This window comes from Liolophura sinensis, chromosome 2, assembly GCF_032854445.1.
Source record: "Liolophura sinensis isolate JHLJ2023 chromosome 2, CUHK_Ljap_v2, whole genome shotgun sequence".
NCBI classification, from domain to species: domain Eukaryota; kingdom Metazoa; phylum Mollusca; class Polyplacophora; order Chitonida; family Chitonidae; genus Liolophura; species Liolophura sinensis.
Window position 1 is genome coordinate 26,472,208 of NC_088296.1, and position 72,089 is coordinate 26,544,296.

General features: G+C 42.1%; 4 protein-coding genes across 6 annotated transcripts; all 4 read left to right on the forward strand.

Moving 5' to 3' along the window:
* Positions 1-8,033: 8,033 nt before the first annotated feature.
* On the forward strand, positions 8,034-39,404 carry LOC135462621 (sodium-coupled monocarboxylate transporter 2-like). Its single transcript, XM_064739845.1, has 12 exons — positions 8,034-8,378; positions 9,063-9,131; positions 24,713-24,764; positions 25,406-25,473; positions 26,245-26,325; positions 27,008-27,078; positions 29,872-30,009; positions 30,591-30,726; positions 33,550-33,638; positions 34,295-34,407; positions 34,946-35,016; positions 39,246-39,404. Exons 1-12 carry the CDS (start codon positions 8,034-8,036, stop codon positions 39,402-39,404), a joined length of 1,392 nt encoding a protein of 463 aa, XP_064595915.1.
* A 2,436-nt stretch (positions 39,405-41,840) lies between these two features.
* Positions 41,841-49,467, forward strand: LOC135463149 (uncharacterized). Its single transcript, XM_064740466.1, has 4 exons — positions 41,841-41,992; positions 43,093-43,193; positions 44,541-44,674; positions 48,529-49,467. The coding sequence occupies exons 1-4, from the start codon at positions 41,841-41,843 to the stop codon at positions 48,673-48,675; spliced, it is 534 nt and encodes a 177-aa protein (XP_064596536.1). The 3' UTR covers positions 48,676-49,467.
* Positions 49,468-53,438: 3,971 nt separating this feature from the next.
* LOC135462671 (cysteine dioxygenase type 1-like) lies at positions 53,439-62,610 on the forward strand. Of its 3 annotated transcripts, XR_010443466.1 has the most exons (5): positions 53,443-53,798; positions 58,210-58,472; positions 59,372-59,541; positions 60,575-60,746; positions 61,009-62,610. XR_010443466.1 is itself a non-coding variant. In XM_064739898.1 (4 exons), the coding sequence occupies exons 1-3, from the start codon at positions 53,566-53,568 to the stop codon at positions 59,519-59,521; spliced, it is 642 nt and encodes a 213-aa protein (XP_064595968.1). In that variant the 5' UTR covers positions 53,439-53,565; the 3' UTR covers positions 59,522-59,541; positions 60,575-60,996. The 3 variants fall into 3 exon arrangements, 2 of the variants coding, with proteins under 2 accessions (XP_064595968.1, XP_064595967.1); XM_064739898.1 differs by lacking the exon at positions 61,009-62,610 and having other exon boundaries at positions 53,439-53,798; positions 59,376-59,541; positions 60,575-60,996; XM_064739897.1 differs by lacking the exon at positions 61,009-62,610 and having other exon boundaries at positions 60,575-60,996.
* Positions 62,611-67,076: 4,466 nt separating this feature from the next.
* LOC135462622 (uncharacterized) lies at positions 67,077-68,906 on the forward strand. Its single transcript, XM_064739846.1, has 2 exons — positions 67,077-67,112; positions 68,232-68,906. The coding sequence occupies exons 1-2, from the start codon at positions 67,077-67,079 to the stop codon at positions 68,904-68,906; spliced, it is 711 nt and encodes a 236-aa protein (XP_064595916.1).
* The last annotated feature ends 3,183 nt before the right edge of the window (positions 68,907-72,089 follow it).

The window sequence follows — 72,089 nt, forward strand, 5'->3', positions numbered from 1 at the left end:
CTTCGCGGAAAATGACAGCGTTACACAGAAGTGCATAACGTCACAGAGTAACACACCTACACAGAAAATGACAACGTAACACAGACGTCCGTGACGTTACAGAGTAACACATCTTTACAGAAAATGACAATGTAACACAAACTTTCATGAAGAGCTCAGAAATACTTGTGATGGTTTAAATTTTGTTTCCTACAGGATTTCAAAATCCCAAAAACATAAACCCGCTGTACGTGTCGCACCTCGTTCGTGGCTCCTTCTTCACTGAGAAAGAAATCCAGGGAGCGTTAGAGCAGATGAAGAGCAAGCACGTGGAGCTGATTGTGAAACCGGTATGTGCATCCCGCAAATCTATATATTACCAAATGTGATACCGACATGTACAGCACTCATTATAAGCGGTAATATCCAGCCTTACTTACTGTAATATGTGATATCCAGCCCTACTTACTGCAATATGTAATACCCAACCTTACTTACAGCAATGTGTAATGTCCAGCCCTACTTATTGTAATATGTAATATCCAGCCCTAATTACTGTAATATGTGATATCCAGCCCTACTTACTGCAATATGTAATACCCAAACTTACTTACAGCAATGTGTAATATCTAACCCTACTTAGTGCAAGGTGTAATATCCAGCCTTAATCACTGCAGTGGGTAATATCCAACCAAAATCACTATATACAACTCTAATCACTGCAATGTGTAATATCCAACCCTACTCACTGCAATATGTAATATCCAACCCAGATCACTGCAATGTGCAATATTCAACCCTACTCACCGCAATGTGTAATATCCAATCCAGATCACTGCAATGTGCAATATTCAACCCTAATCACTGCAATGTGTAATATCCAGCCCTAATCACTGTAATGTGTAATATCCAACCCTACTCACTGCAATGTGTAATATCCAGCCCTACTCACTGTAATGTGTAATATCCAAACGTAATCACCGTTAGATGCCCTATGGTACTCACTTTTATACTTAAGACCATATGGTATTCACTGTCAGGTGTAATACCCTATCGTACTTACTATCAGGTGTAACACCCAAACGTAATCACCCTTAGGTGCAATGCCTTATGGTACTCACTATCATGCATAAGACCATATGGTACTCACTACCAGGTGTAATACCCTATGGTACTTACTATCAGGTGTTATACCCAGCCGTACGTACTATACCCTATCGTACTCACCATTAGATGTAAGACCCTATCGTACTCACAATTTAGTGTAAGACCCTATCGTACTTACTATCAGGTATAACACCTTATCCTACTCACCATTCGGTGTAAGACCCCATCGTATATGTACTCATTATCAAGTTAACACCCCATCGAACTCACTATCAGGTGTAACACCCTATTGTACCCACAATTTAGTGTAAGACCCTATCGTACCCACTATCAGGTGTAACACCCTATCTTACTCACCAGAAGGTGTAAGACTTTATCATTCTTACTATAAGGTGTAATACGCTATGGTACTTGCACTCACAGGTGAAATACCTAACCGTTCTCACTATTAAGGGTAATACCCTATCGGACTCACTATCAGGTGTAATGCGCTACGGTACTAGCACTCACTACCAGGTGAAATACCTAACTGTCCCCATGATGATGTGTAATACCCAATCGTGTTCACTCTCAGGTGTAACACGCCATCGTACTTGCACTCATTATCAGGTGAAATACCTAACCGTTCTCACTATGACGTGCAATACCCTTTCGGACTCATTATCAGGTGTAATACGCTATCGTACTCACTATGACCCGCAATACCCTGTCGTACTTACTATGGGGTGTACATGTAATAATCTATCGTACTCGCTATCTGCTTGATGCCTTATCCTACTCCAATCAAGGTGTAAGACCCTAGCGTTCTCACTGTCGGGTGTAAGACCCTAACTTTCTCACTGTCAGGTGTAATGCCGTAGCGTTCTCGCTGTCAGGTCTAAAACCCTCGCGTTCTCACAACCAAGTGTAACATAAAAGCCTACTCACTACCCAGTGAAATACAGGGACCATCCTACACTGATATGTACGTACATCACGTGCAGATGAACAAGCACTTAAGTGGTACTTAAGTCGGCCTGATTTGATGAAACTACACTGTAAATATTTTACATGTACTTTGTCTTACTTCCCATAACACATGAACTGTTTATTTGCATATTACATATTGCATTTCAGCGTGGAAATGGTATTATAGGGGACACCGGAAACGGATTTGTATTCAAGCCCGTCACGCCGCCTCCTCACGTGGCTGGAAGTTTACGGCGGCCATTGATGCAGGACCCGGATGTTGATCTGTTGTGCAAAGATGAAGACATTGATCCCATGAAAATGTAGACGATGTTCACATAAAGCATTGCCGTTACATTCGTGGCCTGAAGTGCATCTTTGAAAGAGTTAGACCAAGTTTGTTGTAAACAGATGTGTAGAAATACATCAACGGAACAGATTACATTGAACAGATCCTGGGCAAAGTATGTACCTACGTCAATATCACCTCTGACTCAGCGGTGCATTTGAGGTTATTTAGCTGATGAGAGATCATCACGGAATTGTGAAAACATGTATGTGTTAGAACGATGAAGGGACGATTAAGCTCTGGTAACAGCTTTAAGTGGCTTCAAGCTTACACTCAAACATATACACTCAAACTGCATACATATGCAGACTCTAACATTGTGTACAAGATCACAGCGTTTATTCATTCACCACGTTGTTGTTTTAGATGTACATGGCATAGGTATTCAGAAATTAAGCTGAATTGGATAGATATCCTTGTAATCTTACGACTGTCTTCAAACTACAGAAGATTGTCCGTGGCGGTAACACGGCGAGGTGATGATTTTGTGAAAGTTAATTACTGTAATATTAAAAGTACGAATGGTTTGTGTGCGATAAATTTTTGGCCAAAATTCTCCGGTATCATGTGTTTATATCTTTACATGTGTTATGCATATATATTATATGAAACCTTCGTAAAGAAAAGCAACTACATTTGTTGGATATGTTAAAAGTAAATAGGTAATGCCTACCTAAGATTGCTTTACAGTCCACGGAGAAACTATTGCTACATCGGGTTAATTGTGCGTTATAGTGTGGGAATTTTCCTGGAGGTTCTGTATTTTTGTACGCTGTTACATCCATGCACACAGGGATATAAAATCCAAGGTCACACTTAAGATGTGCCTGTATTTATTTGCCGTGGATAGCAGGGCCGTTGTGCTCTTATCTTAAGCAAGACTTTGCTTTGTATGATAAACATAGAGTTGGTGGCCGAGTGATGATAGCGTCATGCTCGCAGACAACACTCAGATTCAGCACTGAGTCAGTGGTATCCGTTTTGGTGGTCGGGTGCTGAGAGCCTATTCCTCGTTGACTAGTCACTCAGATTCAGCCCTGAGTCAGTGGCCGTTATGTGGGTGGCAGAGTGATAATAGCGTCATCCTCGTTGACTAGAAACTCAGATTCAGCCCTGAGTCGTTGGCCATTATGTGGGTGGCAGAGTGCTGATAGCGTCATCCTCGTTGACTAGCCACTCAGATTCACACCTCAGTCAGTGGCCGTTATGTGGGTGGTCGGGTGCTGAGAGCGTCATCCTCGTTGACTAGTCACTCAGATTCACACCTGAGTCAGTGGCCGTTATGTGGGTGGTCGGGTGCTGAGAGCGTCATCCTCGTTGACTAGACACTCAGATTCAACCCTGAGTCAGTGGTAACTATTTTGGTGGTCGGGTGCTGAGAGCGTCATCCTCGTAGACCACATTCAGATTCAGCTCTGAGATCAGTGGCCCTTATGTGGGAGGCCGAGTGATGATAGCGTCCTCCTCGTTGACTAGTCACTCAGATTCACACCTGAGTCAGTGGCCGTTATGTGGGTGGCCGAGTGTTGAGAGCGTTATCCTCATTGACTAGTCACTCAGATTCAGCCCTGAGTCGGTGGCCGTTATGTGGGTGGCCGAGTGATGAGAGCGCCATCCTCGTTGACTAGTCACTCAGATTCACACCTGAGTCAGTGGTTGTTATGTGGGTGGCTGAGTGATGAGAGCGTCATCCTCGTTGACTAGTCACTCAGATTCAGCCCTGAGTCGGTGGCCGTTATGTGGGTGGCCGAGTGATGAGAGCGTCCTCCTCGTTGACTAGTCACTCAGATTAAGCTCTGAGATCAGTGGCCGTTATGTGGGAGGCCGAGTGATGAGAGCGTCATCCTCGTAAACCGCACTCAGATTCAGCTCTGAGATCAGTGGCCGTTATGTGGAAGGCCGAGTGTTGAGAGCGTCATCCTCGTTGACTAGCCACTCAGATTCACACTTGAGTCAGTGGCCGTTATGTGGGTGGCCGAGTGTTCAGAGCGTCATCCTTGTTGACTAGTCACACAGATTCAGCTCTGAGATCAGTGGCCGTTATGTGGGTGGCCGAGTGATGAGACTGTCATCCTCGTAGACAAGACCGTCAAATTAACCCCTTGATTAGGACTGCCTAACACCTTAAAGTCGGCTTATGCTTTTTGACTGACACTTTATTCAATATATATCTGTCTCAGCACAACCATCGATAAAACAATAATGCATGAAATACATTGGATATATACCAAAACTCCATGCAAATTTTCTTTACTTGGTTAAAGAAAGAAAAGAACATTATCTCCCGATTGACAAACCTGTATTAATATTGATATGCATTTTCACGAAAATTTGAGTAAAAATAGAAACTATGTGGATCAAAATGTTAAGTCACGCACCTCTTGTCTCCATGAATATCCATGAAGCTGGCAACTCGTGAATCTGCGTTTATAAATCTAGGTTTCGTCTACATGTCTATAATTTTCCTAATTCTAACTAACCGATAACAACAAACAAACTGTAAGGAATTACATCGTATAACAAGCTCTATAATACTGAACATTTTCCTAAACACTTACCAAAGGTGGTTTAACCCGGACACCGCGCAACAATGATTAGATCGTGATGAAAAGGGTCAGGTTTAACCGGAAGAGAGTAAACTGTGGAAGTACTTTGCCAAGTGTCTTACCACGACGTACTGGAACAGGTATAATGTAGTAGACGTATTGGTACAGACGTAATGTCGTAGACATCTTGGTGAAGACGCAGTAACCTAAACGCACTGTTGCGTAGTGTCACAGACGTAATGTCAATGCAGATGTAATGTCATAGTCGAAATGTTACAGATGTAATGTCATAGTCGAAATGTCACAAATCTCGGGTCAATCCTGGGTCGTTTCACACCTAAGACCTTAAAAGTGGAAGTTGTAACTTCGTCGCTTGGCGTTGAGCATGACGAAGATAACGCAGTGACTGGTTGACCAGCCCCAGTATAATGACTTATTAAGGGCGGCTTACTTTCTTTCAGTTTGTAATGTATAAGCAAAAGCTGTAACTGAAAAAACAACTTGATACCGTACTGCTACCATTGTCTCTCCAATATCAATATTCTGGTACTGATTGGTGGATCTGTTGACTGCTCGACTGCTTGTTTGATTGATCGCTTAACTACCTGGTCGCTTGATTGCATGATTGATGAATGAATTTATTTACCATGTATACATGTTAATAACCCCTTTCAGGTGAGGACAAGCTTAGTCCATGTCGTACAGGTACATGATGACGTCCATAAACCAACTTATCCAAAAAGAAAAAACAAAGCATGAAGCGGTATTACACATTAATGTAACCTCAGAGGTGGTCTGACACAGAATAACTTGTATCTCCAGAGCAGGGCTTTAGGCGGCGTTCTGACATCGTCCTCTGTCCCCTGGCTAGATAGTGGCCGGGGAGGACGTGGAATACGCGCTGTAGAGGAGCGGGAACTAACGACTGGGTAACGATGTAATACAGCTCTAGTCAGGTAAGATCATACACTTGAGAGTTAAGAGCGACGCAATACAAAGGATAGGAGTGCATCGAAAACTGACGGAGATGTTCGACAAGGTAGCGTATATAACAAGGAAACAATGGTCGAGAGGTGCCTCAAACAAGTAAACATACTAAACGAAATACGGAGATGTGGGACAAAACGAGATGTAGCATTATTTCGTGATCTTAGGAATACACCAGAGTATAAAGATCACGTTTTCCAAACCAGGCAGAGACACATGTACAGTGAGTCACAAAATCAATACCGGTATCAAAATGCAGATTGCAAAATTCTGCTAAATAGGCAGAATAATTGCTGCTGTAAAGCAGAGTACATTTAGGAGAAATCAACCATCAAACAGACAGGGATTGGGTAGTGCGAAATGAAGATGTGATTCTCTTTAAATCGAGACAGCGCTTAGGCTTGTTTGATGTATTCGAACCATTGTCAGGTGAATCGTCCAGCGAACTTTCCAGCCACTATTTAGCTTAAAACAGGATAGGACCAAATCTGTTCGCCAAAGGAAATTTCGAATTATTTCTCATATTACTTTTAAAATGCGAAGATGTTCTACGGAAATGTAGTACGAACCAATAATATAGAAATATGAACACACCATTCAAATGGATGCTTTTTAGTCCTGTAAGTCGCCTTGCTATCATTTCCACATCACACGCACGTTGTTTAGCATTATCAAGCGATATGACACCATGATTGTATCATACATACATAAGATTGCAACACAAAAAACGAAACTCACAAAACTATCTTGAATAATTTGTCATTCAGTGACACCATGACGAGACAAAAGTAATAAGATGGTAACAGAATATAACTTATTGAAATATTTGATCTGTATTTAACGCAACAATGGATGAACTTTTCATTAATAGTCATAATTTAGTAAATGTGTCGACTTGAAGGTTCTAAAAAGGCTCAGATTTAAACTACAGACCTCCTTGTTACCGGACAGACCCCTTGGTTACCGGACAGACCTCCTTCAGTTAACGGACAGACCTGTTGGTTACCGGACAGACATGTTGGTTACCGGACAGTCATGTTGGTTACCGGATAGACCTGCTGGTTACCAGACAGACCTCCCTCAGTTACCGGACAGACCTTCTGGTTACCGGACATACCTCGACAGACCTCCTCGGCTACCGGATAGACCTTTTGGTTACCGGACAGACCTCTTGGTTACCGGACAAACCTCCAAGTTATCCGACAGACCTCCCTCAGTTACCGGACAGACCTGTTGGTTACCCGACAGACCTCCCTCAGTTACCGGACAGACATGTTGGTTACCGGACAGACCTTGTTACCGGACAGGCCTCCCTCAGTTACCGGGCAGACTTCTTGGTTATCGGACAGACCTCCAGGTTACCGGACAGACCTCCCTCAGTTACCGGACCGACCTGTTGGTTATCAGACAGACCTGTTGGTTACCGGACAGACCTACTAGTGATCGGGCAGACCTCCTGGTTACCGGAAAGACATACTGACTTACAGTTGCAGTGTAACAAGCGAGAGTTGGATTTGATTTTGCCACCTCATCAGAGAGAACACGCATGTGACGGGAACAAGCTTTTGGGTGGTCAGGGCCGCCAAAGCCTGGAGAGTATACATACAGAGACCACAGAAACTCTCGAAGATCTTAACATTATGTTGGCAGATCATGACGTGGATTTTTTTGCCAATTAAGGTGGGCAATGCTAATGGGAGATAAACGTAGCGAATTTTCATTTATCAGGCGCGCCCAAGCGGTTGGCCGAGAATACTCTTTTGTTTTAAATTCACCGACGCATACGTGTTTAAAACAAAAGATTTGATTGGTTCGCCTGCTTTAATATTACTGCTTATGCGAATAAAGAATTACGTCTAAAGATCCAAATATATGTTGAGGAAATAGCATAAAGATTGTTGAGATATTTATCAATTCATTAAATGGTTAGAAGCTCTGGAAATTCCTTGACATGTATAGGAGTGCAAGTTTAGTATACACCTAAACTACGCAACATTTCGAAGATTTCTTCAGTCATACTTTTTTTTGTTATTTAGAAAGGCTATCAACCTGTCCAGTGCGTCTTCCCGAGGATATTCCCGCAGCAATTTCTGAAGACACTCCATTGTTAAAACGAAATGGCACAAACCCTGATTTATCTTCACTGGGCAGATTACGCTCTCTTTGCGGCAGTGTTAACAGTGTCCATCGGGATTGGGATTTACCACGCATGCGCGGGATCCAAGCAGAGGACGACGGCAGAGTACTTGGTCGGTAACCGGAAGATGTCGGTCCTTCCAGTCTCGTTTTCATACGTCGTGACGTATATGTCGTCCATTTTTATGCTGGGGCTTCCGGCTGAAATGTACGTTTATGGACTCACGTACATGTTCAATTTCTTCTCCATTCTCTTTGCCAACACGCTGACAGTCGTGATTGCTGTGCCTCTTTTTCATCCCTTGAAACTGACCAGCTCATACGAGGTATGCTATCTTTGTGAAAGTTGGCCAAAAGTTTGTTAATTTCATTCAGTTTTATAACAAGCAAAGGATAACGGGCTGTAGTTTAGTGGACGTGGCTCTTGTCCTCCATTCACTATGACAGACGAAGTTCGGGTTCAAACCATGTAGTAGACAGCGGAGTTGGGAATTACGTCGCTGTCGCTGTTGTTTGGCCTTGGTGACCATAATAAGTTAGATTTCCCGAAGTCCCTGGCGCGGTCTAACGTTCGTTAAAGACCACTTCTCTGTCCACCAGTATGGTGGGCATGTGTTTACACCAGTATGGCGGTCATGTATTAACGTCAGTATGGTGGGAGTATATTAACATGCTCGCCAGAAACTTGTCAGAGGCTGCAGTTTTACCCCAGACACTTTGATTATCTCTAGTCACAACAGTTATAGTATCAGTAAAAACACGGCGTTATACAACAATCAATTAAATAAATGAATCAATAATTGAAACATTGCTTCCGGTTGGTAAGTTCGTTATACTTTATAAATATGTGTGAAAATCAATTTCTTCGCTAATGTTGTTGTTGTCCAGAGAAGAATGACGTAATGTAAAGCTTGACGTATATATGACGACACGTTCCTGTCTGAAGCAAAACCATGGCAAACGTTTGTCAAATACTACCAGCGATGTCCGACTTTCATTTCTCATTCCAGTATTTGGAGAAAAGATTTGACTCTCTTGCAGTCAGAAAAATGGGAGCACTTTTCGGGATTCTGCTAACTGTGAGTTGTTTTGTAAACACTGTGAATGCCATTTGTTTGGTAACATCTGGTGATGTGAGTTGGTTTGTAACCACTGTGAATGTCATTTGTTTTGTAACATATGGTGATGTGAGCTGTTTTGTAACCACTGTTAATGTGAATTGTCTCGTAACATCGGTGAGTGTGAATTTATTGGTCACATCTGTGAATGTGAGCTGTTTCGTAACATCTGTGAATATTAATTGTTTTGTGACTATTGTGAATGTGAGTTGTTTTATAACATCAAAGAATCTTAATTGGTTTGTAACTGCTGTGAATGTCATTTGTTTTGTAACATCTATGAATTTTAATTATTTTGTAACTACTGTATATATGCAACCTCGTGCTGGATTAAAACTGCGTGATGTCCTCATGTTTGCATTGTTGTTGTGCAAATCGTTTCTTGTCAGACAGTAAGGGAGGTAACCGAAACAAAAGTTCTTGTCTTCAACCCGACAAATCCTTGATGTCCAGTTAGAGCAATTACCACAAATTATAGGCCTTTACATAGTCTAGTAACTGAACGCCCCAAAATGCACCAATACTATCTTTGAGTGGGGAGTGATGGACAGTTGCCCATACCTTGGACGTGTTAGATTTAATGCTTACAATGTCTCAATATCATAATGCAAACGTAAATTTTTGCACCGACTATTGTTATCACTTTCTACGCTAGAAAATACAAAAAAGTGCAATTCTTTTGAAAACCTTAAAACTGGACACAAACATAACATTAAAACTGAAATAAGGTGAGACACTTTTCAGGCGATACGTGATCGGGGACTTATTGCAGATTACAATTGTAACTTCCTCCAAATGAACAGGAGCTGTATAGTTGATATTTGCATGAACATGGATTAAACTGTGAAGCACGAACAAGTGAAGCAAGCACCTGTGGAAAGGCCGCTGAAGTTCTCCCCAAAAAACACGTACAAATGAAGCAAGCACCAGTGGAAAGGCCGCTGAAGTTCTCCCCCAAAAATACGTACAAATGAAGCAAACACCAGTGGAAAGGCCGCTGAAGTTCTCCCCCAAAAACACGTACAAATGAAGCAAGCACCTGTGAAAAGGCCACTGAAGCTCTCTCCCAAAAAACGTACAAATCAAGCAAGCACCTGTGAAAAGGTCACTGAAGTTCTCTCCCCAAAACACGTACAAATGATGCAAGCACCTGTGAAAAGGCCACTGAAGTTCTCTCCCAAAAACACGTACAAATGAAGCAAGCACCTGTGGAAAGCCCACTGAAGTTCTCTCCACAAAACACGTACAAATAAAGCAAGCACCTGTGAAAAGGCCACTGAAGTTCTTTCCCCAAAACACGCACAAATGAAGCAAGCACCTGTGAAAAGGCAACTGAAGCTCTCTCCCAAAAAAACGTACAAATGAAGCAAGCACCTGTGAAAAGGTCACTGAAGTTCTCTCCCCAAAACACGTACAAATGATGCAAGCACCTGTGAAAAGGCCACTGAAGTTCTCTCCCAAAAACACGTACAAATGAAGCAAGCACCCGTGGAAAGGTCACTGAAGTTCACTCCCCAAAACACATACAAATGAAGCAAGCACCCGTGAAAAGATCACTGAAGTTCTCCCCCCAAAACACGTACAAATGAAGCAAGCACCTGTGAAAAGGCACCTGAAGTTCTCCCCCCAAAACAAATACAAATGAAGCAAGCACCTGTGAAAAGGCCACTGAAGTTCTCCCCCCAAAACACGTACAAATGAAGCAAGCACCTGTAGAAAGACCACTGAAGTTCACTGCCAAAAACACATACAAATGAAGCAAGCACCTGTGAAAAGGCCACTGAAGTTCTCCCCCCAAAACACATACAAATGAAGCAAGCACCTGTGAAAAGGCCAATGAAGTTCTCCCCCCAAAACACGTACAAATGAAGCAAGCACCTGTGAAAAGGCACCTGAAGTTCTCCCCCCAAAACAAATACAAATGAAGCAAGCACCTGTGAAAAGGCCACTGAAGTTCTCCCCCCAAAACACGTACAAATGAAGCAAGCACCTGTAGAAAGACCACTGAAGTTCACTGCCAAAAACACATACAAATGAAGCAAGCACCTGTGAAAAGGCCACTGAAGTTCTCCCCCCAAAACACGTACAAATGAAGCAAGCACCTGTAGAAAGACCACTGAAGTTCTCCTCCCAACAACACGTACAAATGAAGCAAGCACCCGTGGAAAGGTCACTGAAGTTCACTGCCAAAAACACATACAAATGAAGCAAGCACCTGTGGAAAGCCCACTGAAGTTCTCTCCACAAAAACGTACAAATGAAGCAAGCACCTGTGGAAAGGCCACTGAAGTGCTCCCCCCAAAACACGTACAAATGAAGCAAGCACCTGTGAAAAGGCCACTGAAGTTCTCTCCCAAAACACATACAAATGAAGCAAGCACCTGTGGAAAAGCCACTGAAGTTCTCTCCCGAAATTATCCTAATTTATTTTTTAGATTTGTTTTTCTCCCTGGATTAAATGCCTTCAGTTGTTCAGTTGTACGGTGGCTTTATGTTCGCTTTGGTACATAAAGTTCATGTGTCAATGACGTCACGCCTAGATTTCTCTGGTTCTAACAGGGCTATGTCATGTCAGATATACTACTCCATGCACGGGTGCTTTGTGCTCTCAGCTTTTGTTTAGTGGTCACCCAGTTTGAGGGTGGTACGACATTACGTTCTTTCGCTCTTAGCGGCAGGACGTATTCACTAGCCTCTCTGTAAATAACCTGTACATAGCTTAGTGCATTTCCACTTTGCAATACCTTCTTATTTGAGTCTATATCTGTACAATGATGAACAAGGTCTCCTTTCACGCTTTTACGACAAAAGGGATAATTTCAATTTTGATATTGTAAATTATCCTTATTTAGATAGCAATATACCAAATGGCGTATACATATCTCGCCGTGTAGCATTTGTCAGATCTTGCGTTAATTGTGATGACTTTATTCTGCGTCATAAGTTGCTAGTTCAAAAACTAGTTTGTCAAGGATACTCCATCAAACGCCTTCATTCTAAGTTTCTCAAATTTTACAATGAGTATAACACTCTCGTTGGCAGGCATGGACAGAGCGTTCAGAATCTCTGGCGATCTGCATTGTGATCAACCACATAGACGGCGCTGTTATCCCTATGTACATATCTATCACGTACATGGTATTTAACAACATAGATGATGCTCCTTGCCCAGTGTAACCGTCTATCTTGTATGTCATGTGTAACATCATAGATGGTGCCTCTTGTAGCATGAGATCTTTACATATTAACGGGAAAGACGTAATCGTCCGTTACTTTTGAATCACAATCTGATCGGTTAAGGTCTTTAACGCTCGTCATTTTCAAACTGTATTTAATACCGCTTAACCTGGGGCTAGGGGCCGTAAAGGTAGCCATGCTCATTACATCAGCATGATGCCTTTATGAACAGTTGCAATTAAAGCGCGACTGAGATACTTGTTTAATTGTTATTTGACATGGAACTCATTCACGGACTACGAATTTGAACTTTGATATGGATATCATGCCTGGAATATTTATTGTCTGCCCGGCATCATTGAAAACTGATGGCCGCTTCTCTCTTGTGTGTTACCGGCTTTATTTCTTATTTGTATAATTTCTTACATACCTTTGTCTTTGGGAGTTAGTGTTAAACGTTGTTTTGGAAATGGATCTTGCGATTATCGACTTAGAAAGCCCTTTACGGACTACGAATGGTATATGAATGTCGGGCTTGACGCTTATATTGGTAACTGTCTCAACATCCCTGGGGTCGTATTATCGCACATTGCGACCCGATTCTAAAGTTGACAAGGTTAAAAAGCAGAGGAAGTTGATAACGTTGTCACAGGAAGATTTTGCTGAACGTAGGGCAGCGATGGATAAAAAGTCCAGGAAAAAAATAAATATTCATAATGGCTACTACAAAGATCTTACAGTGGAACTGTAGAGGATTGAGGTGTAACCTCGTAGAACTCCAGATGTTAGCTCAATACCTCAATCCTATAGCTTTTAGCTTGCAGGAAACTCTAATGACTGATCTTAGTTATCAATGTCGAGGTCATGTATCTCATCACGCTGTTGCCACGCCTACAAATGGAAAGGCATCAGGCGGTTCTTCTTTTTTGATCAGGCAGGGGGTAATACACAATAGACTGGCACTGAACACCGACTTGCAGGCGGTAGCAGTGCGTATCACACTGGGTATAGTATTAACAATCTGTTCCATTTATATACCACCTTCTTCCACTCTTCACCAACAAGAGCTGCAAAATTTATATCATCAGTTACCTAAACCGTGTCTTCTTTTCAGTGACTTTAATGTCCACAGTGTTCTCTGGGGTGACTCTGAACGTAACCAGAAGGGCTTTGTATTGGAGGATTTTATATCTAATAACTCTCTTAAAATGATGGCACACATACTTACCTTCATCCTGCAAAGGGCACTTATTCGGTCCTTGATTTGGCTCTGGCTGATGCAAGGCTAAGGTCGGAATTCAGCTTGAGCGTCCATGATGATCTGTGCGGAAGCGACCACTTCCTCACTATACTTACCTTTGTGGAGCCGGTATCTTCCTCCCTTCCACGCTTTAATTATGATTAAGCAGTCTGGCCCCCGCCCTGCTGTTCTGTATGGTGAAACACTTACTAGCGACCTTTTTCGTGATGCAGTTGATCCTATCCAGTTATTCTCGGATCAGCTAATCGATATAGCCTCCAAATGTATCCCGATATCATGTGCGGTTCTCCGTATTAAGAAACCGTGGTTCACGGAGGACTATAAACGAGCTAGGCATTTCAGGAAACGTGCTGAGCGCGTGTGCCGATGTAGACCATCTCCCGGTAAGTTAGACGATGTTAGACGTACTCCAGCTAAAGTCTGTAGGACTATCAAACAGTCCAAACTCAACTCTTGGAAACGTTATGTTTCTAAGATTAATTATCGTACCCCTATGTCAAAAGTCTGGAATATGATCCAACGCATCAAAGGCGACGGATCTAATGGGACTGTCAATCATCTTAAAGACGGAAATAATTCTTTGACAGAAAAACTTGACATAGCCAATAGGTTGGGCGCTTTTTTTGCGCACCATTCGTCTTCAGATAATTACTTGCCTCAGTCCCAGCGTAAGAAGGAACGGGCCGAGGCAAGTCCTCTTGATTTTACATCCTCAAATGAAGAATCCTACAATGCTACATTTTCTCTACATGATCTATCCCTGTCGCTGAGCAAGGCCCATGACTCAACTCCAGGGCCAGATGAAATCCACTATTAGCTTTTACGACACCTTCCAAAATCTTCCTTGAGGGTGCATCTTGGAATTTTTAATACCATTTGGATTTCCGGGAATTTTCCTGCCTCACTGCAAAACGCTATTGTTGTCCCCATCCCAAAGCCTGGAAAGGATTCTACCGATCCAAATAACTATCGTCCTATTTCCAGCTGTGTATGCAAGACTATGGAGAGGATGATTAACGATCGCTTAGTCTGGTTTTTGGAGACTAAAGAGTTGGTAAGCGACATTCAATGTGGATTTCGAAAGAATCGCAGTACTGTTGATCATCTTGTTCGTCTAGAATCCTTTATTAAGAACGGTATCGTTAATCGTGACCATGTCGTATCTGTCTTTTTTGATCTGGAAAAGGCATATGACACTTCTTGGAAATATGGCATTATGAAAGATATGCACGGATTTGGACTTAGAGGTCGGCTTCCTGACTCTATTCGTAAATTCTAGACCATCGACACTTCCAGGTTCGGGTTGGGGCTACCCTATCTGACTACTTTGAACAAGATCAAGGCAGCATTTTATCAGTTAATCTCTTTAGCATTAAGATTAATAGCCTTGCCAGAGTTTTATCTCCTAGTAAGAACGCATCCCTTTTTGTGGACGATCTTGGTATCTCTTGTCGAGGCAAATGTATGCACACTATCGAGAGACAGCTACAGCTTTGCCTTAACAAAATCCATGCCTGGGCACTGGAGAACGGATTTAAGTTCCCCAAGTCGAAGACTAACTGTGTACACTTTTGTCGGAAGTACTTTCCCCATGAAGACCCCAAGGTATTTTCAGATGGGTCCCCCATCAAGGTTGTGCAGGAGGCAAAATTCCTCAGGCTGATTTTCGATAAGCACCTTACATTTAAATCTCACATTAATTACCTTAGAGCCAAATGCCTAAAGGCGCTTGATATTTTGAAGGTTGTCTCTAGTGCTCGTTGGGGAGGGGATCATGAAACCCTACTTCAGCTTTATCGAGCACAGATTCGTTCTAAGCTAGACTATGCCTGCAGTGCTTATGGAGGTGCGTCAAGCTCCCAGTTGAAGAAACTCAATACTGTACATCACCAGGCCATACGGTTGTGCTTAGGTGCTTTCCTCGCCTCTCCTGTGGAGAGTCTGTATGTTGAGGCAAACGAGCCTCCCCTGGAGCTTCGAAGAACTAAACTATCCTTACAGTATATCACCAAGCTTAGAGCCAATACATCAAACCCAGCCTTTGATTGTGTCTTCCATCCGGAGTTTGAAGACTATCCTCAGAGGCCATCCATTGTTCCTCCACTGGGTGTCTACATCCAGGAAAATGTGCAAGCAGGTGGACTTGGGCTGGATGTTATCGCCCCCATACGCACCCAGGGAGATCCACCGTGGTTATGTCGTCAGCTCCTTCCTGAAGAAATCTTCCACCAACCCTCTAGTACACCAACAGGAGTTTAGTAATATGTGTTCAAAGTATCCATTTTATCATCGTATATTCACTGGCGGTTCCAAGGATGATGATGGCGTGGCTTCTGCCGCTGTCCTTGTGTCAGAACCATTTCAACTCGGTTTCCAGATTCCTGTTCTGTGTTTACTGCGGAAGCCAAGGCAATTTTGTGCGCACTCCTGTTCATCCCAGAGCTCGGAGGTAGCAGATTTCTCATCTGATCTAACTCATCTGATCCTTTTCTTCCTGCAGGCAATTCGGGCTGGTTCGCCTGTACATCCAGACATTCTATCTATCAGGGAGATGCTCAAACGACTTAATGAAGATTTTATCATTGTCTTTTGTTGGGTGCCCGGGCATATGGGTATCCCAGGGAATACTGCTGCAGATGAAGCCGCTAAGGCGGCTCTACATTCCGTTATTACTCAAACTGACGTTCCATATTCGGACTTGCGTTCACTTATTTGCTCCTATACCAAGCGTTTGTTTAAGGCTTAATGGGATGACCAGACAACCAATAAGCTGCATGATATACGTCAGTTTGTTGGTCCAGCACCTTCCCTTTCACGGCATCGTCTCCGCTCTTGCATTTTGAGGAGGTATCGGTCACACACGTGCTACGCATGGGTATTTGTTGAAAGGAGAAGATGCTCCTCATTGTTTTGCTTGTGATCAACGGTTCGCAGTCAAGCACATATTGCTTGACTGTGGCGACTTTGCTCCTGCACGAGATTCCTATTATCACGTAAGCTCTCTTGCAGAACTTTTCAATTCTGTAGAAAGTGATACTGCTTTTGATTTTCTCACTACCATTGGTATGGCAGGAAAACTGTGATTTTAAACTACCGTCTGTATTTGTTATTTGACTTCAGATGTCCTTTTTTGACTGACTAGTAAATGACTTATCCGTACTAGATCGGCTACTTGACGTTTTATTGTTGCCATTAAAATGAAACATTGTTAAAAGCGACATTTAAAACTTTTACTCACTCACTCACTCCATGCACGGGTACACAATACACCGCATGGGTACACACTACATCGCACGGGTACACACTACGCGAATAAAGCCTGCAAGGCTTTTCCGCACACCTGTATATGCATAATTAATCGCAGACTAAGACTTTTCTGCCCACCTGTACATGCATAATCAATCGAAGACTAAGACTTTTCTGCCCACCTGTACATGCATAATCAATCGCAGTCTAAGACTTTTCTGCCCACTTGTACATGCATAATCAATCGCAGACTAGACTTTTCTGTCCATCTGTACATGCATGATGAATCGCAGACTAAGACTTTTCTGCACACCTGTACATGCATAATCAATCGCGGACTAAGACTTTTCTGTCCACCTGTACATGCATAATCAATCGCAGACTAAGACTTTTCTGCCCACTTGTACATGCATAATCAATCGCAGACTAAGACTTTTTTGTACAACTGTACATGCATAATCGATCGCAGATTAAGACTTTTCTGCCCATCTGTACATGCATAATTAATCGCAGACTAAGACTTTTCTGCTCACCTGTGCATGCATAATCAATCGCAAACTAAGACTTTTCTGCCCACCTGTGCATGCATAATTAATCGCAGACTAAGACTTTTCTGCCCACCTGTACATGCATAATCAATCGAAGACAAAGACTTTTTTGTACAACTGTACATGCATAATCAATCGCAGACTAAGACTTTTCTGCCCACTTGTACATGCATAATCAATCGCAGACTAAGAATTTTTTGTACAACTGTACATGCATAATTAATCGCAGACTAAGACTTTTCTGCCCATCTGTACATGCATAATCAATCGCAGACTAAGACTTTTCTGCCCACCTGTACATGCATAATCGATCGCACACTAAGACATTTCTGTCCAACTGTACATGCATAATCAATCGCAGACTAAGACTTTTCTGCCCACTTGTACATGCATAATCAATCGCAGACTAAGAATTTTCTGCCCATCTGTACATGCATAATCGATCGCAGATTAAGACTTTTCTGCCCATCTGTACATGCATAATTAATCGCAGACTAAGACTTTTCTGCTCACCTGTGCATGCATAATCAATCGCAGACTAAGACTTTTCTGCCCACCTGTACATGCATAATCAATCGCAGACTTAGACTTTTCTGCCCATCTGTACATGCATAATCAATCGCAGACTAAGACTTTTCTGCTCACCTGCACAGGCATAATCAATCACAGACTAAGACTTTTCTGCCCACCTGTACATGCATGAAGAATCGCAGACTAAGCCTTTTCTGTCCACCTGTACATGCATAATCAATCGCAGACTAAGACTTTTCTGCCCATCTGTACATGCATAATCAATCGCAGATTAAGACTTTTCTGTCCACCTGTAGGCCTACATGCATAATCAATCGCAGACTAAGACTTTTCTGCCCACCTGTACATGCATAATGAATCGCAGACTAAGACTTTTCTGCCCACCTGTACATCCATAATCAATCGCAGACTAAGACTTTTCTGCCCACCTGTACATGCTTGAAGAATCGCAGACTAAGATATTTCTGCCCACCAGTACATCCATAATCAATCACAAACTAAGACTTTTCTGTCCACCTGTACATGCATAATCAATCGCAGACTAAGACTTTTCTGCCCACTTGTACATGCATAATCAATCGCAGACTAAGAATTTTTTGTACAACTGTACATGCATAATTGATCGCAGATTAAGACTTTTCTGCCCATCTGTACATGCAGAATTAATCGCAGACTAAGACATTTCTGCCCACCTGTACATGCATAATCAATCGCAGACTAAGACATTTCTGCCCAACTGTACATGCATAATCAATCGCAGACTAAGACTTTTCTGCCCACTTGTACATGCATAATCAATCGCAGACTAAGAATTTTCTGCCCACCTGTACATGCATAATCGATCGCAAATTAAGACTTTTCTGCCCATCTGTACATGCATAATTAATCGCAGACTAAGACTTTTCTGCTCACCTGTGCATGCATAATCAATCGCAGACTAAGACTTTTCTGCCCACCTGTACATGCATAATCAATCGCAGACTAAGACTTTTCTGCCCATCTGTACATGCATAATCAATCGCAGACTAAGACTTTTCTGCCCATCTGTACATGAATAATCAATCGCAGATTAAGACTTTTCTGTCCACCTGTACATGCATAATTGATTGCAGGACTAAGACTTTTCTGCCCACCTGTACATGCATGAAGAATCGCAGACTAAGACCTTTCTGCCCACCTGTACATCCATAATCAATCGCAGACTAAGACTTTTCTGCCCACCTGTACATGCATAATCAATCGCAGACTAAGATATTTCTGGCCCACCTGTACATCCATAATCAATCACAGACTAAGACTTTTCTGTCCACCTGTACATGCATAATCAATCGAAGACAAAGACTTTTCTGCCCATCTGTACATGCATAATCAATCGTAGACTAAGACTTTTTTGTACAACTGTACATGCATAATCAATCGCAGACTAAGACTTTTCTGCCCACTTGTACATGCAGAATTAATCGCAGACTAAGACTTTTTTTTACAACTGTACATGCATAATTGATGGCAGATTAAGTCTTTTCTGCCCATCTGTACATGCAGAATTAATCGCAGACTAAGACTTTTCTGCTCACCTGTGCATGCATAATTAATCGCAGACTAAGACTTTTTCTGCCCCCCTGTACATCCATAATCAATCGCAGACTAAGACATTTCTGCCCAACTGTACATGCATAATCAATCGCAGACTAAGACTTTTTTGCCCACTTCTACATGCATAATCAATCGCAGACTAAGACTTTTCTGCCACCTGTACATCCATAATCGATCGCAGATTAAGACTTTTCTGCCCACCTGTACATGCATAATCGATCGCACACTAAGACATTTCTGTCCAACTGTACATGCATAATCAATCGCAGACTAAGACTTTTCTGCCCACTTGTACATGCATAATCAATCGCAGACTAAGAATTTTCTGCCCACCTGTACATGCATAATCGATCGCAGATTAAGACTTTTCTGCCCATCTGTACATGCATAATTAATCGCAGACTAAGACTTTTCTGCTCACCTGTGCATGCATAATCAATCGCAGACTTAAGACTTTTCTGCCCACCTGTACATGCATAATCAATCGCAGACTTAGACTTTTCTGCCCATCTGTACATGCATAATCAATCGCAGACTAAGACTTTTCTGCTCACCTGCACAGGCATAATCAATCACAGACTAAGACTTTTCTGCCCACCTGTACATGCATGAAGAATCGCAGACTAAGCCTTTTCTGTCCACCTGTACATGCATAATCAATCGCAGACTAAGACTTTTCTGCCCATCTGTACATGCATAATCAATCGCAGATTAAGACTTTTCTGTCCACCTGTAGGCCTACATGCATAATCAATCGCAGACTAAGACTTTTCTGCCCACCTGTACATGCATAATGAATCGCAGACTAAGACTTTTCTGCCCACCTGTACATCCATAATCAATCGCAGACTAAGACATTTCTGCCTACCTGTACATGCATAATCAATCGCAGACTAAGACATTTCTGCCCAACTGTACATGCATAATCAATCGCAGACTAAGACTTTTCTGCCCACTTGTACATGCATAATCAATCGCAGACTAAGAATTTTCTGCCCACCTGTACATGCATAATCGATCGCAAATTAAGACTTTTCTGCCCATCTGTACATGCATAATTAATCGCAGACTAAGACTTTTCTGCTCACCTGTGCATGCATAATCAATCGCAGACTAAGACTTTTCTGCCCACCTGTACATGCATAATCAATCGCAGACTAAGACTTTTCTGCCCATCTGTACATGCATAATCAATCGCAGACTAAGACTTTTCTGCCCATCTGTACATGAATAATCAATCGCAGATTAAGACTTTTCTGTCCACCTGTACATGCATAATTGATCGCAGACTAAGACTTTTCTGCCCACCTGTACATGCATGAAGAATCGCAGACTAAGACCTTTCTGCCCACCTGTACATCCATAATCAATCGCAGACTAAGACTTTTCTGCCCACCTGTACATGCATAATCAATCGCAGACTAAGATATTTCTGCCCACCTGTACATCCATAATCAATCACAGACTAAGACTTTTCTGTCCACCTGTACATGCATAATCAATCGAAGACTAAGACTTTTCTGCCCATCTGTACATGCATAATCAATCGTAGACTAAGACTTTTTTGTACAACTGTACATGCATAATCAATCGCAGACTAAGACTTTTCTGCCCACTTGTACATGCAGAATTAATCGCAGACTAAGACTTTTTTTTACAACTGTACATGCATAATTGATGGCAGATTAAGTCTTTTCTGCCCATCTGTACATGCAGAATTAATCGCAGACTAAGACTTTTCTGCTCACCTGTGCATGCATAATTAATCGCAGACTAAGACTTTTCTGCCCCCCTGTACATCCATAATCAATCGCAGACTAAGACATTTCTGCCCAACTGTACATGCATAATCAATCGCAGACTAAGACTTTTTTGCCCACTTCTACATGCATAATCAATCGCAGACTAAGACTTTTCTGCCCACCTGTACATCCATAATCGATCGCAGACTAAGACTTTTCTGCCCACCTGTACATGCATAATCGATCGCACACTAAGACATTTCTGTCCAACTGTACATGCATAATCAATCGCAGACTAAGACTTTTCTGCCCACTTGTACATGCATAATCAATCGCAGACTAAGAATTTTCTGCCCATCTCTACATCCATAATCGATCGCAGATTAAGACTTTTCTGCCCATCTGTACATGCATAATTAATCGCAGACTAAGACTTTTCTGCTCACCTGTGCATGCATAATCAATCGCAGACTAAGACTTTTCTGCCCACCTGTACATGCATAATCAATCGCAGACTTAGACTTTTCTGCCCATCTGTACATGCATAATCAATCGCAGACTAAGACTTTTCTGCTCACCTGCACAGGCATAATCAATCACAGACTAAGACTTTTCTGCCCACCTGTACATGCATGAAGAATCGCAGACTAAGCCTTTTCTGTCCACCTGTACATGCATAATCAATCGCAGACTAAGACTTTTCTGCCCATCTGTACATGCATAATCAATCGCAGATTAAGACTTTTCTGTCCACCTGTTGGCCTACATGCATAATCAATCGCAGACTAAGACTTTTCTGCCCACCTGTACATGCATAATGAATCGCAGACTAAGACTTTTCTGCCCACCAGTACATCCATAATCAATCGCAGACTAAGACTTTTCTGCCCACCTGTACATGCTTGAAGAATCGCAGACTAAGATATTTCTGCCCACCAGTACATCCATAATCAATCACAAACTAAGACTTTTCTGTCCACCTGTACATGCATAATCAATCGCAGGACTAAGACTTTTCTGCCCATCTGTAATGCATAATCAATCGCAGACTAAGACTTTTTTGTACAACTGTACATGCATAATCAATCGCAGACTAAGACTTTTCTGCCCACTTGTACATGCATAATCAATCGCAGACTAAGACTTTTTTGTACAACTGTACATGCATAATTGATCGCAGATTAAGACTTTTCTGCCCATCTGTACATGCAGAATTAATCGCAGACTAAGACATTTCTGCCCACCTGTACATGCATAATCAATCGCAGACTAAGACATTTCTGCCCAACTGTACATGCATAATCAATCGCAGACTAAGACTTTTCTGCCCACTTGTACATGCATAATCAATCGCAGACTAAGAATTTTCTGCCCACCTGTACATGCATAATCGATCGCAAATTAAGACTTTTCTGCCCATCTGTACATGCATAATTAATCGCAGACTAAGACTTTTCTGCTCACCTGTGCATGCATAATCAATCGCAGACTAAGACTTTTCTGCCCACCTGTACATGCATAATCAATCGCAGACTAAGACTTTTCTGCCCATCTGTACATGCATAATCAATCGCAGACTAAGACTTTTCTGCCCATCTGTACATGAATAATCAATCGCAGATTAAGACTTTTCTGTCCACCTGTACATGCATAATTGATCGCAGACTAAGACTTTTCTGCCCACCTGTACATGCATGAAGAATCGCAGACTAAGACCTTTCTGCCCACCTGTACATCCATAATCAATCGCAGACTAAGACTTTTCTGCCCACCTGTACATGCATAATCAATCGCAGACTAAGATATTTCTGCCCACCTGTACATCCATAATCAATCACAGACTAAGACTTTTCTGTCCACCTGTACATGCATAATCAATCGAAGACTAAGACTTTTCTGCCCATCTGTACATGCATAATCAATCGTAGACTAAGACTTTTTTGTACAACTGTACATGCATAATCAATCGCAGACTAAGACTTTTCTGCCCACTTGTACATGCAGAATTAATCGCAGACTAAGACTTTTTTTTACAACTGTACATGCATAATTGATGGCAGATTAAGTCTTTTCTGCCCATCTGTACATGCAGAATTAATCGCAGACTAAGACTTTTCTGCTCACCTGTGCATGCATAATTAATCGCAGACTAAGACTTTTCTGCCCCCCTGTACATCCATAATCAATCGCAGACTAAGACATTTCTGCCCAACTGTACATGCATAATCAATCGCAGACTAAGACTTTTTTGCCCACTTCTACATGCATAATCAATCGCAGACTAAGACTTTTCTGCCCACCTGTACATCCATAATCGATCGCAGATTAAGACTTTTCTGCCCATCTGTACATGCCTTATTAATCGCAGACTAAGACTTTTCTGCTCACCTGTGCATGCATAATCAATCGCAGACTAAGACTTTTCTGCCCAACTGTACATGCATAATCAATCGCAGACAAAGACTTTTCTGCCCAACTGTACATGCATAATCGATCACAGACTAAGACTTTTCTGCACACCTCTTTGATTTGTACTCCTGATTATATTATATAATAACAGGTCCAGTCTTGAATACGGATTCACTTCAGATTCATCAGCTAGATGATGTCATTGACATTTACCAGTACCCCTCATTTGCGCGTTAACAAACCTGGATGTTTCTGTTGAATATAATTGTTACACGCGCTGGACAATTATTAATCCGGCATGTCCAAGTGCTATTAATACGTGGTTTCTGTCAACGGGATGAACAAGCTGCCTGAGATACAACTCAAAATTGATCCTAACGTATACCTATTACTTATTACCTATCTTAAAATTATGTTGAATTACTTATTTTCAATTATGTCATGTAAGCCGAAGTTCAAATCTGAGTTATGCTATAATATTTGGAACTACATGTGTATGTGAGTCTGACTGATGTCGTAGAGATTGTCAGCCCTAAGTTGTAGGCCTAAGTTGATTGTAAATAACTAAGATCACCATCACAGCCCTAACTTACAATCGACACCTTCTTGCACACAGGGACTGTAAGCCTAAGTTGGTAGTAAATAACTAAGATCCCTATCACTGACCTAACTTACAATCGACACCTTCTTGCACACAGGGACTGTAAGCCTAAGTTGGTAGTAAATAACTAAGATCCCTATCACTGACCTAACTTACAATCGCCACCTTCTTGCACACAGGGACTGTAAGCCTAAGTTGGTAGTAAATAACTAAGATCCCTATCACTGCCATAACTTGCAATCACCACCTTCTTGCATACAGGGATTGTAAACCGAAGTTGTTTGAAAATAAAGATCATCACTACTGTTGCTCTAGCTCACAACTGACGCCTTCCTACACGAAGGTATCGTTCGGTTGAACCGTAAGGTTTGAACTTGACAGTGTATTTGTGTTTGGTAAAAGTGAAGTCCTGTATGATATCCTCTCCTTTCCAGACGCTTTACATGGGCGTGGTTTTGTACGGACCAGCCGTCGCCTTGGACACAGGTAAGCTATAGGTCTACGTCATACCGTACATTGGCGTAGTTTTGTATGGACCAGCCGTCGCCTTGGACACAGGTAAGCTATAGGTCTACGTCATACCGTACATTGGCGTGGTTTTGTATGGACCAGCAAGTTCCATGGACACAGGTAAGCAATAGGTCAACGTCATACCGTACATGGGCGTGGTTTTGTATGGACCAGCAAGTGCCATGGACACAGGTAAGCTATAGGTCTACGTCATACCGTGCATTGGCGTAGTTTTGTATGAACCAGCCGTCGCCTTGGACACAGGTAAGCTGTAGGTCTACGTCATACTGCACATTGGCGAGGTTTTGTATGAACCAGCCGTTGCCATGGACACAGGTAAGTCGTACGTCCTTTACAACCGGTATAGTAACAACGTATTTCAAAAACCAAATCGCAAAATTAATACATTTATTTTGCCATGCCTTCCACTATACGCCACAACGACAATATCTCAGTGATAACGTGGTGATATTAGCAGGCCGACAGTATGTTTGCATAACTAAGGCCGTCTTATATGCATTATTCCCAGTGGATAACATCAGTTCCAGCTCTGGAAAGTTACACTCGTTTAATTCATCGAAATTCTCATTTGTTCAATAACGTCGTGTATTTTTCAGTGGCCGGTTTCCCTCTGTGGGCTTCTGTTTTCTTGGTCGGAATCGCTTCAATCATCTACACATCTATTGTAAGTTGAGGAAAGCCTTTCTTTCTCTTTCCCTTTTCTTTCTATTTTCCGTCGCTTGTGATTACAAGGGAGATAAATTTACCCCACTATGACACAGGCCATGAGGCAGCGCGCTCTGGCGGTCGAGTTGTGGCGTTCAGGTTAAGATGCTTATTGTTGTAATTCTCCTGATTCACTTCACCCCACCCGTACTTCACTTATATTACAGTAGTTGCTTCTCCGTACAAATCAAATCCATCAGGCGTGTTATTTCGTTGTTATGAGAATAGCTCCGCTGGATCATTAGCCCGAACATTTTACTAATAGTTGCCTTATATCTACAAGTGAAAATAACACGGCTCTTAAGAAACAAGTGCATAACTTTATTAATAAATAAATGAATAAATCCCTGAATTTTAGCAATCTAATTCCATCCCTCTCCCAAAATAGCTAAAGCTAAAATGTCTTTGTTCTTTTCAATTTTATAATAATTATATGAGGCTAATGGGAAACAAAATCGACAACTGTTACTTGCAGCATCTGTTTCCAGCTGTTTAAAACTGGTTTAACACTTAATTTCAGATTAAACTTTAAGGCAAGTCTTCAATTTTGTACTTAGCCTCAAAGAAAATTGTCGATCCTGTAAATATGATCTAAAACTGCTACTGTTATACATTGACTCTGGACAACTCAGTTGACAACTTCTGAGTTTGGCTGAAAATTAAATATATTATATGACTTAACACCATTAATGGCAGGATGATATTTGTTTTAATGGACTACTTTTCGCAGGGAGGTATCAAGGCAGTGATATGGACAGACGTGTTTCAATGTATGATTATAGTGATTGGGCTCACAGCTATTCTCGTGAAGGTAAGCGTGTTCACGGGTCATGCTGGATCTTTTGGAGTGATACATATACAGTCAATTTCCAGAAGAATAAAACTGGCTCTCTTTGACATAGATGGCCAAACACCTGGCTTGTTCATCTTCGTGCATCAGGCCTTGACCAGTGAGGTATTATGTTTATTTTTTATTTATTTGAATGGTGTTTTACGCCGCACTCAAGAATATTTCACTTAGACGACGACGGTCAGCATTATGGTGGGAGGAAACCGGGCAGGGCCAATGGGAAACCCACGACCATCAACAGGTTGCTGACTGACCTTCCCAAGTCCGACCGGAGAAGAAGCCAGCATGAGCTGGACGAACTCACGGCGACCGCACTGATGAGAGGTTCCTGGGTCATTACGTTGCGCTAGCGCGCTAAGCACATGAGCCACGGAAGCCCCAGATCTCATGTTCATGTTAAGCTCCGATGCGGCCTTAAGTCAGGAGGTCTGCAGGGAAATTTTCTGACGGCTACGGGTTTGTCCAGGTCGCCGTTTTTCTCTCCATGAAAACACTGGCGTTAAGCAACATTCAGAAAACTTCATATGCAAATAAACGAACAAAAAAGATGACTGAAAAAACGAGGATATAATTACAGAAAAGTATAAATGATTGACATCTGTTTATTTAGTGGTCGCCATTTGTTTCTGTTTTCGCCGTTTAGTCTATCATGGAGGTCGGTGGGTTTGGTAATTTCTGGAAACACAATGCTGGGAGCGGAAGGTTTGATATAAAGTAAGTTTGATATCAGGTAACGTTGATACCAGACAAGTTTGATGTCATGTAAAGTTTGTACCAGACATGCGTGGTATCAGGTAAGTTTGAAACCAAGTAATTTTGATACCAGGTAGTTTTGATACTAGCTAAGTTTCATGACAGATAAGAGGTAGGTTGATATCATCTATTACATAACGCGTACAGACATTTTGAATCCAGGTGCGCGCTGCAATTAAAGCGCCATTATTCTTTTAAAACAGGGATTAGGCGGGTGTTCTGTTTATCTGCGCGTTATTCGTCAGGCTTCTCAGATGATGCACCAAAATTACATTTTCACCCCAAGCTCTTGTGTCAGGAAGTGTTCTTTATGATGACACGTTCCTTAGCGAAATTGAAAGTCAACAATTCCAGACAACAATATATCTGCTTGCAGAGCGAACAAATAAGACAACTGTGCGCATAAGGATGCTTTCCTACTCTCTTTTTTTTTTCGAGCCAAACTACTATCAACCAGTTCATCAGAAAATAATCTTAATCAACGGATTAACCAAACCCATAACGGCATGTATACTGACACACTGTAAAATTAACGGAATAACCAAACCCATAACCGCATGTACACTGACACACTGTAAAATTGACGGAATAACCAAAACCACAACGACATGTACACTGACACACTGTAAAATTGACTGAATAACCAAACCCATAAAGACATGTATTCTGACACACTGTAAAATTGACGAAATAACAAAAACATTAACGACATGTACACTGACACACTGTAAAATTGACGGGATAACCAAAACCATAAAGTCATGTATACTGACACACTGTAAAATTGAGGGAATAACCAAACACATAACGACATGCACACTCACACACTGTGAAATTGAAGGAATAATCAAACACATAACGACATGTACACTGACACACTGTGAAATTGACGGAATAACCAAAACCATAACGACATGTATACTGACACACTGTAAAATTGACGGAATAACCAAAACCATAACGGCATGCACACTGACACACTGTGAAATTGAAGGAATAATCAAACACATAACGACATGTACACTGACACACTGTGAAACTGACGGAAAAACCAAAACCATAACGACATGTATACTGACACACTGTAAAACTAAATGAATAACCAAACCCACAACGACATGTACACTGACACACTGTAAAATTGATGGAATAACCAAAACCATAAAGTCATGTATACTGAAACACTGTAAAATTGAAGGAAAAACCAAACCTATAACGACATGTATACTGACACACTGTAAAATTGACGGAATAACCAAACCCATAACGACATGTATACTGACACACTGTAAAATTGACGGAATAACCAAACCCATAACGACATGTATACTGGCACACTGTAAAACTGATGGAATAACCAAACACATAACGACATGCACACTAACACACTGTAAAATTGACGGAATAACCAAAGTCATAACGACATGTATACTGGCACACTGTAAAACTAAATGAATAACCAAACCTATAACGACATGTACACTGACACACTGTAAAATTGACGGAATAACCAAAGTCATAACGACATGTATACTGGCACACTGTAAAACTAAATGAATAACCAAACCTATAACGACATGTACACTGACACACTGTAAAATTGACGGAATAACCAAAGTCATAACGACATGTATTCTGACACACTGTAAAATTGACGGAATAACCAAAGTCATAACGACATGTATACTGGCACACTGTAAAACTAAATGAATAACCAAACCTATAACGACATGTACACTGACACACTGTAAAATTGACGGAATAACCAAAACCATAAAGGCATGTATACTGACACACTGTAAAATTGAAGAAATAACCAAACCCACAACGACATGTACACTGACACACTGTAAAATTGACGGAATAACCAAACCCACAACGACATGTATACTGATACACTGTAAAATTGACGGAATAATCAAACACATAACGACATGTACACTGACACACTGTAAAATTGACGGAATAACCAAACCTATAACGACATGTATATTGACACACTGTAAAATTGACGGAAAAACCAAAGTCATAACGACATGTATACTGACACACTGTAAAATTGACGGAATAACCAAACCTATAACGACATGTATACTGGCACACTGTAAAACTAAAGGAATAACCAATCCTATAACGACATGTATATTGACACACTGTAAAATTGACGGAATAACCAAAACCATAAAGTCATGTATACTGACACACTGTAAAATTGACGGAACAACCAAACCCATAACGGCATGTACACTGGCACACTGTAAAATTGACGGAATAACCAAACCCATAACGGCATGTACACTGACACACTGTGAAACTGACGGAATAACCAAACCCATAACGGCATGTACACTGACACATTGTAAAATTGACGGCAAAACCAAACCCCATAACGGCATGTACACTGGCACACTGTAAAATTGACGGAACAACCAAACCCATAACGGCATGTACACTGGCACACTGTAAAATTCACGGAATAACCAAACCGATAACGGCATGTACACTGACACACTGTGAAACTGACGGAATAACCAAACCGATAACGGCATGTACACTGTCACACTGTAAAATTGACGGCAAAACCAAACCCATAACGACATGTACACTGACACACTGTAAAAACTCAAAACGCAACCAATGGAAAACAGACCGACGATAAAAGAAAAACATCAACAGAAAATTGTTCTGGCCACAAGAAGGCCTTGTCATTTACACATGTTATGTTTACCACCATATTTTCTTCATTTTTTTCAGCTGGAGTTTTGACCCGACGGTGCGGACGACTTTCTGGAACTGTTTGTTTGCTGGTTGTGTGGGGTGGTTCGGCGTGGCCTTCAACCAGGCGTCTGTACAGAGAATAGCGGCCATGCCGACCAAGAGACATGCCACAAAGTAAGCCGTTAGTCGTCCTTGTAGAGGTCAGTACAAAGAGAACTGTATGTTTAGTGGTTTGGTGTGACCATCAACCAGCCGTCTGTACAGACAGCTGCCATGCCGGTCAAGAGACATGCCACCAAATAAGGCTTTAGTCATCCTTATAGAGATTAGCATCAACACAACTGTATATTTCAGAACGATTTTGCTGATTACCATATATTAATAAACCATTTCAGCATTGTTTGACATTTCATGATAATGTCATCATTCCTTACTTTCCAGGGTGGTTTTGCTGAGTATCTTATGTCATTAACCCTCACATTCCAGGATGGTTTTACTGAGTACCTCATTTCATTATACTTTACATTCCAGGATGGTTTTACTGAGTACCTCATGTCATTATTCCTTACATTCCAGCATGGTTTTGCTAAGTATCTCATGTCATTATTCCTTACATTCCAGGATGGTTTAGCTGAGTACCTCATTTCATTATACCTTACATTCCAGGATGGTTTGCTGAGTATCTCATGTCATTATTCCTTACATTCCAGGATGGTTTTACTGAGTACCTCATTTCATTATACCTTACATTCCAGGATGGTTTTGCTGAGTATCCCGGGCTTCCTCTTCCTCGCTATCGCCGCCAGCCTTGAAGGGTTCGCAGCATTTGCCTATTATAAATCCAAGGACTGTGATCCTTTTGCCGCCGGCTACATTTCCAATTCAAACGAGGTTGGTGACTTTACACGCTTGCATTAGAATCGGAAATAGTAGGCGTGTAAGGAAAGCAAGAGACAAAAACTGCTCGACGTGGAAAATAAAGAAAATCGTTTACCATTAATTTCTTCGTTCTCTCATTTTTCACATGACATGGAGACGCCCTATCATGGTTTGTCTCGAGTTTTTAGCTATCTTTGCTGTTTTCTTTTCCTTAAGTACACAAATTTAATATATCCAACAAATGCCATTTTGTAAAAAATACATACATACATACAAAATACATACATACATACAAAATACATACATACATACAAAATACATACATACATACAAAATACATACATACATACAAAATACATACAAAATACATACATACATACAAAATACATACATACATACAAAATACATACATACAAGATACATACATACATACATACATACAAAATACATACATACATACAAGATACATACATACATACAAAATACATACATACATACAAGATGCATACATACATACAAAATACATACATACATACAAAATACATACATACATACAAAATACATACATACATACAAGATACATACATACATACAAAATACATACATACATACAAAATACATACATACATACAAGATACATACATTCATACAAGATACATACATACATACAAAATACATACATACATACAAGATACATACATACATAAAAAATACATACATACATCCATACAAAATACATACATACATACAAAATACATACATACATACAAAATACATACATACACACAAAATACATACATACATACATACATACATACATACAAAATACATACATACATACAAAATACATACAAACATACAAAATACATACATACATACAAGATACATACAAAATACATACATACATACAAGATACATACATACATACAAGATACATACATACATACAAAATACATACATACAAGATACATACAAACAAGATACATTAATTGGATTTTTACATCTATGCAAGTCGGGGTTTGTTGTAAGGTAAAAATACATACATACAAAATACATTAATTGGATTTTTACATCTATGCAAGTCGGGGTTTGTTGTAAGGTAAAAATACATACATACATACATACAAGATACATTAATTGGATTTTTTACATCTATGCAAGTCGGGGTTTGTTGTAAGGTAAAAATACGTAACAAATGGCTGTGTATTCCATATTCTATTCCTTGTAGAGATAACTTCGGTGTGGGTAAAACTCAGTGTGGCTAAACCTCATTGTGGGGATAACCCAGTGTGTGGATAACTCAGTGTTGGGACAACTCAGTGTGGGGATAGTTCAGTGTGGGTATAACTCAGACTGGGATAACTCAGTGTCGTGATAATTTAGAGTGATTATCACACTGAATGGGGTTAACTTAGAAAGTGGGGATAACCCAGCACGGTGTAATTTGTCCATATCTCTATATCCATTCAGACACTATGTTCCTAATACTATATGCTCAACGCATACACCAACTGTTTATTATGCAAATTAACATCCAGTGGAACAAACAGACATTTCTTTCTTCTTTATTGACAATCTTGGTTATATCGGCGTCCGCTGTTATTGTAAATCTTGCCGTACTTCGTCACGGAGCTATTCCAGACACTGCCCGGGTTAGCGACTTGCCGTACTTCGTCATGGAGCTGTTCGAGACACTGCCCGTGTTAGCGGGCTTGTTTCTAGTGTCATTACTGTATGGACTACTCTATTGCTGCTGTTATTGTAGATCTTGCCGTACTTCGTCACGGAGCTATTCCAGACACTGCCTGGGTTAGCCGGCTTGTTTCTAGTGTCATTACTGTATGGACTACTCTGTTGATATTGTTGTTGTAGATCTTGCCGTACTTTGTCATGGAACTATTCCAGACACTGCCTGGGTTAGCCGGCTTGTTTCTAGTGTCATTACTGTATGGACTACTATATTGCTGCTGTTATTGTAAATCTTGCCGTACTTCGTCACGGAGCTATTCCAGACACTGCCCGTGTTAGCGGGCTTGTTTCTAGTGTCATTACTGTATGGACTACTCTATTGCTGCTGTTATTGTAAATCTTGCCGTACTTCGTCACGGAGCTGTTCGAGACATTGCCTGGGTTAGCGGGCTTGTTTCTAGTGTCATTACTGTATGGACTACTCTATTGCTGCTGTTATTGTAAATCTTGCCGTACTTCGTCACGGAGCTATTCCAGACACTCTCCGTGTTAGCGGGCTTGTTTCTTGTGTCATTACTGTATGGACTACTCTATTGCTGCTGTTATTGTAAATCTTGCCGTACTTCGTCATGGAGCTGTTAGAGACATTGCCTGGGTTAGCCGGCTTGTTTCTTGTGTCATTACTGTATGGACTACTCTATTGCTGCTGTTATTGTAAATCTTGCCGTACTTCGTCACGGAGCTATTCCAGACACTGCCCGGGTTAGCGGGCTTGTTTCTTGTGTCATTACTGTATGGACTACTCTGTTGCTGCTGTTATTGTAAATCTTGCCGTACTTCGTCATGGAGCTATTCCAGACACTGCCTGGGTTAGCGGGCTTGTTTCTTGTGTCATTACTGTATGGACTACTCTATTGCTGCTGTTATTGTAAATCTTGCCGTACTTCGTCACGGAGCTATTCCAGACACTGCCTGGGTTAGCGGGCTTTTTTCCAGTGTCATTACTGTATGGACTACTCTATTGCTCCTGTTATTGTAAATCTTGCCGTACTTCGTCACGGAGCTATTCCAGACACTGCCTGGGTTAGCGGGCTTTTTTCCAGTGTCATTACTGTATGGTCTACTCTGTTGATATTGTTGTTGTAGATCTTGCCGTACTTTGTTATGGAACTATTCCAGACATTGCCTGGGTTAGCCGGCTTGTTTCTAGCATCGTTGTTCAGCGCTTCATTGAGGTATGTTCTTTATTAATCTATAAATCTGAGTTACAGGAGTATAGCTCCATTTCATTGTTCAAAATGTTGTTAATATTTCTCTACAAAAGCGGCCCCTTTCAACGAGGGTGGAGGTCGTCGCCCGGTGATGGAATAGTAAGGTGTATTTTTTCTGATTGCGGAAAAACGAAGGAAAACATACAAAGTCTACAAGACACTTACTATAAACGATTGCAGTGAGACAATTGGAATGAACCTAATGAAACTTGTCTTATCGAAAGAGAAAGTCAGATCAAAAACAGGCTTGCCAGTTTTGAGCTTTTCCCATGAGAATCAAACATCATAATAAAAACATGATTACAGGAACCAAAATTATTTGTGATCAAAGTCCTTTAGGACTTAACTTTGGCAATTATGTAGGAAAATAGCTAAACCATCCATAAATTTGATACAACGGCGATGTCAATAGTTTGGGAGTAGGCCTGTTACGTCAGGCACCTATCAGAAAAATAGATAAAGCAGGAAAATAACAAATTTCAATCAATTGCAAATAGGTAATTTCAAGAAACAACTGAAAATGTACGTCGATGACGTCGATGACAATGTTACAATACACACATTTAAAGCTGATTGATGTCTACTTATAATTATCTTTTTTCTATCTGTCTCTCTTGCAGTACGCTGTCATCCGGGCTGAATGGAATCTCAGCCAACACCTTGATGGACTTTGTCAGTCCATTCTACCCAAAAATATCCGAGTTTAAGAGGACTGTCCTAGCCAAGATATTTGGTAAAATCACTAGACCACTGTCTTTTACTCCACAGTTTCTGTAAAATCACCAGACCACTGTCTTATACCCCAAACTTTCCGTAGAATCACTAGACCACTGTCTTATACCCCAAACTTTCCGTAGAATCACTAGACCACTGTCTTATACCCCAAACTTTCCGTAGAATCACTAGACCACTGTCTTATACCCCAAACTTTCCGTTGAATCACTAGACCACTGTCTTCACTCCACACATTCCGTAAATTCACAGCTGGACGAGAGTTCGACAAAACAGTCTCGAAAGTCACAATGGCGCTTAAATCCGACTATAAGTGCATGCATATTCTTACAAAGACGTGAAAAATAGCCCAATCACGTTAAACAAAAGCTTTCATTACAACAACACTTTTCACAGATTAAATGGTAAATATGTGAACGAGAATTGCCTTAATCAAAGTATTCAAACACAAAAGGATATTTTAATGGTACTATAAAACTTGGTATCTGTTCTTGCTTTGTTAGCAAAAATACGCATCACGTCTATGTTTGTGATTTCAGTTTTCATTTCCGGATTTATATCAATCGCCATTTCCTTTCTGGTGATGATAATCGGAGGACCGGTCACACAGGTGAGTTCTTATAGACATGGAGGCTCTTCATTGTAGTGTTTCACTGTGTGCGTGACAGATGACAGGGGAATGGAAAAGTGGTCAATTACAGTGATGGCTGCTGACCTGTGTTGGTTTCCTAACAACTGCCATGTCTGTGTGAGATGGCAGAGGAATGGACAAGTGGTAAAGTATAGTGATGGCTGCTGACCTGTGTTGGTTTCCTAACAACAGCCATGTCTGTGTGAGATGACAGAGGAATGGACAAGTGGTAAAGTATAGTGATGGCTGCTGATCTGTGTTGGTTTCCTAACAACTGCCATGTCTGTGTGAGATGGCAGAGGAATGGACAAGTGGTAAAGTATAGTGATGTGCTGCTGACCTGTTTTGGTTTCCTGACAACGACAATGTCTGTGTGAGATGGCAGAGGAATGGACAAGTGGTAAAGTATAGTGATGGCTGCTGATCTGTGTTGGTTTCCTAACAACTGCCATGTCTGTGTGAGATGGCAGAGGAATGGACAAGTGGTAAAGTATAGTGATGGCTGCTGATCTGTGTTGGTTTCCTAACAACTACCATGTCTGTGTGAGATGACAGAGGAATGGACAAGTGGTAAAGTATAGTGATGGCTGCTGATCTGTGTTGGTTTCCTAACAACTGCCATGTGTGTGTGAGATGGCAGAGGAATGGACAAGTGGTAAAGTATAGTGATGGCTGCTGATCTGTGTTGGTTTCCTAACAACTACCATGTCTGTGTGAGATGACAGAGGAATGGACAAGTGGTAAAGTATAGTGATGGCTGCTGACCTGTGTTGGTTTCCTAACAACTGCCATGTCTGTGTGAGATGACAGAGGAATGGACAAGTGTTAAAGTATAGTGATGGCTGCTGATCTGTGTTGGTTTCCTAACAACTGCCATGTGTGTGTGAGATGACAGAGGAATGGACAAGTGGTAAAGTATAGTGATGGCTGCTGATCTGTGTTGGTTTCCTAACAACTGCCATGTCTGTGTGAGATGGCAGAGGAATGGACAAGTGTTAAAGTATAGTGATGGCTGCTGATCTGTGTTGGTTTCCTAACAACTACCATGTCTGTGTGAGATGACAGAGGAATGGACAAGTGGTAAAGTATAGTGATGGCTGCTGATCTGTGTTGGTTTCCTAACAACTGCCATGTCTGTGTGAGATGGCAGAGGAATGGACAAGTGGTAAAGTATAGTGATGGCTGCTGACCTGTGTTGGTTTCCTAACAACTACCATGTCTGTGTGAGATGACAGAGGAATGGACAAGTGGTAAAGTATAGTGATGGCTGCTGATCTGTGTTGGTTTCCTAACAACTGCCATGTCTGTGTGAGATGGCAGAGGAATGGACAAGTGGTAAAGTATAGTGATGGCTGCTGACCTGTGTTGGTTTCCTGACAACGACAATGTCTGTGTGAGATGGCAGAGGAATGGTCACGTGATAAAGTATAGTTTTGGTTGTTAACCTGTTTTGCTTCAGGTCAATTTCAAGGGACATGCGGTAAAGTACAGTGTTGTTCTCTGCTGTGCGTTAGTTGGAAGGTAGGGGACCTCATAGGAGAAAAGATTGTGACCAGTCAGCACGAGCCAGCCTGGGCTACATAGTTATGCTGAGCGTCAGTCAGCACAGGCCAGCCTTCGCTACATGATTCTGCTGGGCGTCAGTTAGCACGAGCCAGCCTGGGCTACATGATTATGCTGAGGGTCAGTCAGCAGAGGCCAGCCTTCGTTACATGATTCTCCTGAGCGTCAGTCAGCACGAGCCAGCCTGGGCTACATGATTCTCCTGAGCGTCAGTCAGCACGAGCCAGCCTGGGCTACATGATTATGCTGAGGGTCAGTCAGCATAGGCCAGCCTTCGCTACATGATTATGCTGGGCGTCAGTTAGCACGAGCCAGCCTTCGCTACATGATTCTGCTGACCGTCAGTTAGCACGAGCAAGCCTTCGCTACATGATTCTCCTGAGCGTCAGTCAGCACGAGCCAGCCTGGGCTACATGATTATGCTGAGGGTCAGTCAGCACGAGCCAGCCTGGGCTACATGATTATGCTGAGGGTCAGTCAGCACGAGCCAGCCTGGGCTACATGATTATACTGTGTCAGTCAGCACAGGCCAGCCTGGGCTACATGATTCTCCTGATCGTCAGTCAGCACGAGCCAGCCTGGGCTACATGATTATACTGTGTCAGTCAGCACAGGCCAGCCTGGGCTACATGATTCTGCTGAGCGTCAGTCAGCACGAGCCAGCCTGGGCTACATGGTTATGCTGAGCGTCAGTCAGCACGAGCCAGCCTTCGCTACATGATTCTGCTGACCGTCAGTCAGCACGAGTCAGCCTGGGCTACATGATTATGCTGAGGGTCAGTCAGCACGAGCCAGCCTGGGCTACATGATTATACTGTGTCAGTCAGCACAGGCCAGCCTGGGCTACATGATTCTCCTGATCGTCAGTCAGCACGAGCCAGCCTGGGCTACATGATTATACTGTGTCAGTCAGCACAGGCCAGCCTGGGCTACATGATTCTGCTGAGCGTCAGTCAGCACGAGCCAGCCTGGGCTACATGGTTATGCTGAGCGTTAGTCAGCACGAGCCAGCCTTCGCTACATGATTCTGCTGAGCGTCAGTCAGCACGAGCCAGCCTGGGCTACATGATTCTGCTGAGCGTCAGTCAGCACGAGCCAGCCTGGGCTACATGATTATACTGTGTCAGTCAGCACGAGTCAGCCTGGGCTACATGATTCTGCTGAGCGTCAGTCAGCACGAGTCAGCCTGGGCTACATGATTCTGCTGAGCGTCAGTCAGCACGAGTCAGCCTGGGCTACATGATTCTGCTGAGCGTCAGTCAGCACGGACCAGTCTGGGCTACATGATTATACTGTGTCAGTCAGCACGAGTCAGCCTGGGCTACATGATTCTGCTGAGCGTCAGTCAGCACGAGTCAGCCTGGGCTACATGATTTTGCTGAGCGTCAGTCAGCACGGACCAGTCTGGGCTACATGATTATACTGTGTCAGTCAGCACGAGTCAGCCTGGGCTACATGATTCTGCTGAGCGTCAGTCAGCACGAGCCAGCCTGGGCTACATGATTCTGCTGAGCGTCAGTCAGCACGAGCCAGCCTGGGCTACATGATTATACTGTGTCAGTCAGCACGAGTCAGCCTGGGCTACATGATTCTGCTGAGCGTCAGTCAGCACGGACCAGTCTGGGCTACATGATTATACTGTGTCAGTCAGCATAGGCCAGCCTGGGCTACATGATTCTGCTGACCGTCAGTCAGCACGAGTCAGCCTGGGCTACATGATTATGCTGAGCGTCAGTCAGCACGAGCCAGCCTGGGCTACATGATTATACTGTGTCAGTCAGCACGAGTCAGCCTGGGCTACATGATTATACTGTGTCAGTCAGCACGAGCCAGCCTGGGCTACATGATTATACTGTGTCAGTCAGCACGGGCCAGTCTGGGCTACATGATTATACTGTGTCAGTCAGCACGGGCCAGTCTGGGCTACATGATTATACTGTGTCAGTCAGCACAGGCCAGTCTGGGCTACATGATTATGCTGACCGCCAGTCAGCACGGCCAGCCCGGGTTACATCATTATGCTGTGTCAGCCAGTACGGGGCAGAACTGAGCTACATGATTAGGCTGAGTGTCAGTCAGCACGGCCCAGCCTGGACTACATGATTATGCTGTGTCAATCAGCACGGGGCCAAAATAAGCAAGGGGGTTATGCTGAGTCAGTCAGCACGGGTCGGCCTGTGCTACATGATTATGCTGAGTCAGTCAGCCGGAACGACCGGGGCTACATGATTATGCTGAGTGTCAATCAGCACGGGCCGACCTTGACCACATGATTCTGCTGAGCGTGTCAGCACGGGCAACCTGGGCTACATGATTATGCTGAGCGTCAGTCGGCACGGAACGACCTGGGCTACATGATTATGCTGAGCGTCAGTCGGCACGGAACGACCTGGGCTACATGCTTATGCTGAGCGTCAGTCAGCACGGGCCGACTTGGGCCACATGATCATGCTGAGCGTCTGTCAAGAAAGTGGCTGTATAGGAAGGGACGCAAATCTGATTCTAGGTTTGATACAGCATATGTTGTAGCTTGCACAACCAATGTGTACGTGTCACCCATAACGACCTGTCTATTTGTGTCCTGTTTCAGATTTGTACGAGCCTGTTCGTCTCTCTCATAACTTCTCCATTGTATCCTGTTTCAGATCTGTACTAGCTTACTCGGCTCCCTCGGTGGCCCTGTCAGTGGACTCTTCCTGATCGGAGCTTTCTTCCCCTGGGCCAATTCCAAGGTCTGTGAGCAGATATTTATATTAGCAGGATTTGCATCTGACGTCATCACCATAGCACAAGTTTACATTTGAGTTCAACACTGACATTGGTTTACACCTGAACTTATCACCTTGACACACGTACAGACCTGACGATACACCCTGATACAGGTTTACGCCTGAACTTATCACCTTGACACACGTACAGACCAGACGATACACCCTGGTACAGGTTTACACCTGAACTTATCACCTTGACACACGTACAGACCTGACGATACACCCTGACACAGGTTTACACCTGAACTTATCACCTTGACACACGTACAGACCTGACGATACACCCTGACACAGGTTTACACCTGAACTTATCACCTTGACACACGTACAGACTTGACGATACACCCTGATACAGGTTTACACCTGAACTTATTACCTTGACACACGTACAGACCTGACGATACACCCTGACACAGGTTTACACCTGAACTTATCACCTTGACACACGTACAGACCTGACGATACACCCTGACACAGGTTTACACCTGAACTTATCACCTTGACACACGTACAGACCAGACGATACACCCTGACACAGGTTTACACCTGAACTTATCACCTTGACACACGTACAGACCTGACGATACACCCTGACACAGGTTTACATCTGAACTTATCACCTTGACACACGTACAGACCTGACGATACACCCTGATACAGGTTTACATCTGAACTTATCACCTTGACACACGTACAGACCTGACGATACACCCTGATACAGGTTTACACCTGAACTTATCACCTTGACACACGTACAGACCTGACGATACACCCTGACACAGGTTTACACCTGAACTTATCACCTTGACACACGTACAGACCTGACGATACACCCTGACACAGGTTTACACCTGAACTTATTACCTTGACACACGTACAGACCTGACGATACACCCTGGTACAGGTTTACACCTGAACTTATCACCTTGACACACGTACAGACCTGACGATACACCCTGATACAGGTTTACACCTGAACTTATCACTTTGACACATGTACAGACGTGACGATACACCCTGGTACAGGTTTACACCTGAACTTATCACCTTGACACACGTACAGACCTGACGATACACCCTGATACAGGTTTACACCTGAACTTATCACTTTGACACACGTACAGACCTGACGATACACCCTGATACAGGTTTACACCTGAACTTATCACCTTGACACACGTACAGACCTGACGATACACCCTGACACAGGTTTACACCTGAACTTATCACCTTGACACACGTACAGACCTGACGATACACCCTGACACAGGTTTACATCTGATATCACCCTTGGCTATGTTGGTTTGCAACTGACGTTATCACCGTAGCACAGGCTTACCTTTCACGTCATTGCCCTAGGGCAAGTTTTAATCTGAGGCCAACATCCTGACCACGGTTTACATCTGACGTCATCACCCTAGCACAGGTTTACATCATACGTCATTACCGTAGAAAGGTCTATATCCGACGTCATCACCCTAGCACATGTTCGCATCTGACGTCATCACCTTAGCACAGATTTACATTTGACGTCATTACCGTTGCAAAAGGCTCGGTTTCTCCAAGGTGTCGTAACGTTACGCCAGCTTAATCACCATGAAGACGCATACTGACGACGTACGCTGCCTTGACATTTGCGACCCAAGTGACATTTCGACTGCTTTGAAAACCATTCCCTCGTTTACATCTTACGCCATCACCTTAGCACAGGTTTACGTCTGACGTCATCAGCACAGCAGTGCGAGTCCATGCCGTCAAGACACAAGCCATGGCATCCTACCTAATCACTTTCTACATGTACAGTGTACTGACACGTCTCGAACGTCCCCCTGCTGAGCGCCAAGCCAGGCAGCGACAACTACCATGTTTAGTCTTTGATATCATCCGGCCCGGGTTTGACCCCAGGTCTCCCGACTTTCATACTGTTATTTTATAAATAGTGTTATTTTATAAATAGTCCAACAGTCAGTAGTTAATACCTGGCGTACGTATTTCATTTTATTTATTTACTTGATCGACGTTTAACGCCGTCCTCGATTTTTTTTCGCTTATATGTACATGGCGGAGGTCAAAATCATAGGTGGCGTAAACCACCGCACTTCTGCAGATGCCTGACAAACCTCCTGCTGTGAGGCTGCGGCTAAACCAGGAGAGCCAGATCCATCTGTGTGAATTCATTGGACAAACGTGGCCATCTCAGTGGGTCGGCGCTTTTTCATCTGAATCTGCGAGAAACCGCAGCACAGCCTACTTAGACACAGTGTATTACGCATAAGGTTTATTTGTCAATCTGACTGTTGTTTTATGCCGTATTACGCATAATGAGTTTAAACAGTGATATTGTTAAAAGTACTTTACTCCGGTGGATTAAAAGTTTAACGGCTTCCTTACACGCATGTTTTAAACCACAGCGACTCTACTCCATTCCAGGGGGCTCTGCTGGGAGGTCTGTGTGGATTCGGGATCTGTATGTGGATTACCCTGGCGGCTCAAGTGACGGGAATCGAGACCCCGTGGCTAGCTCTGGGTGGTACTGAAGCCTGTCCCACGAACCTCACGGAACCACTGGCCCTGTTGGCAAACTCCAGTGTTGGCAGTGTGATGAAAACACCGGAGTCTCTGTAAGTACAATACAGATTTTCCCCATGTATTGTTGGCATAAGTAAATGCAATGGGCGAAGCAGCTGTGTCGAGAGCTCGAGTGGGGAAGTCCACATAAGATGACTACGCCCTTCACACACACGTATATGCATACAACACCATTATGGTTTTACAGAATTTTGTACCTCTTGAAAATGGCATATAAAGCAAACGCTGTAATAGAGAGTATAAAAAATAAAGACTGCTAATTGTGCCTTCGCTGTAATACGTACCTATTTTTCTGTCTGGAGCTAAGCGGTGGATATTCGGAATTCTATTACACCTGGGGTTTTTTTCTGCTACATGCAACGTTGAACGTCAACGAGTTTAAAATCAGAGACGCACTTTTCGGAGCATACCTGCGTCACAACATTCCACCTTGGGCGACACTATTTCAAAGTAGGGGGTTATCACAGGTATTCAGGCCAAAAACTCATCAACGCAGAGGACAAAAAACTTACGCTAATTCATAAACACGACCAAATTTATTTCTGCTGATGAAATCAAGATGAAATGATTTGCTGCCAACACATGCTTCACCCCTCTGCTTTGTATGGTTAGTTTTATTACGTTATTGAGCAGATGTTGACAACAGACGGTAGATTGCAGCGGAGTAGGTGTTTGATCGTTGTATGTCATCCGGTAGTTGAATAATCCAACAAACTTCTGATAGTGTGAACTTGTAACACTGTTTACTGAGGATAGCATCAGAACGTATACTGTAGGGTTCAGCACTGTAGGGCCAGGGGAGTATGCAAAACTATACGTAGTGCAAATGGACTTTGGATCTATTACGTAACAGTGGCGGAGGGTGCTTGTGTAGTTTGCCCTACGTTTGCGTCATTTTTGTGTAGAATAAGTATGTAAAATTTTAAAGTTGGCATGACTGAATGTTTCGGCGCCTCGGTCTAAAATTTCAATTGTTCCACATTTAACAGTCTAAAGTAAACAACAATGACTCGATAAAGAGTCATTATTTTAATACCTTAACCCATGTGTCTTACTGCAAGTTGCTGTACAGATTACTTCAAAGTTTTGCACAAAGACCTTGTAGCCTATGTACACAATTAACCTGTTTCAGTGTCGGGTTGGAAAGATTCTACGCCTTGTCCTTCACGACTTACTCTCTCGTTGGACTGATCGTCTCTGTTGTAGTCTGTATACTTGTCAGCGCTGTCACAGGTGAGTACGTAAGTCAGCGCTGTCACAGGTAAGTATGTTAGTCAGCGCTATCACAGGTGAGTACGGTAATCAGTGCTGTTACAGGTGAGTACGTTAGTCAGGGCTGTCACAGGTGAGTACTTAATCAGCGCTGACACATGAGAGTACTTTAGTCAGCACTGTCCCTGGTAAGTACGTTAATCAGCGCTGTCACAGGTAAGTGCGTAAATTAGCGCCGTCAAAGGTGAGTACGTTAATCAGCCCTGTCACAGGTGAGTACTTTAGTCAGCGGTGTCTCTGGTGAGTGCTTTAGTCAGCGCTGTCACAGGTGAGTACTTTAGTCAGCGCTGTCTCTGGTGAGTACGTTAGTCAGCGCTGCCAAAGGTAAGTCCGTTAATCAGCGCCGTCACAGGTGAGTAGGTTTGTCAGCGCTGTCACAGGTGAGTACGTTAGTCAGGGCTGTCTCTGGTGAATACGTTAGTCAGCGCTATCTCTGGTGAGTATGTTAGTCAGCGCTGCCACATGTGAGTTCTTTTGTCAGCACTCTCACAGGTGAGTACGTTAATCAGCGCTGTCTCTGGTGACAACTTTAGTCAGCGCTGTCTGTGGTGAATACGTTAGTCAGCCCTGTCACATGTGAGTACGTTAATCAGCGCTGTCTCAGATAAATAGGTTAGTCAGCGCTGTCACAGGTGACTGCTTTAGTCAGCGCTGTCACAGGTGAGTATTTTAGTCAGCAGTGTCTCTGCTGTATACGTTAATTAGCGCTGTCACAGGTGAGTAAGTTTGTCAGCGCTGTCACAGGTGAGTACGTTAGTCAGCCCTGTTATAGGTGAGTATTTCAGTCAGCGCTGTCACAGGTGAGTATTTTAGTCAACAGTGTCTCTGTTGTGTACGTTAATCAGCGCTTCACAGGTGAGTGCTTTTGTCAGCGCTGTGACAGGTGAGTACGTTAGTCAGTGCTGTGACACATGAGTACGTGTAACACCGACTTGGCGTTTTCGAGCTCACGCTGTATCAGCTACGCGTGAATGTGACGAGGTTTGTTACGTGTAGATCCTGTTGAGGGCCTGTAGTTTACTTTAGAATTTTGTCTACTCACCATTTCCGCTCATAAACTTGGCCGCCGTCATCTTTATATGAAGAACCCTTCAGTATCGCTTGAAACACGAAAAGATGAATAAAATCCAAGAAATAAACATAACCTTGCGAGATGCAAATGGTAAGATCGAGCGAAACACATTTCTTTGTGACTGACCAATACACCTTCCAGTGGGCGAAAAAACAAGATAAAACGTTTATGAAGAACTCAGTTCATGCAGCTTTGTTGACGGCCTATTTTTCTTGCTCTTTTTTTTTTCTCGACAGGATTTAAAAATCCTAAAGAGGTAAACCCACTGTATGTGTCACACCTCATTCGTGGGTTATTCTTCACCGAGAAGGAAATCGAGAGGGCGTTAGCGGAAATAAAGAGTAGACACCTGGAACTGATTGTGCAACCGGTATGTGCATCTACTCTACTCAAGTCTACTCTGCTGACTACATTCTCTAATATCCACCCCTACTGACTACAAGCTGTAATATCCACCCCTACTCACGACATACTCTAATATCCACCCCTACTCACAACATAGTCTAATATCCACCCCTACTCACAACATACTCTGATGTCCACCCCTACCCACGACGTACTCTAACATCCACCCTTACTCACTACATTCTCTAATATCCGCTCTACGCACGACACACTCTTATATCCACCCCTAGTCACGACATACTTTAATATCCGCTCCTACTGACTACATACGCTAATATCCGCACGTACTCACGGCGTACTCTCATATCCACTCCTACTCACTACATACTCTAATATCCGGCCCTACTCACGACATACTCCAATATCCACCCCTACTCACAGCATATCTAAATCCACCTCTACTTACTACATTTTCTACTATCTGCCCCTACACACGATATACTCTAAAGTCAACCCCTACTTATGAAGTACTCTAATATCCACCCCTACTCACCACATTCTCAAATATCCACCCCTACTCACGATGTATTGTAATATCCACTACTACTCACGACGTACTCTAATGTCCACCCCTACTAACGACATACTATAATATCCACCCCTACTCACGACGTACTCTAATATCCACCCCTACTCACGATGTACTCTAATATCCACTCCTACTCACGACGTACTCTAATATTCACCCCTACTCAAAACATACTCTAATATCCACTCCTACTCACGACGTACTCTAATATCCACCCCTACTCACTACATACTCTAATATCCACCCCTACTCACTACATACTCTAATATCCACCCCTACTCATCCTCATGTGTAATGCCCGACCCACGTCTTAGATGTATGAAAAATACGGTATTCAACCGTAGCCTACTGACTACAAGATGTACCATTACACTTCAGTGGAGGCAGCAGTTAGGGGGCATGCACTCGCCATACCACAAGTAGACACAGTATATGTACACATACACACACCTAAGGACTCTTGGTCGTCACATGACTGAATCATTGTTAAGTACTAAGTAGAGCCCCAAGCATATTGTAGCAGACTTTTGAAAGCAGTCTTATGACCTCCAGAGATCAGGACTACAGGTTTTTTTCTGCTCTATGATTATCACCGGTTAATCTCTGGTTGATCCCCCCACTAAAAGGTAAAATTGTTATATTTTGGTAGCGCATGAGACCGACATTCGTGTACTTGCTGACACCATTACAGAAAAATATGGGTTTGCTCCCAATTCTCCAATCATTTATTTGAAGCAGTTATTCGATTTACAACATAAAATATGTTCCTAGTCTGTATTGTTCCAATGTAACTCCTACAGCAAATCCAGTGCTATGACTTGTAGATCAGCGAAAAAAGGAGAACACAAGATCCTAAGAGTTGTTTTTCAGTTCGAACACTAAATAGTGAAATCCATTTATTTACATATGTACAGTCAAGTCATCAAATATTCCATCGGATTCAGCAATGCTGTTTGTAAGAGAGAGTTTCACGGGGACTAATTCTCGATTGCTTGTAGATATAGCTCTAGAAGGTAAACCGTTTTAGCAGTTTTAATTTATTTGTTTATTTGAGTGGTTATAGAGGTAACGTCCGTACTCAAGAACATTTCACTTATACGACAGCGGTCAGCATTATAGTGGAAGGAAACCGGACATAGCACGGAGAAACCCACGACCGTCCGCAGGATGCTGTTTGACGTTCCCACTTACGGTCGGAGAGGAAGCCAACATGAGCTGGACTTTAACTCACAGCGCCCGCATTAGTGAGAGGCACCAGGATCATTGCGCCGTACTGGCGTGCTAACAGCCTCGGCCACGGAGGCCCCTGGCAGTTTAAAAACATTTCGATATACATTTGTGCTGGAATTTCTGACGAACTATAATCCTCATGAAGAGTTTCATACGGGAAAAATTACACGTCACCTCATATAGCGCCCCCCCCCCCCCCCCTTCAGTGTAATGCTAAATCCTTTCCGTGTAATACACTGACGATTGCTGATCAAAATCAAACTTAAAATAAATTAAAAAACAGCTGCTAATATTTTTTACCTCCGACCATGGCTGGGACCCTTCAGTATCCAAATGGTATACACGATTTATCCATCTTCAAACGATACTGTTTCCGATGTCGACCTATCGGAACTATGGAACTAGTCTGGCTGCTGCAACGGCTGGTTCAGTGTTTCCCTATGTCTAAAATGACAATGTCAACGGGGTTGGCAACGTCACATCCAGTCAACCCCACGAATCTAACATAACACACCTGGTCAATTGCTATCAAACAGGTCACAGCAGTTATGGTGGGAGGAAATTTAATACGGTGTCAATTCACAACAACGTAACTGTCAGCTACCTGGTAGGTTTGTCTAACTCTACTAACAGAATGCATGCTATATCCACAGTATAGCATGCAATACTGAGTAAAGTGGTTATAGAAGTAACGTCCACTTCTTCACTTTCTGTACCTGCGTATGTGAAGACATATCCCATTTTTAATTTTACCATCTATCAGTACCTAAATGGAATCTAGATTTAATCAACTTACCACGGATGTGCCGAGTTCTTTGAACATACGAGAGTCGTGCATTTCCTACTAATATACAAAACCAATAGCATCCAAGATATTTAATTACACGACAGCAGTTAACGATTTTGAGTCGTCTAATTGTACCTCGTGTAGATACTGTTGTGACTGTGAATCGTCAGAGTCATTTCCCAGTTGCCTTGGATGTAAACAATGATGTTCTACGAAGTCTGCTGTTGAGGAATTCAAAGTATAGATAGCCGAGAAAGACAAATATGAGAGCTAATACGACAAGAGGCGTAGCTCTCATTTTGGCATTGTACATTATGATTACTTGGACAGCAGTATACTGAAGGGTCCTGCATATGGCGTGTACATATCTCGCCTCGTCGCATTTGGTAGATCTTGTGTGCTGTGAGACGGTTGCAGTCAACGTCACAAGTTATTACTGCAAAAACCAGCGTGTCAAACACCTTCATTCCAAGTTTCTTAAGTTTAACAATGAGAATAATTCTCTTGTAAGTAAATATGGGCAGGGCGTCCCGAATCTATGGCGCTCTGCATCGTGGGTTTGTCGAATTCGTCGTGTTCAATTGGATCGTTGAATGTTTAAGAACAGTTGCAGTCATAGCGCAACTGATAAATTAGCGACAACCTATAAGCTAGCATAGTACACGCTTTCAAAACTGATTTCACCCATTCGCCTAGAACATACCTTGATTGTTTGAAACCTCAATAAAATCCTTAACCACTTCTGCGCGCGATTCTGACCTAATTTCATACTTTGTGTGCTATATTAGTTCTTTGATTATTTGTGCTATGCGTTCTTTTGGAAATTGGTCTTAAGATTATTGACCTGCAACGTCTATATTGGTTGACGGCTGGAATACGAATGTTTGTTTCGATATGTAGACCTTTGGAAGATGGGCGATCCCTTGCAAATCTCTAAGTTTATTCCCTGCGGGATGCCCGTTGATGTATAGACCGTGTCTTGAGACTCTGGAGCTGTCTTACAACAGTATTCCTCAGTAACTATAAATAGCCCCGCCAAACTCCTTTTATAAAAAGGAGTATAAACAACAAAATGTCAGATATGCATAAAACATGTAGTAAGGCCCATATTCAATGTCCAATGTTAAAAGTCTCGCACATTAGATGTACTCGGTTCATATTCGTACTCAAGAATATACTTATTATCTTGTCTGTTTAACTATTTGACTATTATTTGTCTATTATTTGTCTATTATTTATTATTTGTCTATTATTTTTCTATTATTTGTCTCAGGATGGAAATCACTCGGATGGTGAGGGAGACACCGGAAACGGAAATGTATTCAAGCCCGTGGTCGGAAGTTTGCCTGGGCCATTGTTGCAGGATCTGGATAATGACCTGTCGTGGAGAGATGACGACAATAATACCGGGAAAATGTAGCTGGTTTTTGTGTAAAACATGAATTTACCCAGCGTTATCGAGACAACCGAAAACTGTATTTTTTGAAGCCAAATTCCTTGGGAAGACGTGTAAAATACAACTGTCGACCATCTGTGCAAATACAGATTTACTCTCTGTAGTACATTTAAACTAATTAATTAGCCAACCGATGAACAAAAACTGTGGATGTACATTAGGGAACGCTACAGAGGTATTCTGTGGTAGCTACACATATAATAGCTATGCAACTTACATGGACTGAGAGACTGGAAACAAGTACTGGTTTTATGTATCAGAGTTTTCGAAAGTTGTGAAAGCGGTGAGGCACAATGCATGCAGTAGGCTACATACCTACATACCAATATGTACATACCTGTATGTGATGTGGGTGTAAGGAATACCTGGGGCAAGTTTGTAACTATGATGCTGCATTAACGTTCTATGGAGCTGGCTTAGGTTGTCACTATGGCTGGTGCACATCATCGACTATAGGATAATCTTTGCGGCTGTGGCTGCTTAAACACAACGGACTGTCTAAAAGTCTACGTTGTTAAGACAAATGTATGTCTCCTTAAAACACAAGGGATTGTCTAGAGTCTGCTTTGTCAAAACATATGTTTGCTTAAAGCAAAGGGAGTTGCCCTGTCTTGTTAATACATATGTCTGCTTAAAACACAGGGGATTATCTAAATGTCTTCCTTGTTAAGACAAATGCATGTCTGCTTAAAACGCAAGGGCTTGCCTAAAGTCTGCCTTGTGAAGACTTATGTCTGCTTAAAACACAAGGGCTTGTCTAAAATCTGCCTTGTGAAGACTTATGTCTGCTTAAAACACAAGGGCTTGTCTAAAATCTGCCTTGTGAAGACTTATGTCTGCTTAAAACACAAGGGCTTGTCTAAAATCTGCCTTGTGAAGACTTATATCTGCTTAAAACACAAGGGCTTGTCTAAAGTCTGCCTTGTTAAGACAAATGCATGTCTGCTTAAAACACAAGGGCTTGTCTAAAATCTGCCTTGTGAAGACTTATGTCTGCTTAAAACACAAGGGCTTGTCTAAAATCTGCCTTGTGAAGACTTATGTCTGCTTAAAACACAAGGGCTTGTCTAAAATCTGCCTTGTGAAGACTTATGTCTGCTTAAAACACAAGGGCTTGTCTAAAGTCTGCCTTGTTAAGACAAATGCATGTCTGCTTAAAACACAAGGGCTTGTCTAAAATCTGCCTTGTGAAGACTTATGTCTGCTTAAAACACAAGGGCTTGTCTAAAGTCTGTCTTGTTAAGAGAAATGTCTGCCTAAAACACAAGGGATTGTCTAGAAGTCTTCCTTGTTAAGACAAATGTAAATATTAAATCCCTGTATGTGTCATGAAAGATGTACAATATATAAACACCTGTATCTGATTATGCGCCATGAATATAATTGCTTTTTCAGTGTGACAATTTAATGGATTTGAATGGAACACATTCAATCTGAAGAGATATTGAACTTCAGTGATTTCTTTTCTATGTACAATCGATTGATTCACAGTTGACTGGGACCTAATTATAGGAGATAAATTTTGTTAGCATTTTGATTGTTTGATTGTGTGTTTGGTACGCACTTTTCTGAATAAAAGAAAAAGGAACAAATACAATGACTTTTCCAAAGAGTGTTGGGAATATTTTTTTCTGGCCTGCTTGGTAATTCAACTTCTATTCTGCAATTCTTACTACGCCATTTTAGTGAAACTGGAGACAAGAGATCTCATCACGTACTCGTACCTCACGCTCAAAGGCCTAGAATGGAAACAGGGTGCGCGTGATGTCAGCGGGAAAATGCAGTTGCGTTCTTTTAGAAGAGGAAATGGTAAAAAATTACTCGAGTCTTATTGGTTTAAATTGATAATATGGCAGTCCTCCTGATGACCTCAGTGTGAGACATTTTGTTTACTTGTAATTGGGACATCTTAGTTAGGCAATATCACAAAAATAAAAGGGTATGATTCTTTAAACTTTGTTTGGAATACTTTATTGATGCCTATAAGTACATTTTATTTGTGCTGGAGCTGATTTTTTGTATATCACCAAGCACCCACAAAAATAAAATTCCAATTTATCGATGGACTGTGCTTTGTATTTAATTTTTTACCTGACATTGCTATCATTATGATTTACGGCATCTATTGTTATAGGCCTGGTCACAATATGGGTGGCCGAATGTACCGCGGACGCCGTCAGGTGGGCTTACAGTAGGTTTGGATGTACATGTACCGCGCACTTCGTCAGTTAGGCCTACAGTAGGTTTGGATGTACATGTACCGCGCACTTCGTCAGTTAGGCCTACAGTAGGTTTGGATGTACATGTACCGCGGACGCCGTCAGGTGGGCTTACAGTAGGTTTGGATGTACATGTACCGCGGACGTCGTCAGGTGGGCCTACAGTAGGTTTGGATGTACATGTACCGCGGACGTCGCCAGGTGGGCCTACAGTAGGTTTGGATGTACATGTACCGCGCACTTCGTCAGGTAGGCCTACAGTAGGTTTAGATGTACATGTACCGTGCACTTCGTCAGGTGGGCTTACTCTACGTATATATGTACATGTACCGCGCACTTTGTCAGGTGGGCTTACTCTACGTATATATGTACATGTACCGTGCACTTCGTCAGGTGGGCTTACTCTACGTATATATGTACATGTACAGCGCACTTCGTCAGGTGGGCTTACAGTAGGTTTGGATGTACATGTACCGCGGACGTCGTCAGGTGAGCTTACAGTAGGTTTGGATGTACATGTACCGCGCACTTCGTCAGGTGGGCTTACTCTACGTATAGGTGTGCATGTACCGCGCACTTCGTCAGGTAGACCTACAGTAGGTTTAGATGTGCATGTACCGCGCACTTCGTCAGGTAGGCCTACAGTAAGTTTGGATGTACATGTACCGCGCACTTCGTCAGGTAGGCCTACAGTAAGTTTGGATGTACATGTACCGCGCACTTCGTCAGGTAGGCCTACAGTAAGTTTGGATGTACATGTACCGCGGACGTCGTCAGGTGGGCCTACAGTAGGTTTGGATGTACATGTACCGCGGACGCCGTCAGGTGGGCCTACAGTAGGTTTGGATGTACATGTACCGCGGACGCCGTCAGGTGGGCCTACAGTAGGTTTAGATGTACATGTACCGCGGACGCCGTCAGGTGGGCCTACAGTAGGTTTGGATGTACATGTACCGCGGACGTCGTCAGGTGGGCCTACAGTAGATTTGGATGTACATGTACCGCGGACGTCGTCAGGTGGGCCTACAGTAGGTTTGGATGTACATGTACCGCGGACGTCGCCAGGTGGGCCTACAGTAGGTTTGGATGTACATGTACCGCGCACTTAGTCAGGTGGGCCTACAGTAGGTATAGATGTACGTGTACAGTGCACTTCGTTAGGTGGGCGAACAGTATATATTTAAGTAATCCGTTTGGCATGAAAGAACACTCTGATGAAATAATACATGCATTTTCCGTATGACATTCGCAGCGGTACGGGCACATGTGAAGCCTCTTTTTTTTAATATAAACGTGATAAAATGAGAAAGTAGGCACATGTGTATTGTAACTCTAACACGTGCACAAATATGACGACAATATCAGACAAGTTTCTCTTTTAGCTGATAGCAGGTTATCACAGTTGGAAATAGCTCCGTTGTTTGAATGAATGAATGAATGAATGAATGCTTACGGATTAACGTCCTACAGGTACTTACATGTAACAAGTGAGGCATGCATAGTGTACATACAGGCCTGCTGTGTCTTCTTATGGCAAGGCGGGTTCATGCCGCCAAAACGCTGCCGCAAACTGAAGTAGGAAGACACCATCCAGTCACATTATATTGACACCGGGTCAACCAGTCCTGTTTCCTCGCCCTAACTTCAGTGGTGAGCTCCAAGCGAGACAGCAACAAGTGCAATATTTAAGTCTTTTGTATGACCCCACCCTGGTTTGACCCAGAGGCAGACGCTCTAACCATTAGGCCACCGAAGTGATTCTGCGTTGTTTAAATCCACTCGTCAACGTGTTTTTCTTTTCCGAGTATTTAACCCTATGTTTTACATGTAGCGTACATGTATACGAGTTATCAGCTGTCCTATGTAATAATCTAGACTACCATATAGATGTCAAAAGAGACCAGTCAAATAAATGAGTAAATAAATGCCTAAATAAATGAGTAAATATATATATATATATATATATATATATATATATATATATATATATATATATATATATATATACATATTATTTCAATCATTTCATTACGTATGCGACTTTAAAGTCATGTTTAAATATGATGTATTTTGGTGTGTGAGAAATTATTATGAGTAAGACAGGTATAGATCCACATGTAGGCTCTATTTTCTGGGTGACCGTAGCTATATGTATAAACCTACCATATTTTTAATATGAGTTATCATGCATTATTATTGAAATGAGGAAGTATAGCCTGTTTGAAACTTAACATGTTTACAGAAGTGTTAAAACTGTCAGACAATCTTCTTTGTACGTTATTAACAGGATATCACAGCTGGACATTTCGCGGAAATAACTGCGTTGTTAGAGTCAGTTCGTCAACAAGTTGTTTTCCCTCAGTTTAAATGTACACACATGGGTTCACAGCTGGCCTATATCATAATGCCAGCTGACATTTGACCTGTGACGTCATAACGTCTTGGGACATGTGTTCTTGGCCCAGTTTTCATTCAGTGAACCTCGCTTTGAAAACTGGGTTATTCGTAAACTGTAGCAGACGCTCTGAAAAAGCCATCTGTCGCCACCGGTTTAAAATTTCACGCCATTCATGACAGACACCAGGGTTATATTCCATCGTTTTTGTACGAGAGCCTGTTTATTGTTTGACTAACCATGCAAGGAAGCGAACAGCCTGCGAGCTCTGCGATGCAATCGCTCTCTCTGAGCGACAAAACAGAGAGAGAAAAACACAGGGAATCTCCAAACTCGCTGAATGAACTCATCAAAGAACTTCATGTTATTTTCTCATCCGATCGTGTGGACGTTGACTACGTGAAGCATCTGATGTCTGAGTTTAAAAGCGTGAAAAAAGAGTGGAAAAAATTCGCCAAATTTGATCCTCATAGGTAAGTTAGAGTTAGTTGAAAGTTTTGCTGCGCGCAAGTTTTTGAAACAAAAAAAATACAGCACTAGTCTGCGAAATTATTTAGGCTGTAGAAATATGCAGTTCTGGAGACTTGGATCATATACCTCGCGAAAATCTTATAAATTCAGACAATCACATTGGCAGAGTAGACCTACTTGCTTAGCTTTTAAGCTGACAGCGTTTTAGATGGTGTATTCCACCGTAAACAACAAAAACAACGCACCATTTGGTTACACGCTTTTATTGGCTGCAACATGTGATCTTGACCAAATTTGTTTAAACGGCATAGAAGAGCAATTTTATTTTTGAAACGCATGACACTGTCAACAGAACATGTACATAAATGCTCCACCCACATTACCATATATTTACCATATAGTTACAAAACAGCTCAAATGTACGTGCCCCATGAAATAGGTAACTTCTTTCTTTCCCTTGTCATTTTTAAAAGAAGAAAAAAAATAGCCTACCTGTTTGGCAGAGGTGGACGACATATTATTTCAACCCATAACTGTAAGTAAGTAAATGAAATCAAAACGTCATTGTGAAATATCCGGAGGTTTGTTTTATTGACAAAAACACGCCTGGCATCATTGCACACGTTAGTGGACTATGATATTTGACCGAAATATTTTTCTTTGAAAGAGAACATCCTGTCGTCACGAGCACGTGGATCGTGTAACACTGCGTGAGAGTGTGCGTCATGGGAGGTTTAAGTCCCAATGTGTTGTTTCTGTGGTGTGGTCTTTTGTTTTCGGATTAAATATAAAATCTCAATCCATACAGGGGCCTCCGTGGCTCAGTCGGTTAGCGCGCTAGCGCAGCGTGATGACCCAGGAGCCTCTCACCAATGCGGTCGCTGTGAGTTCAAGTCCAGCTCATGCTGGCTTCCTCTCCGGCCGTACGTGGGAAGGTCCTCAGCAACCTGCGGATGGTCGTGGGTTTCCCCCGGGCTGTGCCCGGTTTCCACCCACCATAATGCTGGCCGCCGTCGTATAAGTGAAATATTCTTGAGTACGGTGTAAAACACCAATCAAAAAAAAAAAAAATCAATCAATCCATACAGAACATAACTACATGTAAGCTTGTGAACAAAGACGGCTGCTGTAGAGGTTTGACTCTGAGTTGTGTAACTTTGTATCTGTGCTTAAACAATGAAGCTCGTGGGCGTGATGCATGCTGTGGTAATAAGTACCGATAGATCAAAATAGCGATTTGTGGCTGTTGTACTAATGGCCATATGGGTGGAGTATTTACGTGTCACACAGTGATAGGCTCAAAACATGGTCTAAATTCACAACTACTTACATGTAAACATTTCAGTGGAATCATTTCCTAATTCACCTACCAGTATCGTACAAGAACTAATCTATTGTTTATTAAACGGGTCATGCATAATCTTTCTGGTTATGTTTTTTATGGTGATCAGTCTCATAAACACGTCTCATATCATAAAAGTAATGATGTAATGTCCATGACGGGACAAGACCGTATATTCGTTATAATTATTTCTGAATGTCTTGATGCGATAATCATGTTCAAACGTTGTACATATACATCCATATAATTATTTCTGAGTACTTCTCTTCTTTTTAAATTTGATTTTTTTAAACATTTTAACATTGCAATATATTTCATTTGATGCATCCATTTCTTTTCTTTTTGCCTTATAAGTTATATGTGCGTCATATTATTGCGTGACAAATGTTGAGTGTTATTTTACTGGATGAACAAGATTGTCTTAGAAACATTGAGCGTGTTTATGTTTTACTGGATGAACTCATGCGCTATGCACAGGGGATGTTTTATTGTAAACCTTACATTAACCTTATACGTTGTGTAACTCCACAGGAAGTAGAGCTCGGGCTAAGTGAGGTTTTGCGTAGCTGAATCCACCTGACCAGCTGTACGCGACCCCTTGTGGCTATATGATATAGTGTTACGTAATGTGGCTTGACACATTTACACTGAGATAAACATTCTGGTAATGGCCTTGTGTACCACGTGCAGTATGACAGATTTAATGTTCACAAGTTGCGCATATCGTGGAAAAATCATTAAAACTAAAGCTGTACACACACACACGCACAAACCCCCACTCGGTCTCAGTGGCTTGAGACCGACAGTGGAGCGAATCTCTAAGCCGATATTTTCAGTACAAGAATAGAGTATTGTCTTTAAATTCGAGCTAGAAATTACCTCTTGCTTTCTGTCATTATCATTGTTATCTTTTCTTTCTTTTGTGTGTGTGTGTGTGTGTGTGTCAAACGGTTTAGTAATTATGATTATTTTCTTGTATACATGTATACATGTGGAAGGAAGTAGAATGAACAGTCGATATATAGGTTTCCCGGCTAAAGCTTGACTCTGATATTGCCTGACATTGAACATCCTTATACCACGTACACATCTGTGACGCATTGATCTCCCTTACACACCCGTACACACCCGTACATATTTATCCGAGGAATTATCCGAGTGTGTGTAATCTATACACACGAACACTCCTTACAGGCACGTGGCCATCCTCCGTAAACAGGTATGTAGAACCTGGCCCATGGCATGATATCAAGGTCAGTGACCGAATATAAGAGACTTGGAGGTGATTTCTGCATATGGAATTTCTAATACATATAAGACAAGGCATTGCGAGAGAACCATGTGCCATTAAAGGCAAAGAAAAGACATTAAACACTGTGTATAAAAATAATTTGAAACGAGCTATTTCGAGCAAATGACATGGATGTGACTTCACTGATGCGGTAATACAATCTGGTTCAGTACCGTCCACCGTACAGTATATTGTTTTTAAAAAATTTTATTTGGTTGGACAGTTTTTATTGGTCTTTCATCTGACATATACTTCATTTTAGTGTGGCTTTTTTGACGTTTAATCCATCTGGATTACCTATTAGTAAAGTCATATTGATACTTTTATCAAATCTGAAGGTAATGTTGTTTACAGTTTACGAGAGTATATATATTGACAGATTTATTGCTGAAAAGATTTTCAACAGCTGCTGTCACACGCTGACCTGTTTGAGCGTGGTCTTATCCAGATCAGATCCAAAGTCACACAGATCCAGGGAACTAAAGCCGAGCTATACCTCACTGTCTCGGTTAATCCAGTTTTAAACGTAGAAGCTGATTCGATCGTGTCTCATTGACTGTGCACAATAATTATCTCATGATAGCATACTTATGTGCGTCGGGACTGTGGCTGGCTCAGTAGTGTAAAGCGTCATTCTCACTGCAGTCAAAGTAGTCTCAGGAAGGGGCGAATCCGAGTTGTGACTTAAAGTTTACCCGTTTGAGTTAAGTCCTGTCGGTGTGTATTTTCAAATACAGATGTTGTAACACAGAAAGAATCAGAGCGAATCACCTCCATCGTTTTCTCACATAGTTGGTTAAGATTTGGAGGATTTTTCCATCGTGCTTAATGAGATTCTATTTGACGAGATCGGGCACTGCTGTACAATCCTAATCTTATACAGTCATTCCAAGGACTATTCCACCAACCAGTCTTACTGCACCAGTTTCAAACCTTCACAAATCTTACACATGGCATTCCAGCCGTTATGAATTGCACAGGCTTGAAAACTGGACCAGCTCTGTCTGGGTTTATTTGAGTTTCGTGATGATTTGATCATTTTGTTTTGGATGTTCAGAATTTCCGTCGGTGATGGAGCCTAATGACTGACTCTCGTCAAATGTACATGTAATACCGGAGTAGGCAGTGGTCTGGCACGGTTGTTCAAAACTGGATTAAGACTTAATACCAGATTTAACTTTAAGTCTTCAGTTTTGCGCTTTGCCTGAAAACCTTGTGTAAAATTATATTAAATATGACCTAAACTGTTGCTGATACACTTTGTATTTTTGGCACTGACTGAAGAGTTTGGCTAAAACTTTAAGTATAAAACATGACTTAACACCAGTATTAGCTAATACTGGTATTAAGTCATATATCGCATTCACATTTTAGCCAAACGCAGCAGCCAATGTAGCTCTCCAAAAGTTCTCTCCGAGTACAACATCTGCAGTTTTAGTTCATATAATGCTACACAATTATGTTACGCAAGTACAAACTTGAAGACTTGGCTTAATCGTAAATCTGGTATTAAATCTTAATCCAGCTTTGAACAATCGGACCCAGGGCCCCGGAGTGTAATTCTGCAGTTGACAGTCAATTGGCTTCACGTTATGTACCAGAACACTGGCTTAATATATGTAATAGTTACATTTACATGAGTTTCTCTTGTATTTTTTTTTCCAAATGAAGTGTAATTTTTTTTTAATTACGGAAATATTCGCTAACATCAGAAACAGATTTATTATGAGTAATTGTCTGTATATAGTCTAACACAATATGACTTGCTACATTCTTTCAGATACACCCGGAATCTAGTGGACTCTGGCAATGGGAAGTTTAACCTGATGATCCTCTGCTGGAACGAGAGTCAGGGCAGCAGCATTCACTCTCACGCCAACTCCCACTGCTTCCTCAAGGTCATGCAAGGTTCCGTCAAGGAGGAGATGTACGACTGGCCTGAGAACTCGGAGCGCGTGGCCGAAATAGAAGAGGAGGTCGGTCTGAAAATGATCCCTCGCGAGACAATGATACACGAAAGCGAGGCTGTGACATACATTAATGGTAGGCTTGTTGTTTTGCGGGAATTTTTTCGAACTTTTCTTTTGTATATATTTAGGTATAAGTCCAGCTCACATCAGATCTCGTTACGTCACGGAAGATAGCGGTACTTTTCAGGCATGATATTTCTTACTCAAAGAGAAATTAAGCGGTATTCATCTCTGACGCAAATCTCGCGAAAGCCTGGGATTTGGCGTGTAGCAGTAGTTAACAGATTGAGAACACTCTCTCATACAAATATGACACACTCTTGAGTATGGACAAGAGTCATTCAGTCATTCCTTCTTACTGTGGACAGTCAGGGTTAACCCTGTATTTAACAGCTAAGCGGGTCACACTGTTGTCAAACATTACAGACAGGTTCATGCCTTAAGCTCACAAATGTCTCATCAGTTGTCAGCGCGAGCGGACAAACGGACAAATCTCGTCAGTCCACTCGCAGCTAGTACTGACCCGAGAATCTAACCCTTCGGTTGTTCACCTCCTACAGCTGACCTTGACCTCGAGAAGGTCGCGTGAACTGCTCAGCTGAAGATGACTTTCAACTTACGAGATAACGTTTTGAGCGAGATTCTTCCACACCTATTTGCGTTTGTTCTGGCCGTCAACCTCTCAACTCCCAGATTGTCGAATTGTCCAAGATTCTTCCGCGCCAAAATGGAAGTGACGCTTTATCATTTGTATATTGGCAACTCGTCATACACATAATTTACTTCATCGCTCGGACTCATGATAGGTTGGTTCAATTTTGTTTTTCCCAAAAGAGGACTGTGACACATGACAGCTTGGTACAAGGAAACACACTCAGATTGCACGTGTATTATACCACATTGGCATCTGTAATCGCAGAGATGAAGTAGTGCTTTGCCAGCTGTTCACTACTCTTATCTCTTTGTCCTCAGACAGCATTGGCCTTCACCGCGTGGAGAACCCGAGTCACACAGAGCCGGCCGTCACTCTCCACTTGTACTCTCCACCATTCGACACATGTGACACGTTTGACCAGAGAACCGGGCGCAGGAGACCCGCCACGGTCACATTCTACAGCATGAAAGGAAAACGAACACCGTTCGTAAGTTATCGGGTTTCATTCACCGACCTTTGGTTGATATCAGAGTTATAAGGGACCGTTCAGATTGTCAAGAAATAATGCTATTTTTACCCATGCACTTTACACGCAGGTCTTTGCTGCACAAATCGGAACTGGTTGGATTCTGTCAAGTTCATAAAGATTCATTTTGTTGCTGTCACAGTCTCGTTATAGTAAACAAAAATGTTGAAAAGACCAGCTCTCTTAAGTGACTTTAGTGCTGGTGACAACAGATAGGATGACTGTAGCAATTTAGCGCATTGCCTTACTTATGGTTTGCTTGATTAGCTGATTTCACGAGTGACCAATCCATGACTTGGTACATGCACTTGACTTGGTGACTGACTTGATTCATGTCTTGGCGCCTTACTTGGTACCTGACAGGGCACAATATTTCGTAACTGATTTGGTGCATGACTTGCTACATGCTTTAGTGCATGACTTAGTAACTGATTTGGAACCTAAATTCATGTATGACTTAACGCAGGGCTTGCTGTGTACGCAACTTGATACATGACTTGGTATGTGATTTGGTAGCTGACTTGGGATCTGACTTCGTATGTAACTTGGTGTGTGCTTGGTACGCTACTTAGTACATGACTTGGTACGTGACTGGATATGTGGTTTGGTAGGCGACTTGGTACATCACTTGGTATATGATTGGATATGTGATTTGGCAGTCGATTTGATACATGACTTGGTACGTGACTGGATATGTGGTTTGGTACGCGACATGATACATGACTGGTACGTGACTGGATATGTGGTTTGGTACGCGACTTGATTCATGACATGTTAACTGGCTTACATGTAGTAACTTACTAAGCTGCGAATGGATGTAGATTTCCCCGGGCTCTGCCCGGTTTCCTCCCACCATAATGCTGGGCCGCCGTCGTGTAAGTGAAATATTGCTGAGAACGGTGTAAAACACTCATCAAATAAATAACTAGATAATAACTACAAGATTTGGTAACTGATTTGGGATCTGTTACCCGTTTTTTCTGTTGGTTTATAGGCTCCGCCATCTGTGGAAAAACTACAAGAACAGGCCGAGGACAACTGAGCAGCTTCCTCGATCTCTTCTTTAATCTTCTCCCAGCAATATATCCAAAGACGACACCTAAACCCAGCCAGATTGTGGATCTCACAGACAACACCTAAACACAGCCAGATTGTGGATCTCACAGACGACAGCTAAACCCAGCCAGATTGTGGATCTCACAGACGACAGCTAAACCCAGTTAGATTGTGGATTTCACAGGCGACAGCTAAACCCAGCCAGACTGTGAATCTCATAGACGACAGCTAAACCCAGCCAGATTGTGGATCTCACAGACGACAGCTAAACCCAGTTAGATTGTGGATTTCACAGGCGACACCTAAACCCAGCTAGATTGTGAATCTCATAGACGACAGCTAAACCCAGCCAGATTGTGGATCTCACAGACAACACCTAAACACAGCCAGATTGTGGATCTCACAGACGACAGCTAAACCCAGTTAGATTGTGGATCTCACAGACGACAGCTAAACCCAGCCAGATTGTGGATCTCACAGACGACAGCTAAACCCAGCCAGATTGTGGATCTCACAGACGACAGCTAAACCCAGTTAGATTGTGGATCTCACAGGCGACACCTAAACCCAGCCAGATTGTGGATCTCACAGACGACAGCTAAACCCAGCCAGATTGTGGATGTCACAGACGACAGCTAAACCCAGTTAGATTGTGGATCTCATAGACGACAGCTAAACCCAGCCAGATTGTGGATCTCACAGGCGACAGCTAAACCCAGCCAGATTGTGGATCTCACAGACGACAGCTAAACCCAGCCAGATTGTGGATCTCACAGACGACAGCTAAACCCAGTTAGATTGTGGATCTCACAGGCGACACCTAAACCCAGCCAGATTGTGGATCTCACAGACGACAGCTAAACCCAGCCAGATTGTGGATGTCACAGACGACAGCTAAACCCAGTTAGATTGTGGATCTCATAGACGACAGCTAAACCCAGCCAGATTGTGGATCTCACAGGCGACAGCTAAACCCAGGCAGATTGTGGATCTCACAGACGACAGCTAAACCCAGCCAGATTGTGGATCTCACAGACGACAGCTAAACCCAGTTAGATTGTGGATCTCATAGACGACAGCTAAACCCAGCCAGATTGTGGATCTCACAGACAACACCTAAACCCAGCCAGATTGTTGAACTCATCGGATAACCATGGACACTCATTTGATTTTTTCGCACAAGCCATGTGCTCGACGAAATCAACAAACTATCCACGGCTTTTGTGGACGACTGTGTTTAGAAATATTTAATTTGAATTTCGCCAGATGTCATCATCTCCTTCGGTATGTTTCCCGGACCAGGTTGCATACGGCAGTGTATTCATGCGTGTAGCAGTTATCCAGACTTGCACATATATATACAAGTATAGTTGCTTACAATTAATGTTTGCACGTGACGGATGGCGTGCAATTTCTGGGCTTTAATGGCATGTTGGAATGAAAGCCTGCAATTTGTGCGCATTTTAAATTTGTCATGACCCATACATACATGTACATAGGAATATTTACCGTATTAGCATATTTTTTCACAAATTATATTTTGTTGCCATACACACACCTGTTCTGCCCGACTTTTTACCGCCATTTTGGATCGAGATTTGGGTAAAATCATGCAGACAACCCATAATCGAATCAGAACCGTTGTCTTTATGTCAATTTCGCGCCTATCTCCAGTCCTGCGCTGTTTTGATGTATATTTTGATGTGAAAAAGATATTATGTTATTTATAATGCACTCTTTTGAGCAACGCGGAAAATTTGTTCCTCTAGTAACCTTTGTTCTTGCTGGTATTATGTAAACAACAACGACTGGCGACGCCCACCTTTCTGTGACGTATGAACATCAGTATTTGACACTGGTATAGTCCAAATTGGAAATTGTACTTAATAATGTTGCCGCTGATCATCATGGCGAAATATAATCTCTTATAGATTTGTCAATAAAAAAGCGTACGCATTGAACTTATGTCGTCACACCAACTTTATTACTTATTTACACTTTTTTTTTTTTTTACAAAGTACAATTCTGTCCACCGCATGAATCTCATGGAAATGTTATCTTAGGCCAGATGTATCCAAATTTCAACTTTCACTACTGAGTATTTTGGAAAGATTTAAAATTTTGACATGTCAGAAATGGCTCTGTGGGATCAGTCCCTACAATGATTTAAATTCCTCTTAACACTTCGGTGAAGATGAACTTTGTTTTAATCGTAATTAACACAGACGTCTTTTGCCAGCTAATCCTACAATAGCTCATGCGGTTCACGCCATTGGCAGACGATCATGTGATTTTAGACGGCTTTGGGATTGTTTTCCTGCTGGCAGATATACGTGTACGTGTGTAGTGGACAGGGGACTAGCACTTAGACTTAACATTAGTCACATAGGCATGTTGTATAAGTACAAGATGTCCTCCTGCCTTTTCATGGCATAAACGACAAATGCCAGTCAAATATATGCAGCAGGTGTACAGTTACTGTAAAATGAGAGTGCGCAGATCGATGGTAAGTCAATACCGTAAACCTACAGTAAGCACTTACATTTGTAAAGTATTTTACGTGCATGTAGATCTACACTAGTTGCATTACAGTACAGCGAGATATTGTGTATATGTGCCGAAATTCTAAACAGTGTAGGTGATACTAGCGTAGAGCGAAATCGAGAGACCAGTAAATGAAACCCGGATCAGGACATACCAAAGACTTTAAAAACGATACTTGTTGCTGTCCCGCTTGGCGCTCAAGAAGACAATATATATATATATATACATGTACACACAACTTAGGACTCTTCGTTGTCATATGATTGAAAAATTGTTAAGAGTGGCGTTAAGTTCCACGCCTATGCAGTACATACATATCCATACTAGAGTACGGCTACCAGCAGTTGACCAGTTGGAGTGGAATGCAACCATGCAGCTGTCGCTGGTTTGGCTGTAACTTTAAGTCGGTAGCTTTATCAGGGGAACTCGCCGAATCCTCCGCTTTCTTCTGCATCAGTCTTATCAGTGTAATACTCTTTTGCACGCCTTTAAACAATGAGATAAAAAAATACCCACATTTAGCTTCTTACTTACCTTTTTATTTATTTAATTATTTATTTGATTGGTGTTCTACTCAGTACTCAAGAATATTTCACTTATACGACCAGCATTATGGTGAGACGAAACCGGGCAGAGCCCGGGGAAAACCCACTATCATAGTGGTTTATAGGAAAAAATGGTGCCCTTAAGCCTAAACCAGAGTCTGCCAAACACCATCTGAGCAAGACATATTCGTCCTTCCTAAGTTCGCATTTATATGGTCTGGTTCATGTACAGATAAAATATTTCGAATTCTATCTTTTCTACTTATCTGAAAACGTGGCCAAATTCTAAATAATACAAACACAAAGACGAGATCTAACTCACAGAATGGCGTCCATTGTTCTGTACTGCACACAGACTGTACTCTTTGTTAGCAATAGAGCGATGATCTCAGACTATATACCCAATGTAAAAACAGAACGAAAATCCACAACTGTACAAATAGTGTTAAAACAGAATGAGGATAAAACATTGCACAAATGAAAACAGATATCGGACCCAAAATTATATGCCCTGAGTTAAAACAGAACGAGAATCCGAGATTATATACCCTGTGTTTAAACAGAACGAGGATCCGAGATTATATACCCTGTGTTAAAACGGAACGAGGATCCAAGACTGTACAAATTGTGTTATACCAGAACAAGGATACAAGACTACACAAATTGTGTTAAACAGAACGAGAGTCCAAGATTGTACACATTTTGTTAAAACAGAACGAGAACCCAAGACTGTACAAATTATGTTTAAACAGAACAGGGACTCAAGATTGTCGAAATCCTGTTAAAGCAGAACGAGAATTGAACATTGTACACCCTGTGTTAAACCAGAACTAGGGCCCAATACTATACAAACTGTGTTAAAACAAAATGAGAATCTAAGACTGCATACCCTTTGCTCAAACAGATCAAGGATCCAAGATTGAACAAATTGTGTTAAAGCAGGACAAAGATCCAAGCCTGTACAAAAACCAGAAATATAAATCAAGGCCATACAAATTCTGCTAAAACAGCACGAGGATCCAAAACTGTACAATTTGTGTTAAAACAGAAAGATTTATTTATTTATTTATTTGATGGGTGTTTTACGCCGTACTCAAGAATATTTCACTTATACGACGGCGGCCAGCATTATGGTGGGAGGAAACCGGGCAGAGCCCGGGGGAAACCCACGACCATCTGCAGGTTGCTGTCATACCTTCCCACTTAAGGCCGGAGAGGAAGCCAGCATGAGGTGGACTTGAACTCACAGCGACCGCATTGGTGAGAGACTCCTGGGTCATTACGCTGCGCTAGAGCGCTAACCGACTGAGCCACGGAGGCCCCAAAACAGAAGGAGGATCCAAAATTGTAAAAATTGTGTTAAAACAGAACGAGGATCCAAAACTGTACAAATTATGTTAAAACAGAACGTGGATCCAAGATTGTACAAATTGTGTTAAAACATAACCAGGGTCTACGATTGTATACCCTGTGTTCCAAAGCTGTACAATTTGTGTTAAAACAGAAAGAGGATCCAAAATTGTGTTAAACCAAAACGATGGTCCAAAAACTATACAAATTGTCCTAAAACAGGACGAGGATCCAAAACTGTACAAATTATGTTAAAACAGAAAGAGGACCCAAGATTGTACGAAGTGTCTTAAAATAGTACGATGATCCAAGACTATACAGATCGTGTTAAAACCAAACGAGGATTCAAGATTGTAGAAATTGTGTTAAAGCAAAACGATGATCCAAGATTGTATACCCTGTGCTTAAACAGAACACCCCGTGTTCAAACAAGACTGTGTAAATTGTTTTAAAACAGAAAAAATATCCAAGATTGTACAATTTGTGTTAAAACAGATCAAGGATGAACGATTCTATAAAATGTGTTAAAATTGAACGAGGATCCAAGACTATACAAATTGTGTTAAAACAGAACGAAGATCCAAAACTGTGCAAATTGTGTTGAATCAGAAGGATAATCTAAGACTTACAAATTGTGCTAAAACAGAACGAGGATCCAAGATTGTACAAATTGTTTTAAAACAGAACGACGATCCAAGACTATATAAATTATGTTAAAACATAACGAGGATTCAAGTTTGTATAAACTGTGATCAAACAGAGCAAGGATCCAAGAATGTACGAATTCTGCTGAAACAGAACGAGGATCCGAGACTATAAAAATTGTGTTAAAACATTACGAGGGTCCACGATTGTATACCCTGTGCTCAAACAGAACGAGGATCCAGCACCGTACAAATTGTGTTACAACAGAACGAGGATCCACCACTGTGCAAATTGCCTTAAACCAGCGCTATAACCCAAGACTGTGCAAATTGCGTTAAACCAGCACTATAACCCAAGACTGTACAAATTGCGTTAAACCAGCACTATAACCCAAGACTGTACAAATTGTCCTAAAACAGGACAAGGATCAAAGACTTTAAAAGCTATGTTAAAACAAAACAACGATCCAAGATTGTACAAATTGTCTTTAAACAGATCGAGGATCCAAGATTGTACAAAATGTGTTAAACCAGATCGAGGATCAAAGATTCTACAAATCCAAGACTATACAAATTGTGTTAAAACACATCAAGGATCCAAGACTGTAAAGCTATACTAAACCAGAACGAGGATCTAAGATTGTACGAATTGTGTTAAAACAGAATGAAGATCCAAGATTGTATAACCTGTGTTAAAACAGGACAAGGTTCCAAGATTGTACAAATTGTCTTTAAAAAGAACGAGGATCCAAGATTGTACAAACTGTGTTAAAACAGAACAAGAATCCCAGGTTGTACAAATTGTGCTTAAACAGAACGACGGTCCAAGCTTGTACAAAATGTATTAAATCAGATCGATGATTAAAAAACCCACAAATTGTATTAAAACAGAACGACGATCCAAGAATTTACATACTGTTTTAAAACACATCAAGGATCCAAGACTGTGAAGCTATGTTAAAACAGAACGAGGGTTCAAGAATGTACAAATTGTGTTAAAACAGACCGAAGATCCAAGATTGTATAAAGTGTGCTCAAACAGAACGAGGATACAAGATTCTACAAATTGTGTTTCAACAGAACGAGGGTCATAGATTCTACAAATTGTGTTTAAACAGAATGAGAGTCCAAGATTGTATAAACTGTGCTCAAACAGAACGAGGATACAAGACTGTACAAATGGTATCAAAATAGAACAAATATTCAAGATTGTACACACTGTGTTAAACAGAACGAGGATCAAAGATTGTACCAATTATGTTAATATTTGGTGCACGGTAAATGTATGGAGTGTAAGTTGAAACGAAGCGATGCTAAGGGAGTCGTAATGAAAGACTACAGTATAGTGAGTTAAACCATGCCAAGTAGCGACGACAAGGTGATAGCTGGCCACGTAACCAATCAAATCCCAACTCTTGCCAGTTTACTTCAATCCCGCCAGGTCATCGAAAAGTTATAACTATATGTATATAACATGATATAGGGTGACGTCTTTGAAGTATAATGGCCCTTACTTTTCATTAATAATACGGTGGTGGACAGCAAGCCAGCGCTGCGCAATGAACTGGAGCCTCTGATCATTAGGGTGGTGGTTAGTGTTCCAACACAATAACTCAGGAGCCTCTCACCAATACGGTGGTGGTTAGCATGCCAGCATGGCGCAATAACCCACAAGGCGCTCAACAATACCCTGGTGTGTAGCATACCAGCGCGTCGCAATAACTCACGAACCTCCTACCAATACAGTGGCGGTTAGCGTCCAAGCGCCGCACAATAACTCAGGAACTTCTTACCAGAACAGTGGCGGCTAGGGTCCCAGCGCCGCACAATAACTCAGGGCCTCGTACCAATACAGTGGCGGTTAGCGTCCAAGCGCCGCACAATAACTCAGGAACTTCTTACCAGAACAGTGGCGGTTAGCGTCCCAGCGCCGCACAATAACTCAGGATCCTCGTACCAATACAGTGGCGGTTAGCGTCCCAGCGCCGCACATTAACTCAGGAAACTCTTACCAGAACAGTGGCGGCTAGGGTCCCAACCCGCACATTAACTCAGGATCCTCTTACCAATACAGTGGCGGTTAGCGTCCCAGCACCGCACAAAAACTCAGGGCCTCGTACCAATACAGTGGAGATTAGCGTCTCAGCGCCGCACAATACCTTAGAAACCTCTTACCAATACAGTGTCGGTTAGCGTCCCAGCGCCGTACAATAACTCAGGGCCTCGTACCAATACAGTGGAGATTAGCGTCTCAGCGCCGCACAATAACTTAGGAACCTCTTAGCAGTACAGTGGCAGTTAGCGTCCCAGCGCCGCACAATAACTCAGGAACCTCTTAGCAGTACAGTGGCGGTTAGCGTCTCAGCGCAGCACAATAACTCAGGGCCTCCCACCAACACGTTGGTCGTTACCATTACCCATTTTTAAAGTGAAAATATCTTGAGTTTGACAATGAAAAAGAATCAGATTGAAAAGCTAGAAGGCACTTGTGAACCACAACCCTCCACAATAGATAAACACACTTGTGAACCACAACCCTCCACAACCGATAAACACACTTGTGAACCACAACCCTCTACAACCGATAAACACACTTGTGAACCACAACCCTCCACAACAGATAAACACACTTGTGAACCACAACCCTCCACAACAGATCAACACACTTGTGAACCACAACCCTCCACAACCGATAAACACACTTGTGAACCACAACCCTCCACAACAGTTAAACACACTTGTGAACCACAACCCTCCACAACAGATAAACACAGTTGTGAACCACAACCCTCCACAGCAAATAAACACACTTGTGAACCACAACCCTCCACAACAGATAAACACACTTGTGAACCACAACCCTCCACAACAGATAAACACACTTGACCACAACATTCCACAACAGATAAACACACTTGTGAACCACAACCCTCCACAACAGATAAACACACTTGTTAACCACAACCCTCCACAACAGATAAACACACTTGTGAACCACAACCCTCCACAACAGATAAACACATTTGTGAACCACAACCCTCCACGACCGATAAACACACTTGTGAACCACAACCCTCCACAACAGATCAACACACTTGTGAACCACAACCCTCCACAACAGATAAACACACTTGTGAACCACAACCCTCCACAACAGATTAACACACTTGTGAACCACAACAGATAAACACACTTGTGAACCACAACCCTCCACAACAGATAAACACACTTGTGAACCACAACCCTCCACAACAGATAAACACACTTGTGAACCACAACCCTCCACAACAGATCAACACACTTGTGAACCACAACCCTCCACAACAGATAAACACACTTGTGAACCACAACCCTCCACAACAGATAAACACACTTGTGAACCACAACCCTCAACAACAGATCAACACACTTGTGAACCACAACCCTCCACAACAGATAAACACAGTTGTGAACCACAACCATCCACAACAGATAAACACACTTGTGAAAGCGCATGATGAGTTAGAGCAAAAAGGTTGATATACCATGCTAAGCATTATTAGAAAATGAAAGTCCATTCGTTTGTGTGCTTTCTGGCAATGAGGAGTAATCCATTTCAAAATCGATAGGTCTAGATCACGGTTCGAATTGCCACAAAAATATAACTTTCCATAATGCGGCCGGACGCCGCATTCAATTTTGATAAAAACTGTGCAAACAGAAGTACCTTCTTTAACTTAGAGCGGATAAATTACCGTGTAGAGGTGTGCGACTTTAATGTGCAGCGATTGCCTTTGTGTGGAGTTACCATGACGTGACGGCGTAATCGTAACATTTTTATCGTTTTCTGTGGCCAGGAACGAGGCCTTTATTGTGACATGACGGGTTTTCTGTGGTCAGGAACGAGTCCTTTATCGTGATATGACGGGTTTTCTGTGGCCAGGAACGAGGCCTTTATCGTGATATGACGGGTTTTCTGTGGTCAGGAACGAGTCCTTTATCGAGATATGACGGGTTTTCTGTGGTCAGGAACGAGGCCTTTATTGTGACATGACGGGTTTTCTGTGGTCAGGAACGAGTCCTTTATCGAGATATGACGGGTTTTCTGTGGCCAGGAACGAGGCCTTTATTGTGACATGACGGGTTTTCTGTGGCCAGGAACGAGTCCTTTATCGAGATATGACGGGTTTTCTGTGGCCAGGAACGAGTCCTTTATCGTGACATGATGAGTTTTCTATGACCAGGAACGGGGGCTTTATCGAGATATGACGGGTTTCTGAGATGTTGGTACTTACATCTGTCTGTTGTCTGTGAGACAAGACATCCAGTGAGCAGTAACCCGTGGGACTTTCTGAGATGTTGGTACTTACATCTGTCTGTTGTCTCTGAGACAAGACATCCAGTGCCCACTTAACCCTGGGACTTTCTGAGATGATGGTACTTACATCTGTCTATTGTCTGTGAGACAGGACATCCAGTGCCCACTTAACCCTGGGACTTTCTGAGATGATGGTACTTACATCTGTCTATTGCATGTGAGATAGGACATCCAGTGCCCAGTAACCCGTACGACTTTCTTGGATGCTAGTACTTACATCTGTCTATTGTCTGTGAGACAGGACATCTTGTGCCCACTAACCCACCGGGCTTTCTGGGATGTTGGTACTTACATCTGTCTATTGTCTGTGAGACAGGACATCTTGTGCCCACTAACCCACGGGGCTTTCTGGGATCTTGGTACTTACATCTGTCTATTGTCTGTGAGACAGGACATCTTATGCCCACTAACCCACGGGGCTTTCTGGGATCTTGGTACTTACATCTGTCTATTGTCCGTGAGACAGGACATCCAGTGCCCACTAACCCACGGGGCTTTCTGAGATGTTGGTACTTACATATGTCTATTGTCTGTGAGACAGGACATCCAGTGCCCAGTGACCCGTACGACTTTTTTGGTGATGGTACTTACATCTGTCTATTGTTTGTGAGACAGGAAATCCAGTGCCCAGTAACCCGTAGGACTTTCTGAGATGTTTGTACTTACATCTGTCTGTTGCCTGTGAAACAGGAAATCCAGTGCCCAGTAACCCTTGGGACTATCTGTGATGCTAGTATCTACGTCTGTCTGTCCACATCCAAGACCCTAAATGAAGTAAAGTTCTTTTCACCATAATACAGGTTGTCGCTGTGTAAATGAAATATTCTTGAGCAAGTGTCCAACCAAAACTAAATAAATAAATTAACTGACTGTAACTTTACAACCAGAATAACACTGGTATTTTGGGGAGAATTGACAAAAAGGACGGCATCTGTCAAGCATATTCTGTAATTCTTGTAATTTTTGCAACATCTGCTGTGCCAACTTGAGCCAGTGTACATGTCAAGTTAATGATTCATAGTTTCTCTTTTCTCACCAAGTTATTGATTCATAGTTTCTCTTTTCTCACCAAGTTATTGATTCATAGTTTCTCTTTTCTCACCAAGTTATTGATTCATAGTTTCTCTTTTCTCACCAAGTTATTGATTCATAGTTTCTCTTTTCTCACCAAGTTAATGATTCATAGTTTCTCTCTTCTCACCAAGTTATTGATTCATAGTTTCGCTTTTCTCACCAAGTTATTGATTCATAGTTTCTCTTTTCTCACCAAGTTATTGATTCATAGTTTCTCTTTTCTCACCAAGTTATTGATTCATAGTTTCTCTTTTCTCACCAAGTTATTGATTCATAGTTTCTCTTTTCTCACCAAGTTATTGATTGATAGTTTCTCTTTTCTCACCAAGTTAATGATTCTAATGAACAATATCTACATATTGTTATTTTTCAGAAAAACGTAAGACAGAAATGTAACTACTAAGATCTGACAAAAAAAATTAACTCTTAAAATCGTCAGTTAAAAATCAACCGGCATTTTTCATCGAAACGTATTTTGTTCTACTAATGTCAAATATTTTGTGGGTTAGCTGAACTATAGCGAGACCTAGGTTTGAGCCTGCGAACCATACCCAGGGGCGGGGCGGCTGGGATTAGGGGAAGGTGTTCACCCAGTATGCTTATGTCTTTTGGATAAGTGGAAATGAACAAAAAAAAACGTTTAAGATAGTCTCGAATTCGATATCTTTAATCACTGAAGGTGAAAACAGCGCTAACTGAACAATTTTTCAGTCTTTTGACAAAGAGGAGTACTTATATGTGTACATATACACCATGTCTCTTTGTAGCAGTTCGCCATATAATAGATAAATATAAATATTTGGCTATAGACTAGTGTTTTGTCTTAGATTTTACAAAAATAGCCCCAGACACTTATTCAAAGGTGGCTAGAAGAGAAAAAATCGGCGTTAGTCATGTTAGGCAGAGTCAGTGATCAGCTGTCGATCACGTCAGAGAGAG

Bases quoted from the DNA above. Each gene is read 5' to 3' on its own strand.
- LOC135462621 (XM_064739845.1), top strand. From the start codon at position 8,034: ATGGCACAAACCCTGATTTATCTTCACTGGGCAGATTACGCTCTCTTT. The intron at 25,474-26,244 runs GTAAGTTGAGGA...TACTTTTCGCAG, and splicing joins CAATCATCTACACATCTATT to GGAGGTATCAAGGCAGTGAT. The intron at 34,408-34,945 runs GTAAAATCACTA...TTGTGATTTCAG, and splicing joins TGTCCTAGCCAAGATATTTG to TTTTCATTTCCGGATTTATA.
- LOC135463149 (XM_064740466.1), top strand. From the start codon at position 41,841: ATGTGGATTACCCTGGCGGCTCAAGTGACGGGAATCGAGACCCCGTGG. The intron at 43,194-44,540 runs GTGAGTACGTAA...TTTTCTCGACAG, and splicing joins ACTTGTCAGCGCTGTCACAG to GATTTAAAAATCCTAAAGAG. The intron at 44,675-48,528 runs GTATGTGCATCT...TATTTGTCTCAG, and splicing joins TGGAACTGATTGTGCAACCG to GATGGAAATCACTCGGATGG.
- LOC135462671 (XM_064739897.1), top strand. From the start codon at position 53,566: ATGCAAGGAAGCGAACAGCCTGCGAGCTCTGCGATGCAATCGCTCTCT. The intron at 58,473-59,371 runs GTAGGCTTGTTG...CTTTGTCCTCAG, and splicing joins GGCTGTGACATACATTAATG to ACAGCATTGGCCTTCACCGC. The intron at 59,542-60,574 runs GTAAGTTATCGG...GTTGGTTTATAG, and splicing joins AAGGAAAACGAACACCGTTC to GCTCCGCCATCTGTGGAAAA.
- LOC135462622 (XM_064739846.1), top strand. From the start codon at position 67,077: ATGCCAAGTAGCGACGACAAGGTGATAGCTGGCCAC. The intron at 67,113-68,231 runs GTAACCAATCAA...CCTCCACAATAG, and splicing joins ACAAGGTGATAGCTGGCCAC to ATAAACACACTTGTGAACCA.